At 38.0% G+C, this 72,089-nt stretch overlaps 1 protein-coding gene across 1 annotated transcript; it reads left to right on the top strand.

The window, feature by feature from the left end:
- Window positions 1–42,338: 42,338 nt before the first annotated feature.
- On the top strand, window positions 42,339–45,346 carry LOC138908320 (uncharacterized). The gene is made up of 6 exons (XM_070198978.1): window positions 42,339–42,991; window positions 43,292–43,897; window positions 44,189–44,276; window positions 44,383–44,611; window positions 44,724–44,890; window positions 45,095–45,346. Exons 1-6 carry the CDS (start codon window positions 42,339–42,341, stop codon window positions 45,344–45,346), a joined length of 1,995 nt encoding a protein of 664 aa, XP_070055079.1.
- The last annotated feature ends 26,743 nt before the right edge of the window (window positions 45,347–72,089 follow it).

Below are 72,089 nucleotides of genomic sequence, written 5' to 3'. Positions count from 1 at the left end.
GCCAAAATTCTCTGTAACGGACGTGTATTTAATGCTGAGAAATATTCTTCATTCAATGTCATCTGGTGGAAAATATTGGTTTGTCCTCGTTGATAATATCCCCTTCGGGGTGTCACGACCCAAACAAATAGGTTGCGACGGGCACCCGATCCCTTACCTAACCGAGCACCAACGTAACTTATCTTTTTTATCATACCATCATGGGTAAATGGGTCAGAAGGGCCGTCATGATATAACCAGAATAAAACATTAGGGAATACTCGACATAGGACGACCCAATATGGAATACAAACTTATACATGTGACATACATGCCTATAAGACCGACATGATCATTTGTACACTCAAAACATAGGCTGACAAGGCCATACAAGTATCCATATACGTGAGATATGTCTACAAGCCTTTAAGAGTGCATAAGCATCATAAAGGTAGGGACAAGGCCTCGCCATACCAATCAATACATGTCCAAATCATACTAACTAAATAGGCAACTCCGAAGCAAGTGGAGTGCACCAACACCTTTCGCTGAGTTGATAGCCTACTAGGAGGACTCTCAACCTGTCTATCGATTTCTGAGGGCATGAAACACAACGTCCCCAGGAAAAAGGGATGCCAATACAACTAAAGTACCGAGTATGTAAGGCATAAAAGTAGTATATAAAAGACATGAAAGAAACATAGAATGAAGAACTCAACGTATAAGTTTGAATAGCTCTGTGAATCATGAAATATTTATAATGTCATGCATATGCATATAAATGTCACATCATGCATAGGTATATGTGTACATAATATCATCAAGCTTCTTAGGGTATCCCATCATATCATCTCAGCCTCTGTGGGCGAAATCATCAACGTAGAGCAGTTGATCAGGTGGTGGTGCGTATATAACGCCATAACCTTTTCCCATACTCTATATACATATAATCTATGCGTATATAATGCCATATAGTCATGGGTGAATATACATGTATAAATAAATGCAATGCATAAGGAAGTAAGTCAATAAGATTTCTCAGAATGTCATAAAACCCATGAGCAGACGATATGATAGTAGGACATATGGGGAATCAAGAACATAGGCAACCCTAGTACTTCTAGGAATAGAATCATTTGTGAAAGTTGCGTGCTTGCTCGTTTAGTTGCATCATATGGATCATACCAAAAGGAAAGAAGGGATAGACTTAACATACCTTAGCTCCATTTAGTCCTTAATACCATCCAAGCAATTCTTCAAACAACTCAACTTAATCTATCATAGCATAAGGAGATTCAAAATTAGTGTTGAGTATAGGCTAAGTCCGCAACTTAAATTAGTAGCTCACTTATATAAATTTGGGCAGCATCTCCCCTGTAACAAGAGCCTCCTCCAATACCATATATCAACAACAATGACCATAGCAATCTAGCAATTATAATTATCAATAACAAGACACCATATAACAACAACAAATCACAAATACTTCACGACGAGCGACAAGCTCCGATTGAAATCTGTATACCCCATATTACCCCTTATAGACTCCTTAATTTAACTTAACAGTATCATTAACATGATAATGAAGTTATTCATCAATGATTCCAGCCGTATACCATATATTTATAACAAAAAAAATAATCCACAACTCCAATTATCCTCAATTAGCAACTTTATTCACTAGTTCATGTCTAGCCCATCCATTTAACTTAATCAACATCAAGATAACCTTAAACAGATGCAGTAACATAATATAATTACCTCCTACAGTGGATTCAAGTCGAAATACATGTTATATTTAGCTTACAATAGCCCAACACACCCCAATTACTTCATACCAAAAATGACAACTATAGTAGTGTCAAACACCCCGAAAATGTTACAAAGAACGACTAATCCACCATTTCGCCATTATGTGGTATTTCTCCACACCATTTATCCTACAAAACTCCATTAAACAGTATAAAAATAGACAGCCCAAAAAAACAACACGAAACATCCCACAAAATAATCCACTATAGGTTGAATAACTCGAACTCACGATTTCTGATCACCGTCGCGTGAGTTCTAACTATTTGGAAATGAATTTATCAACCTTCCTAAATATTTAAAATCTTAAATACAGAAAGTAGGCATTTTCTTAAATATTAAATACCTTCCAAAACTCAAACTACAAAGAAAAAGAGAGGCGATATAGCGATACTTACGTCGTATGGATCGTTTTAATATTATCGCTTCTTGATTTCGTACCCGGGATGTTAAGCTTTTTTGAAACCCTTGTAGAGAACTTAAGGGTAAGTTTATGGGTCTTATTTGGTCGTGGTTTCTGGATGAAGAAAGATACGACATAAGGGATATAAATATCCTTTTTGTTGAAAAGTCAAAAAGGTGCTACTTGGCACCATAGCATTGGCCCTTCTTCCAACGCTTATATCTTTTTATCCGTATGTTGTATGAATTAACGGTTAAAACCGTTGGAAAATAAATTCCAAGACCTTCAATTTGGTATATAATATGTCCCAAAAGACCTCATATAATACACAAAAGGTATTGCTCAAAAGGCTTTAGTGACCCACCCACTTGTCACCTATGCAGTCTGCGCAGTCTCGTGAAACTACAAATATCTCTCTACTCTGATATAGTATCGACAAACGGTTTAATGAGTTAGAAACTAGACTCATAGATCTTCAATTTGATATATGGATAATCCTGTAATTCCAAATATATTAGGAGAAAAGCTCTGCTACATTTGACCTAATATTCAGCACATTATGAATGTAACTTGTGATGACCTTTGCCAACTTTTGTTCCAAAACTCACTTGACTTCAAAATGTAACACACGACTATCATACGACTATAATAACTCATAACATAACCTCCTTATCACTTTAAGAACCCTAGTATCACCCCAAAAGTACATGTTATAATATTCCCAACTTGTCGACATTCGACGAAACTTATTTTCTTCAATTTGCTTAGCTCCTAATCCTTTCAACCCTCTTGGTAGTTGTTATCCATGATCTTAAAGATTTGTAACCTCCAAGGTAACATGATTAACTTACTTCTCATTTCTGAGCTTACATCAATTGACTTATGATGTACTCTCACGTACGAAAATATGGGGTGTAATATCATTCCCCCCTTTGGAACATTCGTCCTCGAATGTTGACTGGTTCGCCTATCAGTCTCATAACCTATAGCTTTTATAAATACTTTAATATTGTCCTTGCCATCTAGGCAACTATTCTGTGAATAAATTCAAAGGCTAGGGCATTCCCCTCTTTAGGACCCTTTCTCACATCACGACTTGTGGTCGAAATACTTTCAATCTCGTAATTGTTGCTACCTTCTATCATGTAGCTTGTAAGACACTGACCTTGTAAGTGCCTATGAGACTCTTCTCTCCTTTTCCTCCATACTATACCATAACTCTTACTTCGATTTATTGTTACCGAGGTCTGCTACCCAATTTAAGGTTGCTCTTTCGCTGCTTATCGTATATGTATAAATCTAAGTATTTTAATGCTTCCTAATTACCGTTTATCTTAATAATAACAGCCTAATCTTATCCCATACTTTGGAACCTCTACCCCTCTATTGTCGATTCATATTAATATTGATCTATAATTCACCACTAATAACTTGAAACCTCTTATGTAATACCTTGTCACTAGGGCTCACGTCTCATCGGGAAACATTTGAAGTGATTTGCCTGATCCACCTAGGGGCAAAACTATACTTCAATGGCCATATTTCATAGCATCCCAACGCGATTCATCATATGGGTTCTAATCCAGTGCAATTCATGAAATTCGTTTTTCTCAAAACCGTTACTCAATCAAAGGCCTAAGCGCCATCCTCGTATCTATCACAATTACACCCTTATTCTACTACCAGGGCAATATTTCATCTCTTCTAATTGCTCCTAGTCTTAGACTCCTCTGAATCAATTCAAGCTATACTGAGCTTTCTATAACTTATGGAAACCATCAGCTCTCATTTTTTGATAGGCTTAATCCTGAGGCCTTACCGATTCTTGTCACCTTCTCACTCATCTTTACTTATCCTTACTCCTATCTACCTAAACCTTTATCGTTCTATGATACTTTAGCTTGCAACCTACAAATATCTATTCATACTACTCGCAACCTTCCTTTAACTTGCTAGCGCCATATATTTCCTTTCGTGCCTTCTCAGTTGCCTTTAAACATAATCAATTATTTTTCCTGGTCATTCTACCACTTGTTGCATGAATACATAGCTTATCTCATTGCCCATGAATACTGGAATTTTCTGTAAATCATATGATCTAAAATATCACATTTTGATTTTTTTCTTTTTCCCTTTCACGATAGGTGCCACTTTCTTATGGAGTACATACAATATTGTAGTGAGACTGTTGTTACAAGACCATTTCTTCTTTATGTCACTATGCTTAAGTTGAAGCCTTCTTCCTTATTTTCTCAGCTAGTCTTTCTTTGTAGTATTTAAGGGAGACCCTTTGACTCTTGTAAAGCTGCGAGCTTATTACATCGTATACCCGAAAGAATTTTTGATGTTCTTACTCGCCTATAATTATCCTTAGTTACTTACCTCTGCGCCCTTGTTCTTGTAAGATTTCTTCTAAATTGAAATTTTTGACTGTCTTCTCAGTGGCACCGTCTTTTATTTTCATAACACTTATACGGTACCTTTAACAACCCCCAACTCCTATCTGAATATTTCTCAAGGATCACAATGTCATCATATTTGCGAGACTGAATTCCCTATGTTGGGTTTCACTATGTTTATCTTGCACAATCTGTTGATTTATATGTATCCTCTTGTCTAGCCATAACTAGACTCTTCGTGACTCAACTACTAACTACTCGTTGATCTATTCTCATATATATATATATATATATATATATATATATATATATATATATATATATATATATATATATATATATATATATATATATATATATATATATATATATATTCCCCTAATCTCCCTTGGGATATGTCCTTTGTTTGAACTTACCTCTCGCATTGGCTCCTTATGTATCAAGTGTTCATTTGCACTTATTTATCAATAACATCCCGGGCGGGAACCCTTAGTTCCTCTCCCCGGTGTAGTTCTTGTATAATATTCTGGAGTCGTAACATATCTGTGGGATCTGAATAAATGCAATCTCATTCCTTTTGCCTTATCATCTTTGGCGTCTTTTCACATATTTACTGACATCTTACTCATCTTGCGGTAACCCTTCTGTACCAAGGATAATTGATTTTTTTACGCACGATGGTGGCACTTAGTGTAACTGGCACACTTAGTCCCTTAAGCTTAATTCTGCTCACAGTGCTTGCTTTAGGGAAGCGTCTTCCTGAATGACCTTTAAAGGTTATTCTTCTGTTGTCCATATTATCGCCGGAACGCGATCTCTGAAATTCTCACGATGTCGACTATTATCAAATCCTTCTGTCCCGAATTCATGTTCAATTTATCTTATTCACTAGCCCATACTAATTTCTATTACTCTGGGGGGTCTAACTTTTCCTTCTGGTAATCATGTACGAGTCACCAACTCATTTCTCGAAATGGGGACATGCCTTTATGGCTTATACTCTTTTATTGTCTCAAAGCCTGTCACCTCTTATTTTTTCCTTCACTTGACTATAGAATCTGTAATTTTGTCATATTTTGATTTACCGTTATCATCCATTTATCACATCTTACTCATAATGCTTCATTTACTCTCTTTCTATTCTCCCGCTAATATTTCTGTCTATCACTTTATTCTGAAAACTTCAACAAAACATTCTTTCATTTATAGCTCCCTTTGCTTCATCTCACTGGCTCTTCGCGACGCCTAACATTCTCTTTTTTGTTTTCTAGAGACGGGAGTTATACTAAGGTAAATATTTATCCCTTCTAGGATTCCACTGCCTATCTTTTGAAATTTCTGAATAATCTAGTATTCATATCTGACTATACTACTCTAGAGTGCACCATCTGGGTGTCTCACAAGGAGAACTATTACCACGTTTGCAATATCCTTCGGAAATGTGAGCTATTGATAACAATCCATCCATAATTTTGGGTTACTCTTACCCCAACTGGATCCTGATATCCCATCCTTCTCTTAAACTATATGTCCTTTGTTTGAACTTACCTCTCGCATTGGCTCCTTATGTATCAAGTGTTCATTTGCACTTATTTATCAATAACATCCCGGGCGGGAACCCTTACTTCCTCTCCCCGGTGTAGTTCTTGTATAATATTCTGGAGTCGTAACATATCTGTGGGATCTGAATAAATGCAATCTCATTCCTTTTGCCTCATCATCTTTGGCGTCTTTTCACATATTTACTGACATCTTACTCATCTTGCGGTAACCCTTCTGTACCAAGGATAATTGATTTTTTTACGCACGATGGTGGCACTTAGTGTAACTGGCACACTTAGTCCCTTAAGCTTAATTCTGCTCACAGTGCTTGCTTTAGGGAAGCGTCTTCCTGAATGACCTTTAAAGGTTATTCTTCTGTTGTCCATATTATCGCCGGAACGCGATCTCTGAAATTCTCACGATGTCGACTATTATCAAATCCTTCTGTCCCGAATTCATGTTCAATTTATCTTATTCACTAGCCCATACTAATTTCTATTACTCTGGGGGGTCTAACTTTTCCTTCTGGTAATCATGTACGAGTCACCAACTCATTTCTCGAAATGGGGACATGCCTTTATGGCTTATACTCTTTTATTGTCTCAAAGCCTGTCACCTCTTGTTTTTTCCTTCACTTGACTATAGAATCTGTAATTTTGTCATATTTTGATTTACCGTTATCATCCATTTATCACATCTTACTCATAATGCTTCATTTACTCTCTTTCTATTCTCCCGCTAATATTTTTGTCTATCACTTTATTCTGAAAACTTCAACAAAATATTCTTTCATTTATAGCTCCCCTTGCTTCATCTCACTGGCTCTTCGCGACGCCTAACATTCTCTTTTTTGTTTTCTAGAGACGGGAGTTATACTAAGGTAAATATTTATCCCTTCTAGGATTCCACTGCCTATCTTTTAAAATTTCTGAATAATCTAGTATTCATATCTGACTATACTACTCTAGAGTGCACCATCTGGGTGTCTCACAAGGAGAACTATTACCACGTTTGCAATATCCTTCGGAAATGTGAGCTATTGATAACAATCCATCCATAATTTTGGGTTACTCTTACCCCAACTGGATCCTGATATCCCATCCTTCTCTTAAACTATATTTGTTATCCCCTGTAGGGCATAACTGAGATGGGTCAAGTGTATATACTCTGTTACTGTTGAAAGTAACTCAGAATGCTTATATTTCTCTGCTTGAATTGTATATACTGATAATCTTCACTAACTGGGTACCTCATATACTTTTTCACCTTACTTCTCTTACTTGTTGAAACTTATATCTACCTTCTGATTTTCTTATTTCTTTTTACCATATGGGTGGATAGATATTCTTGCCTTATGGCTCTTTTCAAGAAGCTTACATATCTTAGTATACTCATGATCTACTGAAGACTTCACATTTACTCATCATAAGCATGATGCAAAATCGAGTTCCTCTTACTCAACTCTTCCACATCTATATTCAATCTCTTACCAACTATCTTTCTGGATGTAGATATCGTTCTATTACGAATAAACTAGAATTTAGGAGTTTGAATACTTACAACTGGGCTCTAGCACACGATTGATAAGTGCATTTTACCAGATGTTAACCACATAATTTTTTTCATAAAAACATATAAATTATCATGTTTTCTCCATATTTTTAACTTTATTTTGCAGGAATAATTATAGAAGAATTGTTGTGCGTAACATGAAAAAAGAAAAATAAATATTCAAGAAAAATAAAACAAAAAAGTGTAAGATCGAGCTATGATTCATTACTGCCGTGACAATGCACCAAGTCTTGATTTGCCATGATGAAATCGATGAAATCTAAACTTAGAATGACAGAATTCTCATCTCTGCAAATTCAAAATTTAGATTTGCAATGGAAATCTAGCACCAAATTGAGAATTCGAATTCTCATATCTGCAAATGCAAAATCTAGATTTGCCATGGAAATCTAGCACCAAATCGAGAAGTCATCATGAAATTTTCTTATATAAGAAGATGGTACCCGATCAGAGGAAGGGATCGCAGTAGAGAGAAAGCTTAGAGCTAGAAGTCTATGAATCCAAATTCTTAATAAGCTTCTCTATTTTATTTCTTTCACTGGTATCGAGTTATCTTTTCTTTTAAATCACAATAGTGGTTTAGTTGTTGTTTCTAAATAAATTTTAGTGTAGGAAATTACTCTAGTTCCTTCTTTTAATTAAATAGGAGGAATTATTATTCTTGAATATTTTTTTCTATTTTCTTATTTAATGGACAAGAATATTTTCTTTGTTAGTACTAATTCCAATATGGAGTAATTTTTCTTGTGTTGGGAGAAAGACGGATCTTAATATTTTTATATAATAGTAGATATTATTCTTTAAATTCACATGCTTGAGCTAAAATTTATTTTAACTTTTATCTGCTTTTACAATTAGACGTTATTTAATTTAATAACATCTATCTATCTTGTACTACATATTAACTGTTTATTAATTTTGTAATCGAGAGAGGCGGAAGAAATAGTATAGTTAAGTTTGGTAATGATAAATGTTAATATTTATTTAGTAACATCTATCTCTTTTATGTTATAATTAATTTTATACTTATTTATAATCGAGAGAGGCGAATAGTGTTATAATCAGTTATAACAAGTAGGGTAACCGAAAGGGACTTACTAACAAGAGCGTGTTTTAGTTCAATCATATATTTCTGATTCTTGAATATTACTAGTTTGAAGATTAATTTGTATAACCGAGAGGAGTGCAATTAATTATTCAACTTAAGTAATAATATATATTTGTAATCGTGAGAGGTATTTATAAATTTTTGAGAAATAGAAATTGAAGAATAATAATTCTATTATATAATAGAAATATTAAGTGGAGTCAAGATCCCAACACCTTTTTATTATATTTGTGAAAAACAAAATATTTTCTATTGCTCTATTCATACATTTTTAGTTAGTTAATTTACAACTCAACTCTTTCTAATTTTCTCAAATAATAATTAAAATAAGAAACGTCTGTAGAATAGATAAATCAATCTCTGTGGGTTCAACATCTTTCTATACTATTATTTGACAGAGTACGAGTTAGAATCTTATATACGCTAGACACTAGTCAAATTTTTGGCGCCGTTGTCGGGGATTGGCTAAAGTCTACTACAGATTAATTATTTTATTACTAATTTGAGATTTTTTTTTGGTCTAATTATTTTAACTTATCTGCAGAAATTTCAGAAAGTGTATGACCCGTTCCTCTTCTAGAGAACTAGTTGAATACGATCCTGAAATTGAAAAATCCTTACGGTTGTTGCGAAAAGAACAAACCTCACGATCTCAAATTTTCACATCAAAGGAAATGGAGAACGAAGAACTCAATAACCAACTTCCACCACATCAAGTAGAAGAGCAGTTTGATGAGGTGGCACCATGGTGTGATAGAATACTCCGTGATTAGGCAAGGCCAGATCATTTTGAAGGAGAATCAAGTGTGAGGAGACCACCAATTGCAGCAAACAACTTTGAAATCCTCATAGGCTTGATTCAAACCATTCAACAGTCATGTCAGTTTGTTGGTGATGCAAGTGAAGATCCTCACACCCATCTAATTGATTTTCTTGAATTAGTCGAAACTTACAGGTACAATAGAGTTACAACAGATGCTATCAGGTTGCGGATTTTTCCTTTTTCATTAAAAGGTGAAGCCAAAACATGGTTGTGAAGCCTGCCTAGAGGTTCCATTACAACATGGGACCAAATGACCCAAAAAATTCTTAATAAATATTTTTCACTTGCAAAAACAATTAAAATGAATCAAGAAATTATAATTTTATGCAAATAGATACTGATTCAGTATACCAGGCATGGGAAAGATTAGCAGCAATGTTAAGAAAATGCCCACATCATGGTATCCAAGACCCTGATATTTTATATATTTTCTATCACGGTCTTAAACCCTCTGCTAGAAATGTAATTGATGCAGCATCAGGAGGATCAATAATGGAAAAAACTACTTCAGAAGCAATGCAATTGCTTAATGAAATTTCGGGAAATGTTGTTCAATGGCCTTCAGACGGAATGATTATAAAAATTACAGCTGGAGTAAATCAAGTTGAAGCTTAGAATTCATTGACACAACAAATTGCGACCTTAACACAAAAAATGGAGGCTTTTCAGGTAGGTGCTCACTCATCATCCCAACTTGAGAATTGTGATGTTTGTTAAGGTAATCATCCGAATCATGAATGCCAAGCTTCAACATAAAATGAGGAACAAGTAAATGTGATTGGTTATAGAAATAATTACTCATTCGGTAGTCCCATGGCACAAAAACATCCAGGATTTCAATGGAGTAATCCTAATGGTGCTGAAAATCTTCAAAGATTTTTTAAACAAAAGCAGCAGGTACAGGGACCACCTAGTTTTCAAAATCAAAATAGAGGGCAACAAAATTTTCAACAATATCAGTAGCAGATTCAAAGAGCTCATCAATAAAGCCTTGAAGACCTAATGTACAAATTCATTAAGGCTACTGACGAGAAGGTTGAAAGTCAACATTCAACTATCAAGAATTTGGAAATTCAGGTAAGCCAATTAGCAACCCTCATGTCTGGACAAATTCAAGGTGCTCTACCAAGCAACATAGAGAAAAACTCAAAAGAACACCTCAAAGCCATCTCTCTACGATCAGGTAAATTTCTTGATGATCCATATGGAGATAGAGAAGGAAAGACACAAGAAGTGGAAAAGGTAAATGAAGGTGAGAATAAAATGGAATCTAAGTTTCCAAAAGAATAAAAGAATAAAGGAAAAAATATACAAGAAAATGAATTGATAACAAATCCTCACTCTATACCTCTCCCTTTTCCCCAAAAGATGAACAGAGAAAAGCTTGACAAACAGTTTTCAAAGTTTCTAGCTATTTTGAAGCAACTTTACATTAACATACCTTTCATAGACGCTTTGACACAAATGCCTTCATATGCTAAATTTCTCAAAGAGATTTTGTCAAGTAAAAGAAAATTGAAAGAAGTTCCAGTGGTTAAGCTTACAGAAAAATGTAGTGCTATACTTCAAAATAAGCTCTCACAGAAACTGGGTGATCCAAGAAGTTTTATAATTCCTTGTACCGTGGGAGGTGCTCATTTTGAAAAGGCATTATGTGATTCAGGTGCTTCAATAAATCTAATGCCTTTTTCAATTTTCAGGAAATTAGAACTTGGTGAAATGAAAGATACTGGTGTGTCTATTCAATTAGCTAATCAAAGTACTAAGAGACCAAAAGGAATTATTGAAAATATCCTTGTTAAAGTTGACAAATTTGTATTCCCATTATATTTTATAGTGCTTGAAATAGAAGAAAATACTGAGGTACCATTAATTTTAGGTAGACCATTTCTCGCAACTGTCACGATCCAAAATCTACTAGTCGTGATGGCACCTAACCCATCCCGCTAGGTAAGCTAATTAACTATTATCCATTTTCAATTAACTTAATAAAATAATTAAACAAAGGAATTATCTGAATCTTATACCTCCCCAAGGACTGGTAGTATGAATCATGAGCTTCTAAGAATAGAATTTACAAAGCTGATATGAAGTAAATACATCTTCTGTTTGAAAAGTACATAAACAGAGTTTTTATAAATCTAAGGCTACCATGAACAAGAGGCAGCTACAACAGAAACGCAGGTACATCTTCAATTCCGGCATCGTCGAGCACAGCAACAACAACAACCAACATCTGTACACAATATGCAGAAGTGTAGTATCAGTACAACCGACCCCATGTACTGAGTAAGTATCTTGTCTAACCTCGTCGAAGTAGTGACGAGGCTTTGGTTAAATGATGCTCACTGATAAAACTTGTAATATAAACTAACAATAGAACTATACTACAATACAACAGAATAGAACACACGAAACGAATATACAAAGTAATAACGGAGTACTAGAAGAAAACACAATTCATCAAGTATCAATATCTCACCCAATCCTCTCCTTAGAGCGAAAGCCAATAAATCACAACAGTCACCTCAAAAATTTCATAATGTGAGAAATATATTCAAGACATCAAATCCAATGGTACGACAACACCCTTCGTGCATTTATCTCATCCTCACCAATTATGCGTAAAACAGTACCTACCAAATGACAGAAATGACGATAATAGAAATAATAGTGTAGGAAATACGCAATTAGCTATGGAGAATGAGAATGTACATGAGAACATCAGTAACAGACTGAACAGAAAACGTATAGGTAATAACAATGATTAGGAAAAAGGGATGTAACTTTGACTAACTAGCAAGGTGAAGGCATGAAAATAGATATGGAAAATAAGGAAGCGAACTCATGATCTTTATAAATTAGCAAGTAGGGACATGAACGACTAGTATGGAAGAAGACCTACACTTAAGTGCAACAAAATCGATGACATGGATGCAATCATAACAGCATGAAGTAAGCATGATATTGGTAAGTTTAAGTAAATAGAAGGCATGGTAACAAGACAACAAATGTGATAGAGGATAAGACATAACAGTAACAACATATCACATAAGAACCATGAATACGATAACAACAACTCCAAGTAAAGACATAAAAATATCTGCAAGAAAGAGATATCACAACATAATGCATGTATCTCGTCCTCACTTGCACGGAAACACACTTCGTGCCATGAACCATAACATGAAAGCGTAATAATATCAATACAATGGCATGGCATCACCCTTCGTGCTTTTACTCACATAACATGATACGACATTACCCTTCATGCTTTTACTCACAATGATATGGCACGGCAACACCCTTCGTGCTTTTACTCTCAATAATATGGCACGACATCACCCTTCGTGCTTTTACTCTCAATAATATGGCACGACATCACCCTTCGTGCTTTATACTTTCCCTCATATGATAATTCATAAACAAAGGCACGACATCACCCTTCGTGCTTTACACTCTTCCTTACCAAGCATATGTATATCAATGACAAACAAGGCAGGAAGCATAAATAACGTTAAGGGGAGTGTTTAAACTAATATTTCAAACGAATCCCAATCATAACTTTCCAAGCCAACAATAGTTCAATAAATCCACAAGAACCTTTTTATTCAAGTATTCCAACAAATTTCACAAATGATCTACAACACAAGTATAGAATCTAGTATCTCAAGAATATCAGTCGTAGCAATGTATTAATGATTATGCATATTGATGACCGAATTAAACACACCAATGTATTCTAAGAATTTTCATCAAATTTGATCAAGTAATAATAATCTAAGTCTTAGTTTCTAACATTTAATACTATGTTCTTAGTATCTAGAAGCCAAGTAAGGCATGAGGCAAGAAGATAACGTGATTTTACAAGACACAGTTTATAACATATTTTACTCCCGAGCATGGTTACTCTGGCACATGCATATATGCTCGTCACCTCATATATGTATCACCCCCGCATGTAGCAAACAATGTCAAATAGTAGGAAAAATTCCCTCAACAAAGTTAGGCAAAATACTTACCTCAATTCGGCTAATTCAATACTCAATTTAGCTTTTCCTTTACCAATTAACCTATGCTCGGCTCAATCTAGTCAAAGACGACTTAAACGCATCACACATTGCAAGAGAAAACAATTTCAATTAATAAAGGTGTGATTTCTATTCAAATTCTAAAAAGTCAATAAAAGTCAACTCCCCGAGTTCGCACCTCGGAACCCGATAAAATTTACAAAACCCAAACACCCATTCCGGTACGAATTCAACCATACTAAAATTATCATGTTCCGATACCAATTTGTCCTTCAAATCATCATTTTGCATTTTTAAAAGATTTTACAATTTTCCCCAAATTTTCCTTTAGATTCTCATGAATTTGATGTTAAATCATATATATAATCATGAAATATAGTTGGGAAATGATTAAAGGTATTTACCCAATGATTTGGTATGAAAATCCCTTCACAAAATCGCCTCTTCTCGGACCTAGGGTTCAAAATATACCCAAATGAAGCTAAGTCTCGGAATTCTCAGTACTTAACAGGTTGCAGATGTCGCATTTGCGACAGGGGGTTCGCAAATTTCTAAATTCGGCAACCGATGCTGAAACCAACCAAAATCTACTAGCCGTGATGGCACCTAACCCAACCATCTAGGTAAGCCAATTAACAATTATCCATTTTTAATTAACATAATAAAACAATTAAACAAAGGAATTATCAGAATCTTATACATCCCCAAGGACTGGTAGTACGAATCATGAGCTTCTAAGAATAGAATTTACAAAGCTGATATGAAGTAAATACATCTTCTATTTGAAAAGTACATAAACAAAGTTTTTATAAATCTAAGGTTACCATGAACAAGAGGCAGCTACAACAGAAACGCAGGTGCATCTTCAATTCTGGCATCGTCGAGCACAGCAACAACAACAGCCAACATCTGCACACAATGTGCAGAAGTGTAGTATCAGTACAACCGACCCCATGTTCTGAGTAAGTATCTTGTCTAACCTCGTCGAAGTAGTGACGAGGCTTTGGTTAAAAGATGCTCATTGATAAAACCTGTAATATAAACTAACAATAGAACTATACTACTATATAACAGAATAGAGCACACAAAACGAATATACAAAGCAATAACGGAGTACTAGAAGAAAACACAATTCAACAGGTATCAATATCTCACCCAATCCTTTCCTTAGAGCGAAAGTCAATAAATCACAACAGTCACCTCAAAACTTTCATAATGTGAGAAATATATTCAAGACATCAAATCCAACGGCACGGCAACATCCTTCGTGCATTTATCTCATCCTCACCAATTATGCATAAAACAGTACCAACCAAATGACAGAAATGCCGATAATAGAAATAATAGTGTAGGAAATACGCAATTAGCTATGGAGAACGAGAATGTACATGAGAACATCAGTAATAGATTGAATAGAAAACATAGAGGTAATAACAACGATTAGGAAAAAAGGGATGTAACTTCGTCTAACTAGCAAGGTGAAGGCATAAAAATAGATATGGAAAATAAGGAAGCGAACACATGATCTTTACAAATTAGCAAGTAGGGACATGAACGACTAGTATGGAAGAAGACCTACACTTAAGTGCAAAAAAACAGATGACATGGATGCAATCATAACAGCAGGAAGTAAGCATGATATTGGCAAGTTTAAGTAAATAGAAGGCATGGTAAAACGACAACAAAGGTGATAGAGGATAAGATAGAATAATAACAACATATCACATAAGAACCATGAAAACGATAACAACAACTCCAGGTAAAGACACAAAAATATCTGCAAGAAAGAGATATCACAACATAATGCATGTCTCTTGTCCTCACTTGCATGGAAACACCCTTCGTGCCATGAACTCACCATAACATAAAAGCGTAATAATATCAATACAATGGTACAACATCACCCTTCATGCTTTTACTCACATAACATGGCACGGCATCACCCTTCGTGCTTTTACTCACAATGATATGGCACGGCATCACCCTTCGTGCATTTACTCTCAATAATATGACACGACATCACCCTTCGTGCTTTTATTCTCAATAATATGGCACGGCATCACCGTTCGTGCTTTACACTTTCCCTCTCATGATAATTCATAAACAAAGGTACGATATCACCCTTCGTGCTTTACACTCTTCCTTACCAAGCATATGTATATCAATGACAAACAAGGCAGGAAGCATAAATAACGTCAAGGGGAGTGTTTAAACGAATATTTCAAATGAATCCCAATCACAACTTTCCAAGCCAACAATAGTTCAATAAACCCACAAGAACCTTTTTATTCAAGTATTCCAACAAATTTCACAAATGATCTACAACACAAGTATAGAATCTAGTATCTCAAGAATATCGGTCGTAGCAATGTATTAATGATTATGTATATTGATGACCGAATTAAACACACCAATGTATTCTCAGAATTTCCATCAAATTTGATCAAGTTATAATAAGCTAAGTCTTAGTTTCTAACATTTAATACTATGTTCTTAGTATCTAGGAGCCAAGTAAGGCATGAGGCAAGAAGATCGCGTGTAGTATGATTTTACTCCCGAGCATGGTTACCCTGGCACATGCATATATGCTCGTCACCTCATATATGTATTACCCCCGCATATAGCAAACAATGTCAAATAGTAGAAAAAATTTCCTCAACAAAGTTAGGCAAAATACTTACCTCAATTCGGCTAATTCAATACTCAATTTAGCTTTTCCTTTACCAATTCACCTCCGCTCGGCTCAATCTAGTCAAAGACGACTTAAAGGTGTGATTTTTATTCAAATTCTAAAAAGTCAATAAAAGTCAACTCCCCGAGCCCGCACCTCGGAACTCGATAAAATTTACAAAACCCAAACATCCATTCCAGTACGAATTCAACCATACTAAAGTTATCAAGTTCCGATACCAATTTGTCCTTCAAATCATCATTTTGTATTTTTGAAAGATTTTACAGTTTCCCCCAAATTTTCCTTTAGATTCTCATGAATTTGATGTTAAATCATATATATAATCATGAAATGTAGTTGGGAAATGATTAAAGGTACTTACCCAATGATTTGGTATGAAAATCCCTTTACAAAATCGCCTCTTCTCAGACCTAGGGTTCAAAATATACCCAAATGAAAATAAGTCTCGGAATTCTCAACACTTAACAGGTTGCAGATGTCGCATTTGCGAGAGGGGGTTTGCAAATGCGACCCTCGCAAATGCGAACAATGTATCGCAATTGCGAACTGGAGGGCCTCCTGCTTAGGTCGCAATTGCGACCCTATACTTCGCAAATGCGAAGGTAGAAATCTCGCATATGCGGCAGAGTTCTTCGCAAATGCGAACTCTCCCCAGCAACCCAGGCTTCGCAAATGCGATGGCTGCTTCACAATTGCGGCTGTCGTATTTGCGACCAATACATCGCAAATGCGATGATACCAGTACCAGCAATCAAAATTTATGAAGAATCAATCCGAAACTCACCCGAGCCCTCGGGGCTCCAAACCAATCATGCACCCAGGTCTAGAAACACAACACGAACTTGCTCGTGCGCTCAAATCATCAAAATAACTTCTAAAACAACGAATCGGACGCCAAAACGCATGAAGATCAACTAAACTTCAAGAACTTCTAGAATCGCAACCGAGCGTCCGAACCATATCAAATTAACTCCGAATGGTGCCAAATTTTGCAAACAATTTCCATTTGACAAAACGAATCTACTCGAAGCTTCAAATCATGCATAACAACCTCGAAACGATGAGTCACACCTCAAGTCAAAATCAATGAATTTTGAAACTTCAACTTCTACAACCGATGCCGAAACCCCTCAAATCACCTCCGGTTGGCCTTAAATTTTGCACACAAGTCACATTTGCCATTATGGACCTATTCTAACTTCCGGAAGCAGAATCTGACCCCGATATCAAAAAGTCCACTCCCAGTCAAACTTCCCTAAAAAAATCCTACTTTCGCCAATTCAAGACTAATTCAACTACGGATCTTCAAATTACAATTCAGACGCTCTCCTAAGTCCAAAATCACCCAACAGAGCTAACGGAACTGGCAGAACTCTATTTTGAGGTCAAATGCTAAAAAGTCAAACTTGGTCAGCTCTTCTAACTTAGAGCTTAAATTTTGAAGTTCATTCTTCTAAATCGATTCTGGATAACTTGAAAACCATCACCGACGGTTTACGCAAGTTATAATACATTATGCGAAGATACTCAAGCCCTCAAAATATCAAGAGAAGTGCAGATCTTCAAAATGACCAGTCGGGTCGTTACAGCAATAGGGAGAGAAATTATTGATGTTCATCAAGGACAATTAATATAGCGAGTTGATGAGGAAAGAGTGATTTTTGACATGCAGAAAATGATGAAATTTCATGGGGATGAGTCATCGTCATCTTGTTTTCAAATTGACTTATTAGATGATCTTGTAGATGAATACTAAGCTAATCAGTTAATTAGTGATTCATTGAAGAGATGTTTGGCTAGGTCGGGTACCATAAGTGATGATAACCCCATAATTAGAGAATAAGCTGAAATACTAGAAAAAGAGTCAGAAAATGAGAAGGTCTCACAAGGAGTTCAATTAAAAATTGAACTCAAAAAACTTCCTTCTCATTTAAAATATGTGTTTCTTGAACCTGAATTATTTCCAGTAATCATTTCATCTTCTTTGACTATAGAACAGGAAAGCAAACTGATTGAAGCCCTAAGAAAATACAAAAGAGCCTTAGGGTGGACTATAGTCGATATCAAAGGAATCAATCCAGCTATTTGTATGCACATGATTCTTATGGAGAATGATTATAAGCCAATAGTTCAACCCCAAAGGAGACTAAACCCAGCAATGCAGGAAGTCATCAAGAAAGAAGTGGTGAAACTTCTAGTAGCAGGCCATGGTTTTTACTGTTTTCTTGAAGGATATTCTGGGTATAATCAGATACCAATTGCTCTAGAAGATCAAGAGAAAACCACATTCACATGCCCCCAAGGTACATATGCTTATCGAAGAATGCCATTTGGTCTATGCAACACTCCTGCTACATTTCAGCGTTGCATGTCGGCAATCTTCTCAGACATGACTGAAAAGTTTCTTGAAATCTTTATGGATGATTTTACACTTTTTGGTAAGACATTTGGAGATTGTCTCTATCATTTAACTTTGGTGCTTAAAAGATGTGAACAGACAAATTTGGTTCTTAATTGGGAAAAATGTTACTTTATGGTAACATAGGGAATTGTTTTAGGATATAAATTTTTGCTAAATGAATAGAAGCTGATAAGGCTAAAATTGATCTAATAGCAAGATTACCCCTACTACCACTGTTAAAGGTATTAGAAATTTCTTAGGGCATGCAGGTTTTTATAGAAGGTTTATAAAAGATGTTTCAAAAATTTCAAAACCTCTGACTAACCTACTGATGAAAGATATGAAGTTTAATTTTTCAGATAATTGCAGGAAAGCATTTAAGAGTCTCAAGAAACAATTGACGAATGCTCCAATTGTTGTTTCTCCTGATTGGAGCGAACCATTTGAAATAATATGTGATGCAAGTGATATAGCAGTTGGAGCGATAATGGGACAAAAGAGAGACAATATTTTCAGGTCTATTTACTACGCCAGTAGAATACTTAATGAAGTTCAAAAGAATTATGCTACAACTGAAAAGGAACTACTAGCAGTAGTATTTGCGTTTGAAAAATTTCGTTCCTATTTGATAGGAACAAAGGTTACAATTTATACTGATCATGCAGCTTTAAAGTACATCTTAACAAAGAAAGATGCTAGACCCAGATTACTAAGATATCACTCCTTCTGCAAGAATTCGATCTTAAAATAAAAGATCGAAAAGGTTCTGAGAATCAGGTAGCTGATCATTTGTCTCGTTTGGAAAATCTACCTACTGGGATAAAAGATATCAAAGAGGAATTTCTTGACGAACATATATTTTCAGTCACAACCGTTATAAATCGACCACCTTGGTTTGCTGATATTGCCAACTACTTGGCTGGAGGATGGATTCCAAAAGATTTTTCTTATGAACAAAAGAAAAAACTTAAAAAAGAAGAAAGACATTATTACTGGGAAGATCCTTACTTGTTTAAATTTTGTGCAGATGACATAATCAGGAGATGTGTACCGGAGAGAAAAATGAACAACATCTTAAGTCACTGCCATGATGGGGCTGTAGGAGGACACTATGGAGGAAGAAAGATAGCAACTAAAGTACTTAAAGTTGGATTTTTTTGGCCTACTCTATTCAAAGATGCAAGGAATTATGCCACCACTTGTGATAAATACCACAGAATCGGTAACATTTCAAAAAAGGACGAAATGCCTCTTAACTCTATTTTTGTATGTGAAATCTTTGATGTATGGGGCATTGATTTTATGGGTCCTTTTCCTCCTTCAAACGGCTATGAATATGTTTTGGTAGCTGTTGACTATGTTTCAAAATGGGTAGAAGCAATTGCTACTAGAAAAAATGATGCTCATATTGTTTGTGCTTTTCTCAAGAAAAATATTTTTTCTAGATTTGGAACTCCACGAGTTATAATAAGTGATCAAGGAACTCATTTTATAAATAGACAATTCGCTAGTTTATTTTCAAGATATGGAGTAACTCATAAAACAGGAACTCCATATCATGCTCAAACAAGCGGGAAAGTTGAAGTATCCAATAGAGAATTAAAAAGAATTTTAGAAAAAAACTGTTGGTTCTTCTCGAAAAGATTGGTCTTTAAAGTTAGATGATACTTTATGGGCATACAGAACTACTTTCAAAATTCTCATAGGCACATCTCCTTATAGACTAGTTTTTGAAAAAGCTTGTCATTTACCTGTGGAATTAGAACATAAAGTATATTGGGCTATAAAATTATTGAATCTAAACTTGCTAGATGCAGGTAAAAATCGTCTATTGCAGCTTGATGAGTTGGAAGAGTTCAAACTTACAGCATACAAAAATGCTAAATTGTACAAGAAAAAGATAAAAAAAATGACATGACAAGCTCATCCGCCATAAAGATTTTAAAGTTGGAGATCAAATTTTGTTGTACAATAGCCGATTGAGATTATTCTAAGAAAAGTTTAAGTCACGCTGGACAGGACCATATACAGTAACATGAGTGACCCCCTATGGTGCCATTAAAGTACAACATGCAGATGAGGGAGACAAATTCAAAGTAAACGGTCATCGTTTGAAGTCTTATATCAGCAGATTCTTCGACAAACAGGTTTCAACAATCCTTTTTGCCTAATTTTAAAAATAAGTCGAGCTGGCGACGTTAAACTCAAAACTATTTTCTTCCCTTCTCTTTAATCTTTTAAGTAATTATTAGTAGTAACATATAATATTTTCTTTTTAGTAAATATATAATAAAATTAGTTTTTTTTATATAAAAAAATAAAATAATAATAATAATAATTGCATGTTTGTATTATATATATATATATATATATATATATATATATATATATATATATATATGTGTGTGTGTGTGTGTGTGTGTGTGTGTGTGTGTGTGTGTATTAATATATTTTACAATGATAAAGAAGCACTCCCATGATTTCGACAATGAAAGTTTTCTCCTATCATGAAAAAGAATATTTTCTTTGCCATAATCTTGTCTTTGTTATATGAGAGAAACCTTGAGAAGCCAAGAAAAAGGAAATGAGGCCAGAATCAAAAATAAATCAGGGAAGCTCCTTTATCTCTTTTTACTTTTAATTTATTTGTCATGAGGACATGACATTATTTAAGCTTGGGGGATAGAGGAATATGTTTGTTATATATGTGTTTCTTTTAAGTTTTTTTTTTCCGGTTAAATATAAAAATAAAATGTATATTTTACAACTAAAAAAATATGTTTTAGTAAAATGATAAAATTAAAAAAAAAACTGAAAAAATAAAATTTGATTTGCCTTATTCTAAAGGCAATTTATTTCATGTACTTCCATGGATTTCTTGTTCAGTTCTTTGCCATTGTCGTAATATTTTGAATTGGACGTTTTTTTAGGACTTTTAGATATTTTAACTTATTTTGGTAAATAAGTTGGCTAAACTTGATTTGACTTGAAAAGCATGACACTTAAAAAAGACGAATTCGATTAAGTACCATTCACGAGTTTTATGATCATTTTTCTAAGCCCATACTTACTTATTGGTGATTGAAGTTATAGTTCTCATTGGCCCAAGTGTATTGTGCGGTTAGCTTCTATTGTCTAGTTCTCCTGCTTATCTGAAAATCTAGAACTTGCCTTGAATGTGGATTGAGGCAAAAATTCTAGGTAGATCTTTGAGTTAAGAAATGAACGTAGGCCTTCTTTGTTGAGCCATAGCCTAAATTGACCTACTTTAATAATTTTTATCCATAGTTAGCTCAGTTGAGCCTAAATAAATTATCTCTTATTTTGTTGGTCGCCAAGCTTTAACCCTTAGCCAGTTTGTTGTTATGACTTGTTCTTTATTTACCCAATTTCCTTTTGAGCACTTTAAGAGTTGATCTGAATGTAAACATCTAGACGTGAGGTGTAATTATAAAAATAATTGGTGAAAGAATAATTGTTTGAGGTTGTCGATTTTTTGAGATGTTGTCATCAGAAGTAAAAAAAGAAAAATAGTTGCTTCCAAATTTCAAAAAAAATACAAAAAAAAAAAAGAAAAAGTAGCAACAAAGAAAAGTTGGCGACTCCATAAAAAAAATTAAATTTTTTTTTTTGAAAGGGATGAAACAAAAAAGAGGTTTATTGTTTAAATGAGATGAAAGGCAATTGTACTTAAGAGATAAAATAAATGTGTAGTGCCCATAGGAAATTTGAGTCACTATTATCTATATGTATCATACCCATCCCTAAGCCTACTTTACAACCTTGCAAAAGTCCTACATGATCTTAACTCAGAGACTCCTATATTAGTGGAGAACCACGTGATAGTCAAGCTTATGGTTATTTCCAGTAGCTTGAGGTACTTCTTTGTTGAGAGTGAGCGTATTTTTTATCTATGCCCTTCTTTGATCATGTATCTATATATTATGTGATATATGGGCATCTCTCTTCATTTGGTGAGATACATTTGGGATTAGAAAATATTATGATTTTAATTCTCAAGGTGAACATGAGTACAATTGAAAGTTGTTTGAACTTATAAACTGGTCTTAGTCAATTCTTCTGTGTCAAAACCTCTCATAATTTCACTTAAAGTGTTTAGTTACTATGTTCATTTATTTTCTTTTCTCGAGAATGAGTAAAAGTTTAAGTATGGGAGAATTTGATAAGTGCATTTTACCAGATGTTAACCACATAATTTCTCTCATAAAAATATATAAATTATCATGTTTTCTCCATATTTTTAACTTTATTTTGTAGGAATAATTATAGAAGAATTGTTGTGCGCAACATAAAAAAAGAAAAATAAATATTCAAGAAAAATACAACAAAGAAGGGTAAGATCGAGCTATGATTCATTACTGCCATGACAATGTACCAAGTCTCGATTTGCCATGATGAAATCGATGAAATCTAAACAAAGAATGATAGAATTCTCATCTCTGCAAATTTAAAATCTAGATTTGCAATGGAAATCTAGCACCAAATCGAGAATTCGAATTCTCATATCTGCAAATACAAAATCTAGATTTGGCAAGAAAATCTAGCACCAAATCGAGAAGTCATCATGAAATTTTCTTATATAAGAAGATGGTTCCCAATCAGAAGAGGAGATCGCAGTAGAGAGAAAGCTTAGAGCTAGAAGTCTGAATCCAAATTCTTAATAAGCTTCTATATTTTATTTCTTTCATTGGTATCGAGTTATCTTTTCTTTTAAATCACAATAGTGGTTTAGTTGTTATTTTAAATAAATTTCGATGTAGGAAATTACTCTAGTTCCTACTTTTAATTAAATAGGGAGAATTACTCTTCTTGAATATTTCTTATTTAATGGACAAGAATATTTTCACTGTTAGTAGTAATTTCAGTATGGAGTTTTTCTTATGTTGGGAGAAAGACGGATCTTAATATTTTTATATAATAGTAGATATTATTCTTCAAATTCACATGCTTGAGCTAAATATTTTTTAACTTTTATATGCTTTTATAGTTAGACGTTATTTAATTTAATAACATCTATCTATCTTGTACTAAATATTAATTGTTTATTAATTCCGTAATCGAGAGAGGTGAAAGAAATAATATAGTTAAGTGTAGTATTGATAAATGTTAATATTTATTCAGTAAGATCTATCTCTTTTATGTTATAATTAATTTTACACTTATTTATAATCAATAGAGGCGAATAGTGTAATAATCAGTTATAACAAGTAGGGTAACCGAAAGGGACTTACTAGCAAGAGCATGTTTTAGTTCAATCATATATTTCTAGTTCTTCAATATTACTTGTTTGAAGATTAATTTGTATAACCGAGAGGAGTGCAATTAATTATTCAACTTAAGTAATAATATATATTTATAATCGTGAGAGGCATTTATACATTTTTGAGAAATAGAAATTGAAGAATAATAATTCTATTATATAATAGAAATATTAAGTAAAGTCAAGATCCCAACACCTTTTTATTATATTTGTGAAAAATAAAATATTTTCTATTGCTCTATTCATACATTTTTAGTTAGTTAATTTATAACTCAACTCTTTCTAATTTTCTCAAATAGTAATTAAAACACGAAACGTCTGTAGAATAGATAAACCAATCTGTGTGGGTTCGACATCTTTCTATACTATTATTTGACAGAGTACGAGTTAGAATTTTATATACGCTAGACACTCGTCAACGATCTAGAGTAAGAAGAAAGAGTGACAATCCTAAATGCCTTGTACACTCCTGCTTATAGACGTGGTGCACAACACACCAATAAACAAGACTCTACTAGACACGACTTGTAGACTCCCTAGGACATAACTGCTCTGTTACCACTTTTGTCATGACCCAAAAAGCTCAAACATCTACTTGCTTAAAAAGCTTTAGTGACCCACCTACTTGTACTTATGCAGTCTGCGCAGTCCCGCAAAACTGCAAATATCTCTCTACTTCGATGTAGTATCTATGAACGATTTAATGAATTAGAAACTAGACTCGTAGATATTCAATTTGATATGTGGATCATCCTGTAATTCCAAGAATATTAGGAGAAAAGCTCTGCTACATTTGACCTAATATTCAACACATTATGAATGTAACTTGTGATGACCTTTGACAACTTTTGTTCCAAAACTCGATTGACTTCAAAATGTAACACACAACTATCATACGACTAAAATAACTCATAACATAACCTCCTTATCATGTTAAGAACCCTAGTATCAACCCAAAAGTACATGTTATAACATTCCCAACCTGTCGACACTCGACGAAACTTATTTTCTTCAAGTTGCTTAGCTCCTAAGCCTTTCAACCCTCTTGGTAGTTGTTATCCATGATCTTAAAGATTTGTAACCTCCAAGGTAACATGATTAACTTACTTTATGTACTTTCAAAGACGATCTCATTTCTGAGCTTACATCAATTGACTTATGATGTACTCTCACGTACAAAAATAAGGGGTGTAACACGGGGTCTACCCGATGTCAACCGAAGTTGTTGCCGTCGGTCCAAGGTAACATGATTAACTTACTTTATGTACTTTCAAAGACGATCTCATTTCTGAGCTTACATCAATTGACTTATGATGTACTCTCATGTATAAAAATAGGGGGTGTAACACGGGGTCTACCCGATGTCAACCGAAGTTGTTGCCTTCGGTCTTGAGTTACATTTGCTTCGTCTTCCGTGTGTCCTCGATTTCATGTGTTATTCTATTATTTGAGTATTTAATGTGAACTGATTTTACCCTATACAAATACCCCCTGCTTTCCGGTGGCACATCTTTGTGTCACTGGAAAGTTGGTGAAGATTTCTTTCTTGGCGGGAAATATTTTGAACCCTTCTGAAAAGTTTCTGATGCTTGATTAGACATACGTCTCTTCGTATTTAATACCCAAATGCGTGTTACTCTATGATTTAGCAATATTTTCATCGGTTCTCAAGGTAATCATTGCCACGATTTTATCCGCCTATTCCTTTACTTATACGCCTCATTCTTCTTCTTTTACACTTAATGGTTTTACAAACTCTCTCAAATTCTTTACATTCAACTCTTTTCTGCTTTTATCCTTCTTTAATCTTCTTCTTTAAAAATATCTTATCACCTTCTGCGGATTATGGCTTCTTTTATTAACTCTTCCAAGAACTCCGATTTTCTCTTTGGTGGGGGTCCGAAGGAGAACAAAGACAAAGAAATCAACGTTGATGCTGACCCCCTACGTTGAGCACCATTATCTCCAAATGACTCAACACAACTATGGACTTCGAAGAGAAGTTCCCTTCTTTAAGTTCTCGCACTTGGGCTGTTGGCATATACCCTTCTTCTATCCGCCGTTCTAGCATTTATTCTGTGAAGGAGGACTTTGATTGCCATGACCTAATCATCATTGCTCCTGAACTGGTGGAGCGAGTAACCTTTACTAAGAAGGGCTTTATGTATATTTATACGTACTCATTCACGTTGGGTGTGTTTTCCTTGAGCGGGGGACTAGACCCTGTGATTTTGGAGCTGTGCAACAATACCAAGTCTGTTTGGTAAAGGTGGGCCCTTTGGTATGGCGAATGGTGGCCTGTCTACGATGGTTGTGTGCCAGGAAACGCATGAGGAGTTCACCTTGGCTCATATGATGAATCTCTAGTCCCCCAACATTTTTCATGGGGGAGTAATAAATTTCAGCAAACATGACCACCATGCTTTGCTCACCAACATGGATGACAACAACGACCGTGGATGGATAGAGTAGTTTGTCATTGTTTTCACCAGGGATATTATCCCGGTCACAATTTCATCTTTTCCTGAGTCCTGGAATCGTACACGTAAGTTCAAAGTTTGTTTTTTTTTTTTTCTGAAAAAGGTTGTTTCATCTCGTTGCTGATCTTTCTTATTTTATTATTTCAGCAACTCGGTGGACAAAACCAAGGGTTGAAGGCATGGATCGGTGGGTTCTTAAGATTCTGGATATCACCACGCCTGAGACCCGCCGGTGGAAGGAGTTGGCCCCTAAATACAGATGAAAGGCCAAGAATCATGGTAAGTTGACTGATTTTGCCTTCATTTTATTTTTGTGCATAAGAAAATTGGTAACTTCTCTTTTTGTTGAATTCTTGTCTTCCGCAGGGTTTTGTTACCATCAGTGAGGAGGATATTTTGGTTGTTCCCGCGGAGGCTGCGAGGTTGCTAAAAGAGCTTTCACCCGAACATGCATCATCATATCTGCTTTCGGTGCAAGCGCTTCCTCTCGGAGTCCCCCACCCGAGAACAAGCAGCCAAAAAGGCGGTGTTCTTCCTCGTCCAAGGGAAAGAATAAAAATGTGAATAAAGCCACACCCGAGCCAGCCACAGTCTCTATGGTGATCGATGATGATAGGGTAGCCAGTGATGAAGGGGCTTCCCTACAAAGTAGACAACGGCCTTCATCAGCTTAATAAAATGCTCAATCTGAAGAGCTTATAATCCCAACTGAGGATGATGCCCAAGCGCTCTAGGGAGAGTTTAACATGGTGGAGAATGCCAATTCTCCCTTTCCAGTCCTAGTCGCTGCTCCCGATACTATAAGGCTGAGTACTGGGCCTCTTCCGTATTCGGATGGTGAGCAACCAACAACCATCACTGCCTTCGCCGTAGCTGCTTCCCAACCCACAATACCATCAGCTTCATCACCTTCCATGCCAGCCATAATTCATCACCAGAAATAGCTACATCATGACCACCGGCCGTAGACACCCGAGAGGAGGATGTTCCTCCTCCTAGTCCCTAGACCATAGGAATTTAGGGCACATCTATTCGCCCCTTTCTGCAGATTCCCAGAGGTGGAGGATTGTGTCCCTCTCGGTATCTACCGAGTGCCATTTGCTGTCTCGGCCGGTGGAGCTTGCCAATTATCTGAAGCCGCTGGCTTCTAAAAGGATACGAAGAAGATACACACTCTCTTGGGAGAGTGTTTGTTAAACAATGCCATGCACAATGCAGCAACGGTAACATACTTATTCTCTAAATTGCTTTTTTTCTTCTCGATTTGCTATGACAGAGTTTCTAATTTGTGTTTTTGCTTCGCAGGCCAACTTTCTTGCCTTCGAGGGCCTTCAGAAGTTGATCCTCGATAAAGAAAAGGTTAAATCCAAGCGGGATCAACTGTTGGCTGAGAGGGACCAAATTGCTGCTCGCCTCTCGATATTGGAAGCAAAATCTGCTGAAGCTGGTGAGTTAGAGGCTCCGCTGTAGCAGAGTGAGCAGGAAGTGATGGCCCTCAACCAAGAAGCCTCCTAGTTAAATGTACAGTTTCAAGAAGCCAAGGCTAAATGGTCTGAGGTCCAGAATGTTGTGCTTACTACTGCCGAGCGTGAATCTGCCTCAATTGAGAGATTGAATAACTTGGAGGCAGCCTTGAACTTCAAAGCTGAAGAGGCTGTTGCTGGCAAAGATAAGCATGCCCAGATGGAGGATAGGTATAAGAGGATCATGGAACATAATAAAAGGTTCATCTAACCACTATTCGTGATCTTAGCCTTAGCACCGCGAGATCAGAGCGGGATGGTCTTTCGACCAAGTCTTAGCGGCTTATATAGAGCTTCAGTGCCGAGAGGACTCCCTCATCATTGAAAAAACATATTCTATGTATAGAATGAGGAGAAACACCTTGGAGGAGGTTAAATCAGGCGTCATTGATATTGATGATGAAATCGCTAAGGCCCGAGAGCTGGAGTCAACCGCTCGAAGATGCGTCCCGACTCACCCCGATGCAACTGACTTTTTTGGTTTCGGTTCCAATTCCGAGTTCTCGAGAACCAATGAGGAACTTGAAGATTATAATGATGAAGTCCAAGATCCCAAGCCGACAGCAGATCCACCTACTTATTCTGGGGGCGCTGATGCTTCTCTTCCCCCGAGTTGTGGGGCGATATAATTTAGTTTTTTGATTTCTTTTCTTTTGTTATTTTCTTTTCGTATTTTTGTACTTGTGCTGCATGGAACGTTTGATAAATAAAAGTTCTTTTTTTAAGCATTGCGCAAAGTTTACTTTTTTGCGTTGAACTACGCAAGGCTTCGTGTGCCTATTTTCCCGATAGCATTTGGGTTCTGGGCATGAACTCTTCTGTAGCCAACCCTTTACTATGAGGGTTTCATAAGAGAGGGTCTTCTTATGTTTACGGTGCTCTTGAAGGGTTTCACAAGCATTTGAAGTGCTTGATTAACTTTCAAATGATAAAATTAATTCATCATTTAGACAAGAAACAAGATAAAAATAAAAGGACTTTATTTTATTCCTTCTATCTTTAAAAGTACATAAGCATTCGTTTTACTGAAAAAAAATAAATTACCATTACTTGTGGCTAATTTATACAACTTGTTTCTATGGGCTGACTATGCAGTCCTGGGTCTCGATGAGACATTTTTGTTCTCAGATTTTGTAGTCCTGGTTTCTGTGGAAATTAGATTGCCGTATTCTCATATCATTCCCCCAGTGTTCGAATGCGAAGAATACAAATTGGAGCACTGGAAGTCTTGCTCATTTGAGGATTTCACTAGTGAATGCTTGGATAATCTTTGGTCCGATAGCAAGCTTCGTTTCCCGTTAGGAACTTTGCTACCGAGCCAAAGATTATCTAATCACCCCAGTCGCTTGTAGGGAAGGAGCACTCATGAACGGTTGAATAGCCTTTGGTCCGATAACGAGCTTCTTTTCCCATTAGGAACTTTGCTATCTAGCCAAAAACTATTTAACCATCCTATAGTGGCTTGTCGTTTTCATGCCTTGTCATTTAAAGGTCTTATTACTGCCGATGATGTTTCCTTCGTAGTATACTTTCCGTTGCTGCCTCGTAAAAAACCTTGCCAGAAAAACTCAATTGGGACAAAAACTGGACGAAGGGATAAATAGTGAAACACATACTTTTAATTTAAGCAGTGCTCATAAGCAATAATACCTTTTGAGGTAAGTCACGTTCTAGTTGCTAGACAATTTGACTCTATCTTGATTTTTTCGTTCTATGATCCTTTTTCGGTGACAACTAAAACACGGTAAGGACCTTCCCATGTCAAACCTAGCTTTCCTGCGTTGAGCTCCGGGGTGTTTTGAGTCGCCTTTCTTTAAACCAAGTCTCCCACTTTGAAATAACGGAGATTAGCCCTTCGATTATATTACCTTTTCATTCTTTATTTTTGGGCCACCATTCTTATGTGCGCTAAGTCCATGCATTCATCAAGCAACTCTGGTTTAACTAGCAATGCTTCGTTGTCTGTTTCTTCATCTGCTGGAAGTACCTCAAGGTAGGTTCTCCTACTTCTACCGGGATCAAAACTTCTGCTCTGTATACGAGAGAGAAAGGTGTCTCTCCCGTGCTTGACTTGGTCGTTATCTGGTCTGCTCATAGCACTCTTGGTCTTCGGGCCACTTGCCTTTGGTTGCTTCCATTATCTTATTAAGGTTTTGTATAATCACCTTATTTGTCGATTCCGCTCGGCCATATGCGCTCGGATGGTATGGAAAATATGTGATTCTTTTGATTTTCAAGTCTTCAAGGAATTTCGTGACCTCTGCACCTATGAAATGTGGCCCGTTGTCGCATGCAATCTTCACCGGTATTCTGAACCGGCAAATTATGTTCTTCCATAGGAAATCAACCACTCCGTGCTCGTCGATTTTCTGGTATGGACCTGCTTCGACCCATTTTGTGAAATAATCAGTTAAAATTAAGAGAAATCTTACCTTTCCGGGAGTTGGTGGCAACAACCTGACTATATCCATCCCCAATTTCATGAATGACAATGAGGATAATACCGAGTGCAGTAGTTCTATCGGTTGGTGCACTAAAGGCACATGTCGTTGACACTTGTCTCATTTATGAACGAATGCCTTAGCTTTTTGTTCCATCCGGGCCCAGTAGTATCCTGCCCTAACTATTTTTAGCACCAAGGAGTCTGCACCTGAATGATTTCCACAAATTCCTTTGTGCACCTCTCTCATCATGTAATTAGCTTTGGAGGCGCCTAAGCATCGAGCCAAGGGGCCTTGGAACGACAGTATAACTGTCCTCCCCAGAAGTTGTAACGAGTTGCTTTGGTGCGGCATGCCTTCAGGTCTTCGGGCAGTTTGCCATGCTCAAGGTAGTCGATGATTTAATTTCTCCAGTTTCAGACCAAGTTGGTTTTATTTACTTCATAATAACCATCCACATCCAGTACCGAGTGCATAAGTTATACGACTGTACCAGAATTTGATCCCTTCATTTCCGTGGACGAGCCCAGATTGGCCAATGCATTTGCTTGTACGTCTTCTTCTCTAGGGATATGAGTAATTTGCCATTCCCTGTATCGTGCGAGTAAGGTTTAAACTTTCACCACATATTGCTGCATGCGTTCCTCCTTAGTGTCGAAGATTCCATATACTTGATTTACCACTAGTTGTGAATCACATTTTATTTCGATGACCTCAGAGTCTAGTCCCCGTGCCAATTCAAGTCCTGCAATCAAAGCCTCATACTCGGCTTCATTATTAGTCAAGGGAACAATTTTTATGGCATGCCTCAAGAAAATTCTCCCGAGGGCATGATTAAGACTACTCCGAGCCCAGACCCTTTCACATTGGAAGCTCCATCCGTGAACAAGGTCCAAACTCCTGATGTCATTTTTGACACCATCATTACTTTCTTTGTGGCCATAGGCAGCAATCCAGGATTGAAATCGGCCACGCAGTCGATTAAAACTTGTGATTTGATCGCAATCCTACGTTTATATTTGATATCGAATTCACTAATTGCGACTGCCAATTTGGCCAGTCGACCTGACAAATGAGGTTTGTGAAGGATATTCCGCAGGGGAAAAGTTGTCACCACCGCTATCGGGTGGCATTGAAAATAAGGCCTAACGACACTTGCCACTACCTCCGAGACTGCTAAGTATGGAGTCCACTCTTCTTCTTCATAAGTGAGAAGAAGTGATGGATTTTTCCGAGGACCGAAAAATGAACCTACTTAGAGCAACCAGTCTTTCGGTAAGTCTTTGGACTTTTTTCATGTTTGTTAGCTGGTCTGAAATGTCCTCGATGGATTTAATCTTGTCGGGATTGACTTCGATACCCCTTTGTGACACCAGGAAACCTAAAAATTTACCAAAACTGATGTTGAACACACATTTTTATGGGTTAAGCTTTATGTTGTGCTTCCTTAGGATGTCAAAGGTTTCTTAGAGGTGTTTCAAATGGTCACATGCGTTCAAAGACTAAACCTGCATATCATCTATGTAAACTTCCATTATATTCCCTATTTGTTTTTCAAACATTTTGTTCAAGAGCCTCTGATATGAACGAATGGCATCACATTGTAGCAATATGTGCCAAAGTTCGTTATGAACGAAGTTTTCTTTTGATCCTCCGGGTTCATCTTAATTTGGTTGTACCCAGAATAGGCATCGAGAATACTCATTAACTCGTGTTCGGCCGTTGCATCAATCATTGGTCAATGCTTGGTAATGGGAACAAGTCTTTTGGGCACGCCTTATTCAGATCCTTATAATCTGCACACATATAAAGTTTTTATTCTTTTTTGGAACTACTACTGCGTTAGCTAGCCAATCGGGATACTTTACCTCCCGGATTGAACCAATATCAAGCAATCGAGTTATATCTTCTTTAACAAACATGTTTCTGACCGCGGCAATTGGATGCTTCTTTTGCCTTACTGGCAAGATGCTCGGGTCCAGGATTAACTTGTGCACTACCACTTCTAACGGGATACCTTTCATATCTGTGTGCAACCATGAAAAACAATCGACGTTAGGTTAAATATATTCAATAAATCTTGGCATGAGCTCGAGGTTTAGTCATGTCCCCAAGTGGAACTTCCTCTCCAAACACTTTTCGAATGGTATCACATTATAGCAATATCTCCCGGGTTCATCTTAATTTGGTTGTACTCGGAATAGGCATTGAGGAAACTCATCAACTCGTGTCCGGTCGTTGCATCAATAATTTGGTCAAAGTTTGGTAATGGGAATGAGTCTTTTAGGCATGCCTTATTCAGATCCTTATAATCTGCGCACATCCAAAATATTTTATTCTTTTTTATAACTACTACTACGTTAGCTAGCCAATTGGGATACTTTACCTCCCGGATTGAACCAATATCAAGCAATCGAGTTACCTCTTCTTTAAAAAACATGTTTCTGAGCGCGGCAATTGGGTACTTCTTTAACCTTACTGGCGGGATTCTCAGGTCCAGGCTTAACTTGTGCACTACCACTTCTAACGGGATACCTTTCATATCTGCGTGCGACCATGCAAAATAATCGATGTTAGTTTTAATATATTCAATAAATCCTGGCATGAGCTCGGGGTTTAGTCCTGTCCCCAAGTAGAACTTCCTCTCCAGAAACTTTTCGAACAATGCTACTTGTTCGAGATCCTCTGTCGTGGATTTGGTTGCATCTGCTTCTTCCGGTACCTATAAATACCTTGGCACCTGGTGGGATTTCGACGGCTCCTCCCCTTTTGTCGTCTTTGTTTGATTCGGGAAAAGGCGCCAGTTCCTGTAATTTCTATGCCGCGTATTCCTTCCTTTTACTGCTGGAAACAGAAACCGCATTCATTTCTCTTGCTGCCGGGATGATGCTTTCGGTTATCTTGGCTTACTCCAGCACTCTCCATTAAAGGATATTGGCTGAACTCCCTTGGTCCACCAAAACACGTTTAATTTTAAAATCTAGAACATTAAGAGAGATTATCAGGGCATCATTGTGCGGTAGTAGAAGTCCATCAGCATCCTCATCTGTGAAGGTGATGTTGTCCTCGACGACTTCCCGGAGTCTCTTGCTGTGAGTCACCGATACCTTTGTCTTTTTTGCATCTGAAACGATTACACTGCTAATCTCGTTCCCCTATCCTCCCCCTCCCCCTCCCCCCAAAAAAAAAATCATGTTGATAGTTAGTCGAGGGAGGTCTTCTCCTATCTTCAAGGGCTCTGCGTTATCTTGGTTACCATAATTGTTCTTGGCCCGGTCGCTTAAGAACTCTCTGGCATGGCTATTTTTCAACGACGTTGCCACCTCCTCGAGCTGATGTCGGCAGTCCCCAGTCCGATGGCCGTTAGTCCCATGATACTCACACCATAGATTAAGATTCCTCTGGCTAGGATTGGATCTCATCGGCCTCGAAACCGTGCTTCCTTGATGTTCCTCATCACTGATACCAGCTCCACTATGCTAATATTGAAGTTGTACTCGGACAACCTAGGATAGGTGGAATTCCGAGAACCTGAAACCTCTTTATCTTGTAAGGACCTGTTATTCTGGCCGCAGTCAGTTCTTTTATCTGGAGGGAACTTATTCGCCGACCGAAACCCTATGTCGCATCCTTCGGCCCTTTCGTACGGTAAAACTCAGCCCCTAGTGGACCACTAATCTGCATCAAAATTATCCTTTGACTTATCCTTGTTGTTTTCTTGATCCTGACCCTTGGTCGTTATCGGGAACACGAGTTGATCATATTCTATTCTTATTTTCGACTCGTAACAGTTATGGACATCTACCCATGTAGTCGCCTGGAACTCGAGCTGGCTTTCTTTCAATTTTCAGAAAGCGTCGGAGCTCCCCGAGTTCATCCTCTTAGTCAATGCCTCAACTGCCCTTTCATCCTGTATGGCCGGTAGCGACATCCTTTCTTTTTGTAACCTGGTCACGAACTCACGCAGTAATTCGAATTTTCCTTGCGCAATTCTAAATTTGTCCATCTTTCGGGCCTGGACCTTCCTGGCCCCGGCATGGGCCTTGATGAAAGAGTGTGCGAGCATTATAAGGGAATCTATTGAATGATCGGGTAAGAGAGAGTACCATGTCAGGGCCTCCTTAGTGAGAGTTTCTCCGAACTTCTTCAGCAGAACCGACTCAATCGCGTGTGAAGTTTCCTTTCATTGACGTTGTATAGGTGGTGATGTGCTCCTGAGGGTCCGAAGTCCCATCATAGTTTGGCATATCCGGCATTTTGAGCCACTTCGAAATTATTAACTCAGGTGTCGCGCTCGGTTTGAACGGCAACTGTGTGTATTTCTTTAAGTCTGGTCCCTTCAATACTGGCGGTGCATCCGAAATTTGGTCAATTCGGGAGTTTATTTCCCTCATAAACCGCATGAGCTCGGTTTTGAAGAAATCATTACTGTTATGGTTACCAGATCCGCTGCCGATATCCCCGTCCGCGTCAAATCCGACCTCAGCCTTCGGGGTGTTGTTATCAACCCTTTGGGCTATTTGATTCGCGGGAGCATCGGGAGGAATTGAACCTCTTCCATCTGCTTTGTTTGAAGCACCTGATAACACTTGCCTTAATTCTATCATGGCCTGGTCTTGCCGTGAGAGATGGCCCATGATGGCCTTTTGTTGCTTTCTCAAGATCCTCACCGTTTCCACAACGTGGTCGTCTTCGGCATCATAAGGAGTCTCCCGTTCGTGTCGTGGATATCGCCCGCCATGAATCAGTGTGGCTATGTCTTCCTCGTCGCAGGTGTCGCTGATCGAATCCTTGTGTCGAGGCGGATTTTCTTGGGCCTCAACGTTGTGTGCGATGTTGTCATCGTTAGCTGCCATCTTTCACGTTTTTTGCTAAGAAACAAAGAATCAAATAGATTAGTAATAGATGCAAGGATCAACTCAATTACGCAACTGTCTAAGCCTCATGATGGGTGCCAAACTGTTTACCTATAAAACGGTACATTTGAATTTATAGCGTAATTTATAGACAACCGAATCGATTTGATCCCAAAATGATAAAGAAATTAAATAAAATACAAGACTTAGCGTTGAAATCGAGATACAATAGCAGACAGCTTGTTCCGGGAGCAAGGCTTCTGAAGGCAGTGATAAGAATATTCACTACTAGAAATCCGGTAAAAACCGACCAAAAATACCGACCAACGTTGGTCGGTAATAGCCAAAAATTGACCAAAACGCGACCATTTACGTGTGGACGGTATTTTTGTGGTCGGAAAGGAATACCGACCAAAGTTGGTCGGAAATTACCGACCAACTTTGGTCGGTCAATTAAATTCAAAAAAAAATATTGCAAAAAAAATCGACCAAAGTTGGTCGGTTTTTTCCGACCAAAGTTGGTCGGTATTTTAATTATGTAATAAAAAAATTCATCATCTGGGAATCGAACCGGGGTCTGTACTGTGGCAGGATACTATTCTACCACTAGACCATTGGTACATTTTGTTTTAAGATTGTCTTTTATTTGATTTATACTCTTTAATTGTATTTTCGCACGAAAATAACCGACCAAAGTTGGTCGGTTTTATTAAAAAATAAAATTACCGACTAAAGTTGGTCGGTTTTTTTAAATGACCCGCCGAATTAACCGACCAATTTTGGTCGGTTTTTTTAATATTAATTTTTATTTATTTTAATTAAAAAACCGACCAAAGTTGGTCGGTTTCTTGAAATATAAATTTTGCGGGACTCAAAAATAGTTTCCCGCATTTTTGCGCCAAAGAAAACCGACCAAAGTTGGTCGGTTTCGTAAAAAAAAAAATATATTTTGAAAAACCGACCAACTTTGGTCGGTTTTTTTTACCGACCAAAGTTGGTCGGTCGATCTTGGTCGGTTTTTGTCGAATTTTTAGTAGTGATTGTTAGACAGAAAATAAAGTAATATTAAGCTTGGAATAATGTGTAACATAAGTTTGTTAGAAATTTCGTGTGTTACAATAGTTGTTGAAGTTACTATTTATAACTAAACCTATGGAACAAGGTTCTAGGATCAAGCCCCTCTTAAAAGACAATAATAAGGGCTATTGATGAATATTTAACGGCAGAATATGAATGTCAAAATTCTCTGTAACGAATGTGTATTTTATGCTGAAGAATATTCTTCATTGAATGTCATCTGGTTGCAAATATTGGTTTGTCCTCGTTGATAATGTCCCCTTCGGAGTCTACCCGATGTCAACCGAAGTTGTTGCCTTTGGTCTTGACTTCCATTTGCTTCGTCTTCCGCATGTCCCCGGTTCCACGTGTCATTCTGTTATTCAAGTACTTAATGTGAATCGATTTTACCCTATACAGATACCACTCGAATTTTATAAACCAAAATATGGGAGAGGTATATACTGTTTGGCAAATCTTTTGGGAAGTTGGAAGCAATTTATTTTTTAAAAAAGATAAAGAAAAGGCATTTCTTTAAATTCACTTTAATTGTTAAGTATTCAATATTCTTTACGAGTTTTCTTTACAAAATTTCAAAAAAGAGATCTTGCAAGCGTAAACGAGTTACGAGTCCATGACTCTGTATCTAAACCGAAGAAGAGATTTATGGATAAGAACCTGCAGAACTAGCTGGTGTACTCATGTTTAATTGCTCGTAAGCAACGATGTATTATGACCCGTTCAACAAAATATTTCCTTAAAACAATTTCAAATTGCAAGTATATAGTGTTGATTCCAGCCAAAACTTGTTACTATTTCTTGTTACTATTATTTAAATATATAGGCTTCGTTAGCAAATCTCTCTCTATATATAGCTTATCATGTAGATGGCTATATATATTGACCTTGCTGATAAAGAGGGCTAACGACGTTATTTAAAGCTGATATTTAATAATTTAAGCTGATAACGACGTTATCCAATTCAAGGTGTGATAAGGTTATTAAATCATGTAGATGATTTCTACCAGAGCAGGAAAACTAATAAAGATATTTCAGCAGCAAAGGAACTAAAGAGCAAGTATCAGAAAGGATTGTGTGCTGCTGCTTTCTAAGAGTTAATCAATACGTCCATGATAGGCATTGGCGGACCCAAGTGGTGGCTAGCGGGTTCAACTGAACCCGTTTTATAAAAAAATAATACTGTGTATATATATAAATTAGAATTAAAGCTGTATAAATTTTGCATAAATATTTTATTTGAACCCATTTGATAATTATTATTTTACCACTAAATTTATATACTTCTAAGATTGAACCCGCTTGCATAAAATATTGGGTCCGCCGCTGAATTGATAGGGGCGTCTGATTATAGGCGGCCAATTTACACTTGGATGGACGGCATTCACAGCAAGTTGGGATTGAGAAATTCCAACTACTGCCACTTGGATCCATTTCTCCAATGTAGTGAGCATAACTGTATATAGACCATAACTTTAGCAAGCTATAAAGACACTACATCACTTAGTAAACTCTCCACTCATGTACGCTTTTAATAATAAGAAGTACATTAATTATGTATAAATATTTTATTGCGAATTCAACAATTAAAGGGAATAATGAGCTTGAAAGCAAATACTTTAAATTCTGACTCGACGCGCCTCTATCTCCCCTGCTATCTATATCACAATTAACAGACCTAAATAGACTGGTGAATGATTGATGGAATGAAATATCTGATGAAAGGGCTGCTAGTAACCAATTTGAACGGTAAGTGGATAGAATGAAAGAAGAAAGGAATGATCAATCCAAGGTTCATTATAATTTATAAAATATCTGAAAAGTTTGCTCTTTAGAGAAGTGTCGTATAAGGAGCTGGAGGCTACGACATGTATTGAATTTGCTACGTGGCTGCTTGTTTATGCAAGGTTCTTTATCGTATGACCCCACGCTCGTGCATTTTCTGTGCATATATGTGCTCCAAACAAGCCATGGCTTCGCTTACCTGTAAATACTAGCTATGCTCCCCATTTTGTCTTCTTGTCCTCTTCTTCCTCTATAACAACACTTCCCAATATAATTGAGTAAACATTAAACAAACAAACATGCATTGTCAACATATACAGTGTAACAATTGACTACTACTTTTGTTCTATTGTTTTGCAGTCAAGTTACAAATTAAACTCCAACATCATACAATATTTTGATAATCAAAATTTGGATCGACTGATATTTTTGCAAGTGTTAATGAACCAACGAAAGTGGATATGCTAAAGGTAGTGGTAGACGTACCAATTCAGTGTCATGTATCATTGCACCGGATCACAAGGACAATTTGGTCAATTGTAGACACAAAGAAGATATTCTCTTCTCCAATAATAGCGGAAAACTTAGAACCGCCGGTGCTTGAGTCTTGATAGAAATTTGAGGAAAATAAATATATATGATTAATTAATAAAATAATCTATGAGGGAATGAATGTGCCACATGTAAGGGTATCAAGAATTGGGAGGCAGATATTTGCTTTAAGTGCCAATTACCCTATCAAATCTAATCAAACGACACCAACTTTATAGCCGGAGAAAAATCTACTCATAATTGTCTTTTTCACCTCCGTGGTAAATTCAGGTCAGACTTGATTAAGTCAATCAGGTTTCTAAGGTTTAACGAGACAATTACTGTTGATAATATCGAATTGGATTGGTAATATCCATTTTTCTACCCTACGCTTTACAGAGATATGGACAAACCACCACGTCAATGACACACAAGGTCGAGACTTGGCAAATGGCAATAAAACATTAAACGGCCTTTAGAAGCTTTCAGAGGTCAAAAATATCTCTATTTCTATTTACTCCGGCGCTTACGTGGTCATCATAATCTTCTATTAACAGTACAATTTTGACACTTTTCTTAATTAGTAAATTAAGAAGTAATTACCATGTTGACAACCAATTGACACGTTACAAAAGCCCGCACGCTTGTTTTGTATATTCAATTTAGCATCAAATATGCGTTTGAGGTTTCTATTTAAAAATTAAATCCTGCATACAGTGTGGAAATTTGTCAGTATGACCAAAAACAAAATTGTCAGTATGCAACATGTGGAGAATGCAGAGAAGATTGCCAAATACTTACCCATATATGTAGTTTATACCAACATAATATATATATATATATATATATATATATATATATATATATATATATATATATATATATTTAAACACTTCATGGTAAGTTTTTACCGGATAGGGTCAAAGTGTTATTGACGGCTTATTAGGGAAGGATAGGCAAGGAAGAAAAAACATAGGAGGAAAGGGGAGTGCATAAACTTTATTTAAATCAATACACTTAAGGGTCGTTTGGTAGGGTGCATGAGATAGTGCTGAATATAGTGTATTAGTAATGTTGGTATTAGTTATGCTTGCATTAGTTATGTTGACATTAATTTTGCTGACATATTTCTTATACATTGTTTGATTTGATGTATTAAAGTATTGTATAATTTCTAAAAGAATTGTTTGTTTACAAAAATGCCCTCAAAACCGGTCCATCACTCTATCTTTTTAAAAGAAACATATGTCGGGAAATATTTTTATATGAAAAAGTTTTTAAAAAAATTATTTGATTTGTCTACCTATATTGTAGTATAGAACTAAATATTTATTTATAAAAAAGAAAATATGCTAAGTATTTATTTATTTAGTAGGGATATAATTTTATTTCTCACTATTTGGATTATTTTAAACTTGTATTAATATAATAACATATCCTAATCAAGCATAAATTGTGAAGGACACTTTTGTCTTTAACTAATCTAATGCATGCATTAAAACCAATTGCATCCATAATACTATGATTTTCTATGCATAGTTATGCATAAGATAATACCAAATAAAGTGTATAACTAATGCTTGCATAACTAATGCATATGTTCAAAAAGTGTACCAAACAAGGTATTATTAATACACAAAGCTAATGCATACATTATTTTATCTAATACATCCTACCAAATGACCCCTTAAATTTAACTAACACATCCGTGCCTTGTAAAATTGGTATACTACAATGGATGTATACAGAGACTTTAATTAGCAAAAGGAATATATTGGGGGATCGGGGTTGCACGCCGCAATAAAAATTTATTGAAGAATTATATTATTGGAACGGGTTGCACGCCGCAACGAAAATGAGAAAAGAAATAATTGATTGTGACTGCTGAAATGATTTCGATTATTGACATGATATACATGTCTTACCTTTATTCTTGTTATTCTTATTATTATCGCGTACAGGTTAATGTAAGCGACCTGACATAGCCTCGTCACTACTTCGTCGAGGTTAGGCTCGGCACTTATAGAGTACATAGGGTCGGTTGTGCTCATACTATACTCTGCACTTCTTATGCAGATTCCGGAGTTGGTCCCAACGGCATACTGTAGATTTTGCTCGGATTCAGCTATCAGTGGAGACTTAAGGTATAGCTGCACGGCGTTCGTAGCTCTGAAGTCCCCTTCTACTTTATCTTAGCTGTGTGCTTTCTTTCAGACAGCTTTATTTTATTCAGACCCTTGTTTGTATTATTCTAGAAGCTCGTGCACTTGTGACTCCAGTTCTGGGATGGTATTTAGACATCATATTTATTTTGGTTTGTTCACTTTAATTCAGATAATTTTCTCCAGTTGTTTGGTTTCTTTACTAATTAATTAAAATGAATTATTAAAATGGTTTAAATTATTCTAATATTGGCTTGCCTAGCAAGTAAAATGTTAGGCGCCATCACGGTCCCGATGGTGGGAATTTCGGGTCATGACAAGTTGGTATCAGAGCATTAGGTTACTTAGGTCTCACGAGTCACGAGCAAGCTTAATAGAGTCTGAAGGATCGGTACGGAGACATCTGTACTTATCTTTCAGAGGCTATAAAGTTTAGGAACAATATCACTTCTTTCGTATTCTGTCGTGCGATTTTATTTTATCATCGATGATTGAACCATTCTATTCTTATTCTCTCGTAGATGATGAGAACACGTAATACATCTACCGACGGACAGGGACTGGAATCCCCGGTGGCAACTATGACCAGGGGCAGAGGTCGAGGCCGAGGTCGCGCTAGAGGCCGAGGCAGAGGCCGAGGCAGAGGTAGAGCTCAGTCTAGAGATCAAGCAACAACACCTGTTGTAGAACCTCAGGTGGATCTTCAGGAATGATAAATAATGTTTTTCGAGATCATAGAACACAGAATTAATTATTAAATTTAAAAATGACTTTTTGGGTCATCACACTCCCTTGCATCATCTTTGATGACCTCACTTATATATTACCAACATGTGGCAAGGAATTATACACACTTGCAAACCCTAAAACACATTTTACTCTCAAGTGTGCAGCCGCCTTCATTTACTCCGAGGCATTGAAAAACAAAACAGCAATATAACGAAGGACCGGATTCCAACATTGAATACATCGTGTGTCCTTAGTATTTTTGTGTCTTTGTTTATGGTATTCACTTGTAACTCCTACTCAGCTTATTAAGAAGCATCCCGTAGGACACTTTTATAAACCATAAAACTTGTGTTTGTGTTTGACTAGAGTTAGCCAAAGTGGTTAGCTTTGTAATAGAGTTATTACAAAGAGGCTTGCAATATAGTTATTGTAAGCATGTGAGGGATTAAGAGTTTAATTCCTAGGTTACAATAGGTTGTAATCTTAAGTTGCTCGGTTTAGTGAAGTTAAAATCCTACGAGTGTAGATCGTGATTTTTAATCCCGTGAGCTGGGAGTTTTTCACATAAATATTGTTGTGTTATTTACTTACCGGTGTGTGTTTTGTGGGAACTAATAGAGAACAAGGTTCTATATACAGTTTGGTAGACTCTTAGTTTACATCAATTGGTATCAAAGCAGGTTCTTTCTATAAGGCTAACACCTAGAAATGATTTACATGGCTGTTCCACCAAATTTTGAAGAAGGTCAATCAATTTATAGACCACCGAGATTCAATGGACAATACTATGGCTGGTGGAAGACAAGAATGCATGATTTTATCATCACTGAAGATTCAGAGCTTTGGGATGTCATCTGTGATGGACCATTCGTCCCTATGAAGACTATTGCCCAGACAACAGTCACAGTCCGTAAGACAAGGAAGGAGTATAATGATGCCGATCGTAAAGCCATTGAGAAAAACTTTCGAGCAAAGAAGATATTCATCTGTGGTATTGGACCAGACGAGTACAACCGAATCTCTGCTTGTCAATCTGCAAAGGAGATCTGGGAGGCTCTCCAAACTGCACATGAAGGTACCACTCAAGTCAAGCACTCAGAAATCGACATGCTCACTACTGAGTATGAACTCTTCAAGATGAAGGAGGATGAGTTCATTCAGGACATGCATACTCGCTTTACTTCCATCATCAATGAGCTTCATTCTCTAGGAGAGATTATCCCAAGGAACAAACTGGTTAGAAAAATACTCACTGTGTTACCTGGTTCCTACGAGAGCAAAGTCAATGCTATCATGGAAAAAAAATATCTGCAAAAGCTGACGATTGATGAACTCATTGGAAATCTGAAGACTTACAAAATGAAGAAGAAGTAAGATCATGAAATAAGAGAACCCAAAAAAGAGAAGAACCTGGTTCTCAAGGCAGACAACAGTGACTCAAGTGGTGATGATGCTGACGTGGCCAATCTTACACGGAGATTTCATAAAATAGTTCGCAGAAATAGAGGCATTCCTAAGAAAGGCAGCTCTACCAGAAACACAAAAGGCTATGATTGTTGTCACAAATGCGGGAAGCCATGACATTTCATCAAAGATTGTCCTCTCCACAAGCAGGACCATTAGAATCACAACACAAATAAGACGGCTAAGAGGAACTTGGTCCCCGACAGGAAATTCAAGAGAAGAGATGCTGCTGATAATGTTCTCAAAAAAGCTCTTGCTGCATGGGGAGATTCCTCTAGTGAATCTGAGGATGATGATGAACAAGGTGACACGTCCATGATGGCCGCTGAAAGCGAAGCAGCAGAATATGACTCCACATTTGCCTTGATGGCAAAATCTGATGAGGATGAAGATGATGATGATGATGACAATGAGGTAAACTTTCTAGATGTTCAAATAAATTTGAAGTCTTATTCTCAAAAGAAGTTGTTATCTTTAACTAATGTCTTAATTGATGCTTACCACAATCTCATTAATGATAAAAATGCTTTAACTGGGGAAATAGGAGAAATAGAACATGAGAGAGATGATTTACTGGTCGTGGTTCTTGATTTGAAAGAAACAATTGAGGAGTTAAAGAAAGAAAAATATGTTCTAACTAAGAGAATTGGAGATATAGAACATGAGAGAGATGACTTGCTGGTAGTAGTCGTGGATCTAAAGGAGTTAGTAGAGGAGTTAAAAAGGGAAAATAATTCTGTAAAAACTTCAATGGAAAATTGTATTAACTCTTCAAAAGGAAAGGAAGTGGCGAGTGAGGCACACCTTAAGCTGTAAAATGAACTCAAAAAGGCAAAATTGAGTCTTTATGCTGAACTTGAAAGAAGTAGACAACTTTAGAAAGATCTAAGCAGAGTTAAAAATGGCCTAGATAAATCTCTAAAGTGGACCTGGTCTTATGACACAATCACTTCCATGTAGAAAAGTAATAGGGGGAACAAGCATGGAATCAGGTTCCAAAAGGAAAAGGCTCCCTACAACCCACATAGAAAGTATGTTATTGTGCCTGATAATTGGCTCTGCACCCATTGTGGTAATACTGATCATTTCAAAGATTCTTGTAGATCAAGGTTTCAGTCCCAAAAGAAAAATAAAATTTTTGTTGAAAAAGTATCTACTGTTAAGGAACCTGGTTCTCTTAAAAAGAATTATGTGATGCCTGCCTGGGAAAAAAGAAGTTTAACTTGTCCCTTTCCTAATTATAAGGGATCCAAACTTGTTTGGGTTCCTAAGTTTAATCTCTGATTTTTTTGTGCAGACAGCAGTGAAAGAAAGCAGCCAAAGATGGTACATGGATAGTGGATGCTCTAAACATATGACTGAAAGTACTGATGATTTCCTTTCACTCAAATCCCTGCAGGGTGGGAGTGTGTCCTTTGGAAATGGCAAAAAGGGATACATTTTGGGAATTGGAAAAGTTGGGAAGATACTCACTTATTCTATTGAAAATGCGTATTATGTGAATGCCTTGAAATACAACTTTCTGAGTGTCTCTCAAATCCGCGACAAATGAAACAAAGTGGAGTTCTTATCAAAATCTTGCGCTGTCACCAATCTTGTAACTGGTGGCAAAAAGATTTAAAAACATCTATGTTGCAGACTTTGAGTCTCTGAACAGTGGTGATCTTATATGTTTGAGTGTTGTTGGTGTTGATGCTGAACTGTGGCACAGAAGATTGGGACATGCAAGCTTCTCTCTGTTGAACAAGATAATCAAAAAGGACTTGATTCGTGGGCTGTCGAAGTCAAAGTTTAAAGATTACAAGGTATGTGATGCATGTGTGAAAGAGAAGCAAGCCAGGTCCTCATTCAAGCCAAAGAAGGAAGTAAGCACGTCAAGGCCACTGGATCTTCTCTATATACATCTGTGTAGACCTATAAGGATGCCCAGCAGAGGAGGAAAGAAGTATATCTTCGGTATGGTTGATGACTATTCTAGATTCACATGAACCTTGTTCTTCATAATCAAGGATGAAACCTTTCCAGTCTTTGCTGCATTTGTGAAGCAGATTCAAGTAAAAATGAGCCATAATGTTGTGAGCATAAGATCTGATCATGGTACCGAGTTTGACAATGCAAAATTTGATGAATTCTATGCTGAAAATGGTATAAGTCATAATTTTTTGACTCCCAAAACACCCCAAAAAAATCGTGTTGTGGAGAGGAAAATTAGGACTCTTGAAGATATAGTAATTGACAGTGGCATACCAAAGAGCTTTTAGGGTGAGGTAGTGAACACTGCCTGCTATCTGATAAATAGGTGCATGATCAGGTCCCTCCTAAACAAGACCCCATATGAATTGGTAAATGGGAGAAAACCAAAGCTGACTTACCTAAGAGCATTTAGTTGCAAATATTTTGTTCTCAATAATGGTAAGGAAGCTTTGGAAAAATTTAATGCTAAAATTGATGAAGGAATTTTTCGTGGCTATTCTTCACAAAGTAAAGCATACAAGGTCTACAACAAAAGGACTCAATGTGTACAGGAAAGTGTACATGTAATCTTTGATGAATCACACCCCTCAAGTGGGAAGGATTCACATGATAATAATGATCAATATAGAGTTTATTCAAAGGTCCCTGGAGAGATCATTGATATGGAAAATGGGAAGGCAGATCTGATGAGTCAGGTCAAGGAGTCTAGTAAAGAAGATGCAGCAGAACCTCCAACTGATTCGGAGGAACTTGGTCCCTCCATCATAGCAACTAAAGTTGAAAATAGAGTTGTTGATGATGTGCTAGGCCCCCCTAATACAGAGCAGAGAAGTGGTACTCACACTTCCATGGATGCCAATGATGGGTCTCACATAGCGGAACCTGGTCCCTCACACACTGAGACTCATGTGTCTAACTGGAAGCACAAAAGTTCACATTCTCTCCACAATGTAATTACTCCTATAGATTCAGGAATTCAGACTAGATCAAAGACAAGAACCATGTTTGCTTTCTCGGCTTTACTGTCTCAAATTGAGCCGAAAAATATCAAGGATGCACTGAAAGATACTGACTGGATTGCATCTATGCAAGAAGAGCTCCATCAATTTGAGAGGAACAGTGTGTGGCACCTTCGACCTTCAGATAGAACAGTTATTGGAACTAGGTGGGTGTTCAGAAACAAGCTTGACGAGTTTGGAAATACAACAAGAAATAAAGCTAGGCTGGTGGTTCAAGGCTATAATCAAGAGGAAGGAATTGATTATGATGTAACTTTTGCTCCTGTTGCAAGAATGGAATCCATCAGAATTCTGATTGCTTTTGCATCTCATATGGCATTCAAATTGTTCCAAATGGATGTTAAGAGTGCATTTATGAATGGATATTTGAAGGAAGAAGTTTTTGTCAAATAACCACCTGGTTTTGAATGCCATGAGCATCCTGAATATGTCTTCAAGCTTGACAATGCCTTATATGGATTAAAGCAGGCCCCTCGTGCATGGTATGAAAGGTTGTCCAGGTTCCTTCTGGAGAATGGTTTCACTAGAGAAAAAATTGACAACACTTTTTTTCTGAAGAAAATAGGGAGGAACCTGCTAATTCTGCAAGTGTATGTTGATGACATCATCTTTGGTGCAACAAATGATTTTTTGTGTGAGGAGTTTGCCAAGCTTATGGGAAGCGAGTTTGAGAAGAGTATGATGGGGGAACTGAATTTTTTCCTAGGACTGCAAGTTAAGCAAACCTCTAAGGGAACGATGATAACTCAACATAAGTACATTAAGGAGATTCTGAAGAGGTTTGATATGGAAAGTTCAAAGAATACTAATACGCCCATTGCTACTACCACTCGTCTAGACATGGACGAACCTGGTTCCTCTGTAAATGAAACCATGTATCCCGATATCATTGGTTCTTTTGTGTACCTAACAGCCAGCAGACCTGTCATTGTGTTTAATGTTGGGTTGTGTGCTAGATTCCAATCAAGTCCTAAGGAATCTCACTTGAAAGCTACTAAAAGAATTCTGAGATATCTCAAAGGAACGCAGGACCTTATCCTCTATTATCCCCCAAGAGAAAATTTTGACTTAATTGGGTATACTGATGCGGATTATGCTGGTTATCTGGTGAATAGGAAAAGCACATCTGGCATGGCAAATTTTATGGGATCATGCTTGATTTCATGGGGTACAAAGAAATAAAATTTTGTGGCCCTCTCCACTACAGAAGCTGAATATGTAACATCTGGCTCATGTTGTGCTCAACTACTATGGATCAAGCAATAATTAGAAGAATTTGATATATTCTCTGACTGTGTGCCACTGCTGTGTGACAACACAAGTGCCCTCAATATGGCAAAGAACCCGGTTCAGCATAAGAGGACAAAACATATTGATGTGCGACACCATTTCCTGAGGGACAATGTTGAAAAGGGTCTTATCTATATGAAGTTCTGCAAAATAGAGGACCAGGTAGCCGATATCTTCACCAAAGCACTGAGCAGAGAGCATTTTGAAAAGAATCAACTGGAGCTGGGATTGATCAAATTAAATTGAGAACCTGGTCCTTTGATGACTGGCTATGGAAGAATGGTAAGGTGAATTGCTAAAAAGTATTTTCTGACAACTTCTAACTCATTTCTATACCGTTACAGGCAAACACGCATGGCAATTACAGGACAATCAAGTAGCTAATGACATTGCAATTTGTTAGAAGGATGATGCTCATATTTGCAAAATTAGTCAGGGAACCTGGTTCCCATGACTCAGGTTAGTAGTTCCTCTTACACTCATACGTATTTTAAACTGCTAGTGTGCCACGTCATTAATTGTTTCCACCCTTTCCCATATCTTTTAAACCCAAACGTCACACCCATTAAAAATCAACCCGTCTACCCATTCCATCACGTCCATTTGTAACCGATCACTCATTTCCCTCTAAATAACCCCAAAAGACAAGTCTCCCTCATAACTGTCTATAACAAAGCCATCAAAATCTCCTTTTCTCTCTGAAAACCCTCTCTTATGTGTCTTCACTCTCAAAATTCACCATGTCTTCACAGTATTCTGAGTCTCCAAAGGCCACCTATGAAATCTCTGTTGTGTGTTCGTCCCATGAAGCACAACCTTCAGGATTGGAGCCCCAACTTTCACCTACTAAAACCCCCATTTTTAACCAACCACCATCCACTGTCTTCCCCACTCCATCGAGTTCTGGTTCCCATCGTAGCCGGAAAAATTAAACTCCTAAGAAGTTTGTTGCTTCGATCTCCCCTTCTGCTACAACAGAAAAAATGGAAGTAGAAGGACAGGTGGAAGGAGAAAAAGGTATATTGGTTTTGAGTCAGCGGGTTGAGGAACAAAGCGTGGACCAAGTGACTGTCACTGGTCTGGGTGGAGATGCATCAGCATCTGGTGTATCTGACATCTCCACTGTTCAAAGTTTTGATCTGAATGTTCTATCTTCATCAGGTAATGCTCCACTTGCTCTTACTGATTTTGCATTATTGGGAAATATGGGAGAGAAAGAAGCTATTGAAAATATGTTGTCTATTGCTGCTGAAGGGATTCCGGTTGGGGATTCTGTATCTGGTTGTGTGAGTGTTGGGTTCAGGGGGAAGAATGAGGGAATGTAAACTTGGTGCCTCAAGGTGACATGGCACCAGTCAGTACTACAAAGGAGCCAACAGAGGGACCTGGTCCCTCTGCCCAAGAAGAGTTCTCTGCTCCTACTTGGGATGAAACTTCATGCTCTACCAAACATCCCTTGGGCAATACTGACCCTCCTCCTTCCCCTCACCTTGATGCAACCCCTTTAGACTTTGTGTATCCTGAAATGAAGTCGGTGTCAGAAGAAGGAGATGGAAGTGAGGAGGACTATGACAATGTGTCTGTATCTCGTTTCATCGCCGCTATGAGTGGTGGGACAGCTTCTCAAAAGTCTGTTCTTAAAAAGACCCACCACTAGGTAGCAGAAAAAGGTTGCCCTTGACAATGCTTTAAAGGAGAATAAGGAGAAAAAGAAGAGAAGAAGACTGGTGAAAAGTAGATTAGTTGATGAGGAGGATGATGGTAGGCTAGAATCTCGTATTTTAGTCATAGTTTGCACTCTAATTACTGTATTTTACATGTGTTTGAGCATAAATGTTAGTGTATTGCACTTATTATGTGTTTTATGCATTGCAGGAAGTGATTTTGAGTTAAAAAGATAATCATGAGCTTAATCGAACAATTTGGAGCTTTGAAGTATGAGTAAAAGTCCAAGAAAGTAAATTGGGATCGCTTTCGGGGGTCGAGGATCGCGTCTGGATATCCAAAAGCGAAGAAATAATGATACGGTGTAAATAATGTATTGCCACACCGCATGGGGTGGAGCATGAGGCGGCGTGGCGGTGTAATTTTGCTCTTGCCTATCAGAATCCGCTCACTGAACTTCCCCACTAGCGCCCCACATGGGGTGGCGCATGGTGCAGCACGCTGGTACAAAGTTCTTAGAGTATTTTTCCTATTTCGTCTTAGAAAGGGTAGTTTCACCCGGGCCCATTCCTACATGGTATAAATAAACCAAAAGATATTTTTGGAGGGACTTTTGACCTTGGAAGCTTTGGGAGAGCATTGGAGGCTACAAGACACATGATTTCATCATCTTTCTATCAATTCAATGCGAAAGTTTGGATTGTAACATTAGATTGATGTTACACTCCAATCTCGGGAAGCGCGACCGGCGCTCAACCGAGTGAACCCGGCCGAGCAAGCCTATTAGATACTTTCTACCCAACTCACCCATGATAAGAGAAGACATGTTTTTATTAGCTAAACAGTAGAAGGACCATATATATAGACATTACTAAACCATTTCATTTTGCTACTTCCCTGTTAAGTTTCAAATACTTACATTTTGTGATTTAGTGGAACAAAAATCTAAAATACAACATAATCCGTTTGACTTTCCTAGCACCCATATACAACCCACATAGTGTCTATGAAGCCTCTAAAGATACAAAAGAAAGTAAAGATGGTACCGGCAAAAAGGCTCCGGCTATACCTCAAAAAGTGATCACAATATAAGCAAAAGGTACAATACATGACCCCGGAATGAAATGGGGCTCACCGAGTCCACTGGGAAGAGGATGCAACACTATCTATGATCAACACTATCTGCTATGTAACCACTTTTACCCATTTAAAGATGCAGCGCCGACGGCAAAAGGGACATTAGAACTGTAGAATAGTACTAGTATGTATAACTAAATACTATCTCAATAGAATGAACAACAATACAGGGGGAGAGATTCAAGAATGCAACATGAGCTTTAAACAACATTACAACATCAAGTTAAGGATCACGTAGAATTTTAAGTCAATTCCCATATTATCAGGTAGAATGGTTTGTAGTACCAATATGCCATAATCCACAATACCACCGTGTTCTTACACGGATTCCGATCTCGGCCCGATCGGTTAAGCCATCTCATTTGATACATCAACCATTTTCACATCTTCATCCACAATACCACCATGTTCTTACACGGAGTCCGATCTCGGCCCGATCGGCTAGGCCATCTCATTTGAGACATCAACCATATTAACAATTTCATACACAATACCACCATGTTCTTACACCGAGTCTGATCTCGGCCTGATCAACTAGGCCATCTCATTTGAGACATCACCCATTTTCAATTAATCATCTCAATTAATATTTCTTTCCCCTCTTTCCAATACAATGGCACGAGTGGCCCCAATTATAAAGTTATTCTGGGTGCTTAGCCGTATTTCATGATTCAAGTTCTTTTTCACATTCCAACATTATTGCTATCATCAATAACAACACAATTTTTCATTCAAGGCTTATGATTTCACATGTGAGCAATATAGAATCCAAGGCACATAGAGGCTTTTCACACAATTTGACATAGCAGTCTTTAATCGAATTTGACTTGAAGTCTAGGCATTTTTAGCACATATTCTAAGTTTTGAACATTTTCTCAGATGACGGGATAACATGATGAAAGCATGGGATACATATTACACATATATTTTCAAAGCAAGCACATTCGGGATAGCAAATTGTAGGACGTTCAATTTGGGACTTACGTCGATTGCATGAATACCGTCAGATTCAATTCTAAGAAGAGGGGGTTAGCCAACATACCTCAATTGAGCCTCTTAAAACTCTAAGATGTTCCGGAATATTAGCAACTTCAATCTATTTTAGCAATATAGCAAAATTGAACCTAAAATTAGGAAAACGGTCATAATTCTAGCTCACTTGAACATTCTATCAAATACTATGTGTGTATTAAGGTTTCATGGCCCTTTTTATGAAAGACTCCACCAACCCACACGCAATTCTTTTCTATCTTTAACTCACAACCTCCACACATACCTTAAGAACACATGCATGCAAGGTAAGCACTCTCATCCTCATGAATTACCTTACTAGTGGTCCATTCTAGTTACATTTTGAAATTAAGAGTTTGGGTGATGGAATCTTACCTCTTAGGAAGAAGACCTAGGTGCCTCTCTTGATAATTTTTAAGGTTTGAAGTGAGAATTGAAGAGCAATTTGATGAAGATCACTTTCTCCCTCTAGTACCCTCTCTCTCACTCTAAAAATATCAGAAAATATGTTCAAAATGGTCCAAGTTAGGTGTTTTAGCGGAATAGGGTCGGTTTTAAAAACCCCAAAAATGAAGCTCCGGAACAGGTTATGCGATCGCATAATGGTTATGCGGTCCGCGAAATTGGGGTGCCAAAACTGGAAAAAAATTGATCAGGTCTACGGTCACTATGCGGCCCGCAGACCCATTCTGCGGCCGCATAATGCATCGCAGAACGGTTCTGCGGTCGCATAGTGCACCACAGAACCTCCCTCCAAAAAATCCCAAGGTGGGATATGCGACAAGAGTGCGGCCCGCGAAACGGTTATGCGGTCGCATAATGGCCGCAAAATTGGCATAAAAAATTCCCCAGAAAACTGTCCTACTCTGCGACCAGTCTGCGGTCCGCAGAGTGGTTCTGTGGCCGTATAATGGCCGCAAAAATGCCTACTTCTACCCAACATTTTCCTTCAACTCCCCAACGCACTGTTCAATCCAAACTTTGGCATCACGGCATCCGAGTTTTTAGGAAAACTTTTACGGGGCCTCACATCCTCCCACACTAAAGATCATTCGTCCTCGAATGAGGATCAGGGTCTACTATTAGCACCTTATGCAACTTAGTTTTCATACCCAACACTAGCAACCCCAAATTTAACTAACTCCCTAAATTTCCAAAAATTTCGCCAAAGTTTCCTTTGTAACTAGGCTTATCCACCTGTCAGAAAGCCCCGGAATCACATCCTAAAAACATGTACACAATCCAATAATGTAACATAACTCATAATAATACCAACCGTGGCCTCATGTAAACAATATATAATCAAAAGGAACACCTTTACATTAACTAAATAAGTGATACAAAATTCATAGGCGACAAGTTCATAAAAAGAAAGGATTACACAGCTATTCAAACAAGTAAGGATACTTCTTCTTCATTTCTTCCTCGGCCTCCCAAGTGGCCTCTTCCACCTGCTAGTTTCGCCATAACACTTTCACGGAGGCAATTTCTTTATTTCTCAACCTTTGGACTTGTCTATCAAGAATGGCAACTGGGATTTCTTCATATGACAATTCTTCATTAACCTCAATGTTCTTAATCGGCACAATAGAGGACGGATCTCCAACTACCTTCTTCAACATAGACACATGGAATACCGTGTGCACTAGTGACATCCCGGGTGGTAGCTCAAGCTTTTATGCCACCTCACCGATCATCTAGATGATTTTGTACGGTCCGACATACCTTGGACTCAATTTCCCTTTCTTTCCGAACCGCATTATTCCCTTTATGAGGGAAACCTTCAGAAATACCCAGTCATCTTATTTGAACTCTAAGTCTCTGCGACGAACATCCAAATAGGATTTTTGATGATTCTGAGCAGTTCCCAACCGCTCCTTAGTGGTCTTAACTTTTTCCATAGCCTGATGCACGAGGTCTGGCCCTATCAACTCTGCTTCCCCAATCTCAAACCACCCAATAGGAGATCTACATCTCCTACCATACAATGCCTCAAATGGTTCCATCTGAATACTTGCATGAAAGTTTTGTTATAAGCAAACTCTATGAGTGGCAAATGATCATCCCAGCTACCCTTGAAATCAATAACACAAGCATGCAACATGTCCTCAAGCGTCGGAATAGTCCGCTCTGCTTGCCCGTCGGTCTGTGGATGGAAGGTTGTACTAAGATTTACCTGAGTACCCAAACCTTGCTGAAATTTCATCCAACAATTGGCCATGAACTGAGCCCCTCGATCTGAAATGATAGAAACTAGAGTGCCATGTAGCCTGACTATTTTCTTGATATACAACTGAGCATACTATTTCGCTATGTCGGTACATTTAACAGGCAAGAAGTGTGCTGATTTTGTGAGTCGATCCACGATCACCCAAATTGAGTCAAACTTGCACAGAGTGCGCAGTAATCCTACAACAAATTCCATATTAATCATCTCCCACTTCCACATTGGAATTTCTATGTTCTGTGCCAACCCACCAGGCCGTTGATGTTCGGCCTTCACTTGCTGACAATTCAGGCACCTTGCCACAAAGTACGCCACATTCCTTTTCATGCCATTCCACCAATAGATTTCCTTGAGGTTGTGATACATCTTTGTAGAACCTGCATGCACGGAATAACTAGAAGTGTGAGCCTCAGTCATGATTCTTTCCCGGAGACCATCTATATTTGGAACACATAGCCGCCCTTAGTACCTTAGTGTACCATCATCCATGCCAAGAGTAAAAGCCATGGTTTTATGTTTTTGAATCTCCTCCTTCAATTGTACCAAAAATGGATCGTTGTATTGCTTCTCTTTGACTTCCACAACAAGCGATGATTCGGCCCTATTTTGCACAATTACCCCTCCTTCATTCGAGTTCGTAAGACGTACTCCCAAACTAGCCAATCAATGGACTTCCTTGGCCAATGGCCTTTGATATACCTCCAAGTGTGCTAAACTACACATAGATTTACGGCTAAGAGCATCCGACACAACATTGGCTTTTTCCGGGTGATATAGAATACCGATGTCGTAATCCTCGAGTAACTCAAGCCATCATCTCTACCTCAGATTCAGCTCCTTTTTGTTTGAAAATATATTAAAGACTCTTGTGGTCCGTGAATACCTCCATATAGACCCCATACAAATAGTGACGCCAAATTTTCAATGCAAAAACCAATGCCACGAGTTCTAAGTCATGAGTTGGATAATTCTTTTCATGATTTTTGAGTTGCCTAGAAGCATAGGCTATAACCTTTCCGTGTTGCATTAATACACACCCAAGCCCGAACCTTGAAGCATTGCAATATACCAAAAACCTTTCTGTACCCTCTGGCAGGGTCAACACCGGTGCCGTAGTCAATCTCGATTTCAACTCCTGGAAGCTCTTTTCACAAGCATCGGACCATTGGAACTTAACCTCTTTCTGAGTCGATTTAGTCAACGGAGAGTCAAGAGTAGAGAACCCCTCTACAAACTTCCTGTAATAACCTGCTAAGCCCAAGAAACTGCGAATCTCGGTTGGCATTGTAGGTCTAGGCCAATTCTTTACTGTTGAAATCTTTTAAGGATCAACCTTAATTCCTTATCTAGAGACAACATGACCCAACAATGTGACAGATTCGTGCCAAAATTCACATATTGAAAACTTCGCATACAATTGGTGCTGATGAAGAGTCTTCAGAACTGCCCTGAGATGATCGGCATGGTCCTCCCGACCTCATGAATACACAAGAATATCGTCAATGAACACTATCACAAAGGAGTCAAGGAAAGGCTTGAAAACTCGATTCATAAGGTCCATGAAAGCTGCCGAGGCATTTGTTAGCCCAAAAGACATTACCATAAATTCAAAGTGCCCATACCGGTTTCTGAAAGTTGTTTTCGGAATATCCTGCTCCGTAATCTTCAATTGGTGGTACCCGGATCATAAATCAATTTTGGAGAAGTATCTAGCACCCCGTAACTGATCAAACAAATCATCTATTCTTGGTAGTGGGTATTTGTTTTTTATTGTGACTTTGTTGAGCTACTGGTAGTCAATACACATCCTCAGTTATCCATCTTTCTTCCTCACAAAGAGGACCAGTGCGCCCCATGGTGACACACTCGGTCGGATGAAACCCTTTTCTAACAAATCCTTCAGTTGTTCCTTTAGTTCCTTCAATTCTGCTGGTGCCATCCTGTAGGGCGGAATAGATATAGGCTGCGTGCCTGGCATCACATCAATCTCCCCGTCTGGCAGAATCCCAGGGAGCTCATCAGGAAAGACCTCTGGAAATTCATTCACAACTGGCACAGACTCGAGTGAAGGCGCCTCAGCACTGGCATTCGTAACCCAGACCAAATGATAGATACACCCCTTGATAATCATCTTCGTGGCCTTAAGGTAAGAAATAAACCTACCCTTCGGCACCACATTATCCCCCTTCCACTCAGTAACCGGCTCATTTGGAAATTCCAACATCACGGATCTAGTTTGGCAGTCAAGCTTAGCAAAACACGAATAAAGCCAATCAATCCCCATAATTATATCAAAATCGACCATCCCCTATTCAATGAGATCGATCACAGTGTCCCGACCATGCACCATGACAACACAACCCCTATAAACTCGTGCAGCCATAATAGACTCGCCAACCGGAGTAGATACAAAGAACGGCTCAGGAAGTTGTTCCGGTTCTATCCCAAATTCCATAGCAACATAGGGGTAACATAGGACAAGGTGGAACCGGGATCAATAAGAGCATATACATCATGAGTTTGGACAGTCAGTATACCTGTGACAACATCTGGAGAAGCCTCTGCACTCTGGCGACCACTCATAGCATAGAAACATCTGGGTCCTCCTGAACTTTGCGCACCACTCCTAGTTGCACCACGCCCTGCTGGTGCCGGAGGGCCTAAAGCTGGAGGGGGTACTGAAGATGTAGCACCTGCAGAACTGGATGGTTGTGTTGTGCCCTTGTCCACATTCTGGCGGGACGAATGACACTCCCTCTGAATATGACCCCTCAATCCGCACTCGTAACATATAGGTAAGTCCATGTAGCAGATCCCCGAGTGCATCTTCCCACACCTAGGGCATGGGAGCCTCCCCTGCTGCGGGAATCTCCCTCCTGATCGACCTTGATGGTGAGGTCCCCTACTGCCCTGATTGGGCCTGAAGCGACTCCCCTGCTACTGAATGTGCCCCGCTGGCGGTGCACTGGCTGAAGACTGAGCATAAGACTAGGATGGCCCTGATGACCCTCCCCTGAAAGTTGATCTTCCCCCACCAAATGACTCCCCAAAGTTTCTTGTGGACTGGGCCTTGCTGGTACCCTCTCGCTCCCTTCGGTTCTTCAACTTGCGGTCCTCTGTTACTTGAGCAAATGCTACCATTTTCCCATAGTTCATATCTGAATTTAAGGCAGCTGTAGCGGCCTCATTGATAACCAAGGGGCTAAGGCCCTACACAAACCGGCGCACTCTAGCCGCCATAGAAGGCAACATGTGAATAGCATATTTTGAGAGGCGCGCGAACTCCATGTGATACTCCCACACACTCCTACTCCCTTGCTTAAGATTCTCAAACTCTGCGGCATGGGATGCCCTAGTCTCGACAGGAAAGAAATAGTCTATAAAGGCATCAACAAACTCACTCTATCTCGCTAGAGGGTTCCCCTCCTCCCGAGAGTCCTCCCACAGCTCAAACCAAGAATAGGCCACCCCTTTCAGGCGGTAGGCGGCCAACTCTACTCCATCCGTCTCAGTAGTGCGCATAACCCGGAGAGTCTTATGCATCTCATCAATGAAGTCCTGTGGGTTCTCCTCGAGATTAGCACCCATGAACAATGTAGGATCCAATTGTAAAAACCTGTTCACCCTAGAACTAGTAGAATCCCCTTATGGGCTAGAAGATGTGGGTGCAACATTCGACCTTTGGGCCTGAGAAGCCACTATCTGAGTCATCATCTAAATAGCTCCCCTAAGATCCCCATCAGAAATACCAAAGCCGGAAGCTGGGGCTGGAGATGGAATTGCAATATCAGGTGGAGGAAACGTCACACCCTCAGTAGGTGTAGGAACTGGTGTGGCCTGGTCCGGTATAGTGGAATCAGGTAGTGTAGCAGTCGGGGGATTATCCTCACCCTTCAGGTGTTCACCTGCATCATCAAATAAATGATCAACTGCCACTCCTAAGGCAGCGTTGGCTCCTTGGCCAGTTCTTTCTCTCTTCTTAGGTGCCATATACTGAAAGTTAAAGGAATGCACGAGTTAGAGGAGGAACAGTTGCACATTTAGAGTCATCGCACGATCCAGAATATCAAGGAAGGGTATTGTTCCTAAATGTCCAAGTAGCCTCCAACTTATAGATGTGGTCAACAACACACCGATAAGAAGTACTCTACCAGACACGGCTCCGAGACATCCTAGGACAATTTAAAACCTTAGGCTCTGATACCAAGTTTGTCACGCCCCAACCTCAAGAAGCGCGACCGGCGCTCAAACGAGTGAACCCGACCGAGAAAGCTTGTTAAATACTTTCTACCCAAATCACCCACGATAAGAGAAGGTATGCTTTTAATAGCTAAACAGTAGGAGAACCATATGTATAGGCATTACTAAACCATTTCATTTTGCTACTTCCATGTTAAGTTTCAAATACATATATTTTGTGATTTAGTGGAACAAAAATCCAAAATATAACATAATCCGTTTGACCTTTCTAGCACCTATATACAACCCACATACTGTCTACGGAGCCTCTAAAGATACAAAAGAAAGTAAAGATGGTGCTGGCAACAAAGCTCCGGCTATACCTCAAAATGTGACCACAATCTAAATAAAAGGTACAATACATGACCCCGGAATGAAATGGGGCTCCCGAAGTCCGCTGGGAAGAAAATGCAGCACTATCTGTGATCAACACTGTCTACTATGTAACCACCTGCATGCATTTAAAGATACAGCGTCGCCGGCAAAAGGGATGTTAGTACTGTCGAATAGTACTAGTATGTGTAACTAAACACTATCTCAATAGAATGAACAACAATACAGGGGGAGACAGTCAAGAATGCAACATGAGCTTTAAACAACATTACAACATCAAGTTAAGGATCACATAGATTTTTAAGTCATTTCCCATATTATCAGGTAGAATGGTTTGTAGTGCCAATATGCCACAATCCACAATACCACCGTGTTCTTACACGGATTACGATCTCGGTCCGATCGGTTAAGCCATCTCATTTGATACATCAACCATTTTCACATTTTCATCCACAATACCACCGTGTTCTTACACGGAGTCCGATCTTGGCCCGATCGGCTAGGCCATCTCATTTGAGATATTAACCATATTCACAATTTCATACACAATACCGCCGTGTTCTTACATGGAGTCCGATCTCAGCCCGATCGGCTAGGCCATATCATTTGAGACATCACCCCTTTTCAATTAATCATCTCAATTCATATTTCTTTCCCCTCTTTCTAATATAATGGTACGAGTGGCCCCAATTATAAAGTTATTCTGGGAGCTTGGCCGTATTTCATGATTCAAGTTCTTTTCCACATTCCAACATTATTTCTATCATCAATAACAACAAGTTTTTTCGTTCAACGCTTATGATTTCACATGTGAGCAATTAAAATCCAAGACACATAGAGGCTTTTCACACAATTTGACATAGCAGTCTTTAATCGAATTTGACTTGAAGTCTAGGCATTTTTAGCACATATTCTAAGTTTTGAACATTTTCTTAGATGACGAGATAACACGATGAAAGCATGGGAATACATATTACACATATATTTTCAAAGCAAACACATTCGGGATAGCAATTTCTAGGACGTTCAATTTGGGACTTACGTCGATTTCATGAATACCGTGAGATTCAATTCTAAGAAGAGGGGGTTTAGCCAAAATACCTCAATTGAGCCTTTTAAAACTCTAATATGTTACGGAATATTAGCAACTTCAATCTATTTTAGCAATATAGCAAAATTGAACCCAAAATTAGGAAAACGATCATAATTCTAGCTCACTTGAGTATTTTATCAAACACTATGTGTGTATTAAGGTTTCATGGCCCTTTTTATGAAAGACTCCACCAACCCACACTCCATTCTTTTTTATCTTTAACTCATAACCTCCCCACATACCTTAGGAACACATGCATGCAAGGTAAGCACTCTCATCCCCATGAATTACCTTATTAATGACCAATTCTAGTTACATTTTGAAATTAAGAGTTTGGGCGATAGAATCTTACCTCTTAGGAAGAAGACCTAGGTGCCTCTCTTGATAATCTTCAAGGTTTTAAGTGAGAATTGAAGAGCAATTTGATGAAGATCACTTTCTCCCTCTAGGACCCTCTCTCTCACTCTAAGAATATCAGAATATATGTTCAAAATGGTCAGAGGTAGGTGTTTTAACAGAATAGGGTCGAGTTTAAAAACCCCAAAAATGAAGCTCCGGAACAGGTTCTGCGATCGAATAATAGTTATGCGGTTCGCGAAATGACCGCGAAATTGGGGTGCCAAAATTGGAAATAAATTTACCGGGTCTGCGGTCGTTATGCAGCCCGCAGACCTATTCTGCAACCGCATAATGCACCGTAGAATGGTTTTACGGTCGCATAGTGTACCGCAGAACCTCCCTCCAAAAAATCCCAAGGAGGGATATGCGACAAGAGTGCGGCCTGCGAAATGGTAATGCGGTCTCATAATGACCGCGAAATTGACATTAAAAATGCCTCAGAAAACTGTCCCACTCTGCGACTAGTCTGCGGTCTGTAGAGTGGTTCTGCGGCCGTAGAATGGCCGCAGAAATGCTTACTTTTGCCCAACATATTCCTTCAACTCCCCAGCGCACTGTTCAATCCAAACTTTGGCATCATGGAATCCGGGTTTTTAGGAAAATTTTTACGGGGCCTCACAATTGATGCTTTCTTACTCTTTAATTATATTTGTGATAACTTCTTCCATGATTATGGAGTAGTTTCCCTTAGGGTTTGACGGATATGGTATTTTGATAAATATTTGTGGATTTTACCTCTAGTTCTTGCTTGAATTCCTTTATGGAGGTTTGAATTATTGAAACTTTATTCATCGGTTTATTTAATCGAAAGAGGAATATGTTGGTGATTAACTTTGCATTATTTTGTTTGGTTTAATTCAATGATTCTCTTAAGTAATCGAAAGAGCTTGTTGAATTGTTGATTAAATCAAGTTAGGAGAATACTCGAGAGACATTTTCCTAAAGACTAATACATTAAAGCATGCTTGCATATTTTCACAGTGCTTATGCTAGTTCACCTCGTAGAGTTAAGATTTAATCGAGAGAGGAGTCCTGACTACACATTTGAACTAATCATCGAGTGAATTCGTGAGAATTATTAGAACATTAGAGTAAACTAAACTAAAGTTGGATCCCAAATAGCTATCTTGCACCTATCCTTTTATGACCCTTATTTCTCACATTGATAAGAAACCGACTTTGCTAATCTCTAGTTTGTTGCATTCAATCGTCAATTGCTTTACTTTAGTAGTTAATCGTAGTTCATAACCATTCCAAATCAAGTTTTGATCCTCTTGAATAGTAGTTAACCCAGGAATTACTAGAGCATTGTTTAAATTCAATCCCTATAAAGATGATAATCATACTATACTATCTTTGGCTAGCGAGCATCAATTTTGTGTTGTGTTTTGCGCTCATCAAATTTTGGCGCCATTGCCGGGGAATGGTAATCAATAGTGTTCAAAATAATTTTTTGGTGCTAATTTAGGAATTAATTTTATTTTATTCTTCATGGTTTTCTCTTCCGTGTGCAGGCAACAGGTTAAGTTCGTTGGCATATGACTCGATCTTGTTCAAAAGAAGTTCTACCCTACAAACCAAAGTTGGAAAAACACCTGCGAAAACTGAGAAAAGAGAACGAACTCACTGAGAAATTCTTGGGGAAATCCTCAACCCAAGAGAAAATGGATAAGAACGGTGAGGAGAAATTTGATTTGGCTGTAGAGGAAGCAGCCACACGGGCAGCTACTGAAGTAGCTCTCAGAGCTGATGAAACGATTGACGGGAATGGAGGACGAAGATTCAACCTGAACCGACCTCTGGTTGAAGTTGAATTTGAAAATAACATGCCCAGGCCTGGTCGATTACTAGGAGACTACTCCAGGCCAGTCTACAACCAAGGAGTATCTAGTGTGCGACCCCCTCCGATCGCAACCAATAATTTAGAGATCAATCAAAGGCTACTTCAGACCATTCAAAACAATTGTGTCTTCTGTGGCAAACCCAATGAAGATCCAAATACTCATTTGATGGATTTTGATGAGATTATGAATACCTTCCAACACAACAGAGTATCGAAAAATGCTATCTACTTAAGGAGATTTCCTTTTCCACTGAGGGGAAGATGCTAAGCACTGGTTGTGGAGTTTACCAAATGGGTCAATTCAAACTTGGGAAGACATAACAAAGAAGTTCTTTGAAAAAAACATTTCAACTTCAAAAACAGGGAAAATTCGAAGAGAGATCCACAACATCGAGCAGAAAGAGACAGAAACGGTGTTTGGAGCATGGGAAAGATTTAAGGATATTGTGAGAAGATATCAACATCATGGAGTAGACTTGTGGATGAAACTTTATGATTTTGGGGATGGTCTAACACCCTCTGGCAGGAAGACTCTAAATAACGCAGTTGGAGGTCCTCTTATGAAAAACACTCCCGAGGAGATTGTTGCAATTATGAATGAATTATCTGAAGATGCAAATCAATGGCGTGCAGGTGATAACCATAGAAGAAAATCAGTTGGGGTGCACCAGGTAGACTCTAACACATCAGTGCAAGCCTAGCTAGACACCATGGCCAGAGAGATAAGAATGTTAACATTGGCCAAGGTACAGAGTGAGCCACAAGTAGCATGTGACTTTTGTGGAATGGGACATTCTACACATGAGTATCAAGCTTCAGCTGAAGTAGTAAATATTGTGGGGAGCTTTGATAGAGGAAACTACCAAGGTGGCAACAATTTTAACTCTATGGGGCAGAGGCACCCAGGTTTCTCTTGGAGTTCACCAGGTGGTAGTGCAAACGCATGGCATCAAAATAACTTCAAACCCTAGGTACTGGGAGCTCCAGGTCTTCAAAATCAGCAGAGGTAGCAATATCATCCTCCACAGTCTAATCAGTCTAGCATGGAAGATCTGATGAAGACCTTTATTATTAAAACAAATGAGAGGCTTGAAACTCATGGCACAACTATCAGAGAACAGGGCATGGCCATTCGAATCTTGGAAATATAGGTGGGGAAACTAGCTAATCTATTGTCTGAGTGGGTTCTAGGAACTCTCCCTGCTGATACTAAAAGAATTCCAAAGGAGACAATAAATGCAGTGTCTTTAGGGAAGTACTAAGTTTGAAAAATTCTTTGTGTGATTCAGGTGCTTCTATTAATCTTATTCCTTTGTCCATTTTCAGGAAATTAGAGGGAGAAATTGGAGAAATCAAGTTGATACCTATGTCCCTGCGGTTGGCGGATCAGACCACAATCATACCTGAAGGATTAGTGAAAGGTATACTAGTTCAGGTGGACAATTTTGTGTTCCATGTGGACTTCATTGTGGTAAACATGGAGAAGAATAGGGAAATCCCTATGATTTTAGGAAGACCCTTCTTGGCTACTGGCATAGCATTTCTGGACATTCAGGAAAGGCACTCATGCTTAGAGTGGGAGAAGAAAGGGTAATCTTCACGATGAAAGGAACAAAGGGGGCCCTAAAGGATCAACTTGGAGAGTGTAAAACCGATAAGTGTGGGGTGTACCTAAAGAAGACTGATAAGAAGCTCTTAGCATGGATGTGTGCACTAGGTTGGGCATGTAAAGGAGATCCTGACTTCGATTCAGACCCCGACTAGATAAATCAGGAAAGTTTCCTTTACCTCTTGCTTTTTATTTGTGTGTTATGGGGGCATGCCACAATTTAAAGTGTGGGGTGGGGGATGTAAATATGTACATGTATGTTTGTTTTCGTTTCTTTTAATAGAATTCTTTTTTTACTTTTCCCGAAGATGGATTTCCTCGACTGTCTTCTTGAGGGATCAAAGTCGAAGAATTTTTTTTGTTTTTCTTAGGTAGTGTGACAATTCTCCCTTGGTTTTTCTTTGTGCCGCGGTTCTTTTCTAAGGGTTTTGCTTGAATTGAGTGTAGTTAATTTTTCTTTTGTTAGGAATAGTGAAGTATTGTACTATAGTATTAAATGGAGATGGTTTTTCCTGACTTTATTGGGTATTGAGAGTAGTGAGTGCCTTAGTTGTAATGTTTAGGCTCAGTTCTTGACTCATGTATAAGTGTTGTAAAATGTTTAATTTTGATATTGCTTGTCTGCTTTGACTAGAGAGTCGGGATAGATCCAGTCCCGGGTGAGTTATGTGCCAACGCATGTGTGAGAGTTTGTTGATATTTTTTGTGTGTCAGTTGATGTCTAGAACTTGCCTCGTGTGTTTGCAAAGCGAAATAGCATTCTTATTCAGTCTAGGAAGTGATATAGGCATTTCTTTGTTGAGCTAATTCTATGTTTATGACCCGCCTGATTGTTGTGTATCCTAGTTAGCCCCTTTGAGCCTGTAATCCTACTGTTTTGGCAACCACACTGCAAGCCTGGTCTATTTTTTAAAATTGACTATCTGTTTGAACCTTTTACCTCTCTTGAGCACTTGAATTTGTTATGAGTTTGTAAAATCTAAGTTGAGGTATGGTCGGATTTTTGAGTGGAACTAGTGAAAAAGGAGAAATGTGCATTATTTGAGAAAAAATTGTTAGAGCCACTTGTAGGGAATTGAAAGAAAAAAAAAAAGAAAAAAGTGAGTTTGCTTGAAAAGAAAAAAATCAGAACTTAGAAAAGAAAAAAATAGATTCCGTGCTAGTGGTAGTTCTCATCTTATTTGTGCTTAAGAAAATTGGGAACTTGATGTTGTTATATTATGAAGGTGTGGGTTTGGTTCAACATAAGTGTGGGGTTTAAATTATTAATGTATATGTATTAAAGTGCTCAGGGAGGTGTAATCATTTTATCTAAATGTATCATACCCATCCAGCAACCTATATTACAACCAATTAAAGTCCTACTTGATCCTTGACTAAATGAGCTCAAATTAGTAGAGTATTGCACTATGGGCAAGCCTATGGTACATCTTTTGTGGAATATAAATTTTAATTCTGAGAGTGAGTGAATTCTTTCTATTTTGAGTTCCTAATTGTTCTTGAACTTTATTGTGTGTGAAATTACTCTCTATTATTTTGAGAGGGCACATGACTTGCGAAGGAAAGGTAATGTCTTTGGCTTTTGTGTTAGAGTAAGTGTGCAAGTTTGAAAAACTTAGTTCTTTTGAGTCGACTATTGATGCTGGGATGTTACGGCATAGTGTTTTGTCTGCTTTAAATATTTTTGGCATGATGAGTTAGGGAAGTTGTCTGATAAGAAGGTCGTCTCTATGTGAAGTGCAGTTTGATTGCTCGAGGACGAGCAATGGCTTAAGTGTGGAGTGTTGATGGTAGGCTAGAATCTCATATTTTAGTCATAGTTTGCACTCTAATTACTGTATTTTACCTGTCTTTGAGTTTAAATGTTAGTATATTGCACTTGTCATGTGTTTTATGCTTTGCAGGAAGTGATTTTGAGTTAAGAAGATAATCGGGAGCTTAATCGAACAATTTGGAGCTTTAAAGTCCGAGTAAAAGTCTAAGAAAGTAAACGGGGATCGCGTTCGGGGGTCGAGGACCGCGTATGGATATCAAAAATCGAAGAAACAATGTTGCTCTGCAAAAAAATATACTGTCGCGCCGCATGGGGCGGCGCGGCAGTGTAATTTTGTTGCTCCCTGTCAGAATCCGCTCTCTGAACTTCCCCACTAGTGCCCCGCATGGGGCGGCGCATGGTACGATGCATGTGTACAAAATTCTCAGAGTATTTTTCCTAATTCGGCTTGGAAAGGGTAGTTTTGTCGGGGCCCGTTCCTTTGGGAGAGCATTAGAGGCTACAAGACACAGGATTTCATCTTCTTTCCATCAATTCAATACGATAGTTTGGATTGTAACGTTAGATTGATGCTTTCTTACTTTTAAATTATTTTTGTGATGACTTCTTTCATGATTATGGACTAATTTCCCTTTGGGTTTGACGGATATGGTATTTTGATAAATATTTGTGAATTTTAACTCTAGTTCTTTGCTTGAATTCATTTATGGAGTTTTGCATTGTTGTAACTTTATTCACCGGTTTATTTAATCGAAAGAGGAATATGTTGGTGATTATCTTTGTATTATTTTGTTTGGTTTAATTCAGTGATTCTCTTAAGTAATCGAAAGAGCTTATTGAATTGTTGATTAAATCAAGTTAGGAAAATATTCGAGAGACATTTTCCTGAAGACTAATCCACTAATGCATGTTTGCATATTTTCACAGTGCTTATAGTAGTTCACCTCGTATAGTTAAGATTTAATCGAGAGAGGAGTCTTGACTACACGTTTGAACTAATTATCGAATGAATTTGTGAGAATCATTAGAACCTTAGAGTGAATTAAACTAGAGTTAGATCCCAAATAGCTATCTTGCACCTATCCTGTCATGACCCTTATTTCTCGCATTGATAAGAAACCGACTTTGCTTATCTCTAGTTTGTTGCAGTCAATTGTCAATTGCTTTACATTAGTAGTTAATTGTAGTTGATAACCATTCCAAAACAGGTTTTGATCCTCCTGAATAGCAGTTAACTTAGGAATTACTAGAGCATTGTTTAAATCCAATTCCCGTGGAGACTACAATCATACTATACTATCTTTGGCTAGTGAGCATCAATTTTGTATTGTGTTTTGCGCTTGTCAGAGGATCTACCTCCGACCAATGTTGTGGAAGTTGAGGATTAAGAGGTGAATGAGGAACCTGTTTCCCTTGTTCATAAATCCTCTAAGAAGACTGTGGTTGTGAAACAAAAGAAGGTATTATCTGTAAAGGTGAGAAGAAGCAGTCTGGTGAGAATAATAAGCCTGTTGGGAAGGAGAAAGGTGTTGGGAAAAAGAAGTCTCATAAGAGAAACCCAAGCGGCAGTGAGGAACCTGGTTCCTCAAAGAGGGCTAGAGTTGATATGTCCGAGATTAAAAGGAAAGCAAAACTGAAGAAGCAAAAAGTCCTGTGGGGAAGAGTCTTTAATACTGACATTCTTGACAAGTCAGGCATGAGGCAGTTGGTTGAAATCTGCGAATTCCAAAAGTGGACTTATCTCTTTACTGTTTAGAGTCAAAAGGTCTTTGAGGAGGAAGTTCGCACTTTCTATGCTGATCTGTTCACTGTGAAGGGTAATACTATCTGCTTGAAGTTCAATGGGGTGGATTTTATGATTAAAGAGGTTGTGTTGGGAGATATTTTTGAGGTGCCTACTGAGGGACTCTCAACTGTTGAAGGGGACTGATCCCCAAGTTTTAGGAAGCTTATTCTAAAGCCTCAGGCTGTTGAGCAAGGGGAATGAGTGTATAAGAAGGCACTACTTCCAGAATACCAACTCCTATTTGAGTTGGTTAACAAGGTCCTGCAACCTCGAGCTGAAAGACGATCCATCGCATCTATAGCGGACCTGGTTCTTTTGGAGGTATTGGACGGATACACTATTATCAATCTGCCCGGGATTCTGATTGAACACATGAAGAAGGTGGCAGAATTCAAGGATAGAAACCATGGGTTGCCATATGGGTTCCTGCTCACAAAGGTTTTTGAACATTTTAAAGTCTTCTTAGGGAGAGAAGTTGTGGGAACTCGTAAGCAAATGTTCTCAATGAACACCTTGGAGGAATGTGAGTGTATTGACAAATAGGGAGGGGGGGAGTTGGCAGCAGTTCTACAATCTCTCAACTAATCGATGCTCAGAGTACTGCTAATAAGAAGGTAAGGAGGCTGAAGGACTAGAATTCCATTCTTTAGGGAAAGCTCAATCAAGCCAGCGCGGAACCTGGTTCTAGCAGTGCTCAGGGTGCAGAAGTTACCCGTTTGACGACTGAGAATGCAAAGCTGAGGAATCAGGTGGAGAACCTGAAAGAGCAGTTGATCAATGAGCAGAGGGATGCTAATGCTCGTGTGGATGGTCTCCTTAAGGCTATTCCTCCTTCGTCCTTCCCTTCCTCTTTCAGTGCCCCCTAAATTATCCCCTTATCAGTGTCCAGTTTGTCAGTCCCTGCCCAATTCTACAGTGTCCTGTTTTGTTATCTTTTCCCTATGGTTGTGGTAATTTAGTATTATTTATTTTGTGGATGTTTTGTAATGATGGTACTACTACTTGTTTTTCTTAGTCCTTTTTAAATGAATGTTATACTCTTGTGTCCTGTTCTTAGCTATGTTATGTGCACACAAGTGGCATGAGTTAACCTTGTTGGAATTCTTTTTGCGTTTACTTGTAAAATTCTTTTTTATGATGCCAAAAGGGGAAGAAAATTGAAGGGGAGAAACAGGTTCTCTGGGGGAATATGGCTATTCCGCAGGGGGAAAAATATGGAGATCTGGTTCTCAAGAGGAATATCTATTCTAAGTTTATCATCATCAAAAAGGGAGAAATTGATAAGTTATGTGCCTTTTTATTTTGATGATTTAACAAACTTCATATGAGAACCAGATAAGGAACCTGATATAGCTCAGAACAACAAGTCAAATATCTGGCACAAGTTCTAATAAAAATATTTAAGGGAACAACAGAGGGATCATATGGATATCAGTTCCTCCGATCACAATACAAGTCAACTCTTACAGCTGTAAAAGTTGTTGCACCGCACATGCAACTGTGCAACATCACTATTAAAGCATGATGTGTACCGGACACTCCCCTGCATCATCTTTAATGACCTCACTTATATATTACCAACATGTGGCAAGGAATTATACACACTTGCAAACCCTAAAACACATTTTACTCTCAAGTGTGCAGCCGCCTTCATTTACTCCAAGGCATTGAAAAACAAAACAGCAACATAACGAAAGACCAGATTCCAGCATTGAATACATCATGTGTCCTTAGTATTGTTGTATCTTTATTTATGTTATTCACTTGTAACTCCTACTCATATTATTTAGAAGCATCTCGTAGGACACTTTTATAAACCATAAACCTTGTGTTTGTGTTTGACTAGAGTTAGTCAAAGTGGTTAGCTTTGTAATAGAGTTATTACAAATAGTCTTGCAATATAGTTATTGTAAGTAGGTGAGGGATTAAGAGTTTAATTCCTAGGTTACAATAGGTTGTAATCTTAAGTTGCTCGATTTAGTGAAGTAGAAATCCTACGAGTATAGGTCGAAGTTTTTAATCCCGTGAGCTGGGAGTTTTTCACGTAAATATTATTGTGTTATTTACTTACTTGTGTGTGTTTTGTGGGAACTAATAGAGAATAAGGTTCTATATACAGTTTGGGGGACTATTAGTTTATATCAATTGGTATCAGAGCAGGGTCTTTCTATAAGGCTAACACCTAGAAATGATCTACATGGATGTTCCACCAAATTTTGAAGAAGGTCAGTCAACCAATAAACCACCAAGATTCAATGGACAATACTATGGCTGGTGGAAGACAAGAATGCATGATTTTATTGTGGCTGAAGATTCGAGCTTTGGGATGTCATCTGTGATGGACCATTCGTCCCTATGAAAACCATTGCCAAGACAACAGTCATAGTCCGTAATACAAGGAAGGAGTATAATGATGATGATCGTAAAGCCATTGAGAAAAACTATCGAGCAAAGAAGATCCTCATCTATGGTATTGGACCTGACGAGTACAACCGAATCTCAGCTTGTCAATCTGCAAAGGAGATCTTGGAGGCTCTCCAAACTGCACATAAAGGTGCCACTCAAGTCAAGCACTCAAAAATCGACATGCTCACTACTGAGTATGAACTCTTCAAGATGAAGAAGGGTGAGTCCATTTAGGACATGCATACTCGCGTTACTTCCATCATCAATGAGCTTCATTCTCTAGGAGAGATTATCCCAAGGAACAAACAATACTTAGTATGTTACCTGGTTTCCTGGGATAGCAAAGTCAATGCTATCACGGAAGCAAAAGATCTGCAAAAGCTGACGATTGACGAACTCATTGGAAATCTGAAGACTTGCGAAATAAAGAAGAAGTAAGATCATGAAAGAAGAGAACCCAAAAAAGAGAAGAACCTGGTTCTCAAGGAAGACAATAGTGAATCAAATGGTGATGATGCTAACATGGCCTATCTTACATGGAGATTTCAGAAAATAGTTCGCAGAAATGGAGGCATTCCTTAAAAAGGCAGCTCTAGCAGAAACATAAAAGGTTATGATTGTTGTCACAAATGTGGGAAGCCAGGACATTTCATCAAAGATTGTACCCTCTACAAAAAGGACCATTACAAGCACAACACAGATAAGATGGCTAGGAGGAACTCGGTCCCTAATAGGAAATTCAAGAGAAGAGATGTTGTTGATAATGTTGTCAAAAAAGCTCTTGCTGCATGGAGAAATTCCTCTAGTGAATCTGAGAATGATGATGAACAAGGTGACACCTCCATGATGGCCGCTGAAAGCGAAGCAGCAGAATATGACTCCATATTTGCCCTGATGGCAAAATCTGATGAGGATGAAGATGATGATGACGATGAGGTAAACTTTCTGGACATTCAAAGATGAAGTCCTATTCTCAAAAGAAGCTGATATCTTTAGCTAATGTCTTAATTGATGCTTACCACAATCTCATTAATGATAAAAGTGCTTTAACTGAGGAAATAGAAGAAATAGAACATGAGAGAGATGATTTACTGGTCGTAGTTGTTGATTTGAAAGAAATAATAGAGGAGATAAAGAAAGAAAAAGATGTTCTAACTAAGAGAATTGGAGAGATATAACATGAGAGAGATAACTTGCTAGTAGTAGTCGTGGATCCGAGGAGACAGTAGAGGAGTTTAAAAGGAAAATATTCTCTAAAAACTTCAATGGAAAATTGTATTAACTCTTCAAAAGGAAAGGAAGTGGTGAGTGAGGCACAACTTAAGCTTGAAAATGAATGCAAAAAGGCAAAATTGAGTCTTTGGGCTGAATAGATAACTTCAGGAAGATCTAAGCAGGGTTAAAAATGACCTAGATAAATCTCTGAAGTGGACTTGGTCCTCTGACACAATCACTTCCTTGTATAAAAGTAATGGGGGAAACATGCAGGGAATCAGGTTCCCAAAGGAAAAGGCTCCCTACAACCCATATAGCAAGTATATTATTGTGCCTTATAACTGGCTCTGCACCCATTGTGGTAATACTGGTCATTTCAAAGATTCTTGTAAAGCAAGGTTTCAGTCCCAACAGAAAAATAAAGTTTTTGTTAAAAAAGTATCTACTGCTAAGGAACCTGGTTCTCTTAACTCCTACTCAACTTATTTAGAAGCATCTTGTAGGACAATTTTGAAAACTATAAATCTTGTATTTGTGTTTGACTAGAGTTAGGAAAAGTGGTTAGCTTTGTAAAAGAGTTATTACAAAGAGGCTTACAATACAATTATTGTAAGTAGGTGAGGGATTAAGAGTTTAATTCCTAGGTTACAATAGGTTTTAATCTAAAGTTTCTCACTTTAGTGAAGTTGAAATCCTACGAGTGTAGGTCCTGATTTTTAATTTCGTGAGTTGGGAGTTTTTTACGTGAATATTATTGTGTTATTTACTTCTGATGTATGTTCTGTGGAAACTGATAGAGAACCAGGTTCTCTATACAGTTTGGTGGACTCTTAGTTTACATCAATTTTCACTCGTGTTCAATTAAAAAAATTCTTATTCTTTGATAATTAGGTCTAAAGATGACGATAAAAATAACTGATATTATAAAATTTTCATACTCTCATACAGCTGAGTGTAATTGCACAATGAACCTTATGAAGTTTAGAGACGTGAAATCCACACATTTTACAGAAGAAGTGATACAAAAAAATCAGTTACAATTGAATACAGAAAAAAGAATTCTACAAGTAAAATAGATGAAAAAGATCCTAGCTACAAAGATCTCATTTATTTGTTTTACTTATTCTTATGTCTTTAACATAAAGATATTATGTGAAATATGTCATATAACTAAAAGAACATTTGTAAATAATCTCATAAACATTGAACTTCATTTTAAATGGAGATTTTGTTTCATCAGTTTGAAATTTAAGATTTTTTTTTCATCAAAGAAGAATCATTTTTCAAGATTTTTTTTCAATGTCTGCTTAATGAAGACGATGACTTTGGAATGAGTTTCGACTCACTAGCTCTGTATAATTTGAACACATAAAAAAAATGAAGAGACATAAAGTTGAAAAACAACTAAAAGGAAAAGATGTAAAGCTAAAAGATCTGAAAATAGAATAGACTAGATGATACGATGTTTTTCGGATCAAAATGTCAGAGGATAATTGCAATAATTTAAGGACAAATAAAGAAGATTTTTTTTACAAAGCCACGTGAACAATGGGACCAATGAAGTACCTGCATTCTGAAATGAATGCAATCAAATTAAACTAAGAGATGTTTATTTTTCTCTAACTGTTGATTCAGACAATTACTAACTTGGGATATGAATGATAAGGCTGGTTAGCTTTGAATCTTTACATGTTTGTTTCCTTAAAATGATAAAGAAAAGTCTCCCTCGCAGGTGAACTTAATGAGCGGATAATGTCGTTTTCGATCTAACTTATCGAGTAAGCTGCAAGAGTCGTAATCTCCGTGTCGAGCAAGACATGTGGCCTTCTGTGGGCCGCAGAATTCAAATGCCTCTAGTTTTCCGGGTGATTTGCCGGAGTTATCCTGTCCAAGGAACATAATAACGTCATGGCATCAAGCGTTATTATGACGCATATTTCCGGTGTGTTGCCTCGATTCACGCGTAACTCTTGATATGCCTTTT

Source organism: Nicotiana tomentosiformis, chromosome 3 (assembly GCF_000390325.3).
Source record: "Nicotiana tomentosiformis chromosome 3, ASM39032v3, whole genome shotgun sequence".
NCBI lineage: Eukaryota > Viridiplantae > Streptophyta > Magnoliopsida > Solanales > Solanaceae > Nicotiana > Nicotiana tomentosiformis.
The sequence above is the reverse complement of the archived record's forward strand: the minus strand, read 5'-3'. Positions and strand labels throughout refer to the sequence as shown.

Coding starts and splice junctions, on each gene's coding strand:
- LOC138908320 (XM_070198978.1), top strand. CDS start 42,339: ATGGCTGTTCCACCAAATTTTGAAGAAGGTCAATCAATTTATAGACCA. Junction 42,992..43,291: donor ACTTACAAAATGAAGAAGAA/GTAAGATCATGA, acceptor GGTCCCCGACAG/GAAATTCAAGAGAAGAGATG. Junction 44,277..44,382: donor GTTCTCTTAAAAAGAATTAT/GTGATGCCTGCC, acceptor TTTTTTGTGCAG/ACAGCAGTGAAAGAAAGCAG.